A 65,871-nucleotide genomic window follows, 5' to 3' on the forward strand; every position below is an offset into this window, starting at 1 on the left:
TTGGATGGCATCACTGACTTTATGGACATGAGTTTAAGCAAGCTCCAGAAGCTGGTGATGGACAGGGAAGCCTGGCATGCTTCAGTCCATGGGGTCACAAAGAGTTGGGCATGACTGAGCAGCTGAACTGACTGAATTGAAGTTTGCTAATATTTTGTTGAGGATTTTTTTTATCGATGTTCATTCAAGAAGTTGACTTTTTTTGGTAGTTTTATTGTCTGGTTTTGGCATCAGGGTAATGAAGGCTTCATTGAATGAGTTTGATAATATTTTGTCACCTTCAATTTTATGGAAAATTTGAGAAGAATGGGACCTAACTATTCTTTAAATGTTTGGAGAATTACCCTGTGAAGCCATGGAGTCCTCTACATCAGGAATCAACAAAATATGGCCCATGAATCAGTCCATTCAGCCATTTACTTTGTAAATAAATTTTGTTGGAACATAAGAAAGCTTATTTATTTATGTATTATCCATAACATTTCATGAAACAATGGCAGAGTTCAGTAGTTGCAACAGAATGAATGGCCTACAAAGACACAAATATTTACTATTCTACCCTTTATTGAAGAAGTTTGTAATCCCCTCTTCTACATCATTAGTCATCATGGAAATGCAAGTTAATGCCACAGTGAGATCTCTATACACCCATTAATGGCAACCCACTCCAGTATTCTTGCCTAGGGAATCCCATGGACAGAGAAGCCTAGTAGGCTGCTGTCCATGGGGTTTCACAGAGTCGAACACAACTGAAGTGACTAGCATGCATGGCATTGGAGAAGGAAATGGCAGCCCACTCCAGTATTCTTGCCTGGAGAATCCCAGGGACAGGGGAGCCTGGTGGGCTGCCATCTATGGGGTCATACAGAGTTGGACATGACTGAAGCAACTTAGAAGCATCAGCAGCATACACCCATTATTTTGGCTAAAAATAAAAAGACAACTATATCAAGTATTGTTAATGATACAGAATAATTGTCAGATTTAGAATCTATTTAGAGACATATTCTCTTCAGTGTGCAGCAGTCTTTTTGATCTGATGTTGATCTTATGGGAGGAGAGACAGCCCCATGCAGTGACTCGGCTTGAGGGCCAGTTTCTGCTTTGAAGGGATCCCAGGACAGGTGAGGCCCTATCATGAGTATTTCAAGAGCCCTGCCTCCTCCTGGTGTGTCCAGCACCCAGACCAAGGCTTCCAGACCCTCATGAGACATACCTCCATATGGAACAGAGAAGGTTTCACAGGGGACCTCAACAAGGGCAGAGATTTACTATCTGAAGTAATCCTCGACACAAGAAAAAGACTTAGCCACATATTTCAGTGTTCTGATAGATGCTCTTATATATATATATATATATATATATATATATATATATATATATATATAAAATCAAAAATAGTTAAAGAAGAAATAGAAAAGCTAAATGCGTATATAATCATTAAAGTAATTTGACAATTAGAAATATAAATTTGTAGAGAATTCCTAATAGATGGGAAGTTCTGAACCTGCAAGCGTGCCCCACTATATAATTAAAAATCAAATGCATAGTAAGATGTATAGGAAACCATGTAACCAGAAAACATTAGAAATCAAGTTTATGTAGGGGACTTCTACAAATAAACAAGAAAAACATTAAAAATGAAAAGAGATAATAAAGATAATTTACATAAAGGCAATTTAAAGAAGAAATAGACATGTGAACATATAAAACATCAACTTCTGCAGTAATCAGAGGAAATTAAATTAAAGCAAATTAGTATCTCATTTCTGTCAGATAACCAGAAATGTGAAAATCTGATAGCATTAAGTTTTGACCCAAATACAGGGAGAAGACTATTAAATTTCTCCAGGTGGAGAAAAGCAACCACATAGAGAATATTTATTTAACAACTTCAGAGAAAAATTGCCTGAACTATTTAGTAAAGAAGAAAACATATATATTTAAAAGTCAAGCAATTCCAATTCCTGTTATCTACATTCAAGTAATTCCAACATTTGAACAAGGAGGCATTTATAAGGATAGTCACACCAACCCTGTAAGCAGAAGTATAACCATTCAAGTACAGAATGAATGAATAATGAATTACATATGAAGTCAAAATACATGAAGTATTACAAGCAAAGAAACAGTTCTCTGTATTATTTTCTTAGATAACTCTTACAAAAATAAAATGCTGAGTATAAGAAGCATCAGAATGATATATGCTGCATGATGCTACTTATGAGAAATTTCGGAATATAATCACAATATAATATATTGTTTTGTGATACATAGCTATAACAGTAAAATTGAAAAGACATACATGGAATCTTCCCAATAGTAGTTATTACTTTAAAAATAGGAATAGTACTAGGAGTTACTCTTTAGTTTTGTCTGTAACATTTGGAGAGCACTATTGAAAATATAGCAAAATTAAATATCTCTTTACCATCATTGCCAGGGGAAAATGTGTCTGCACATAATTTTGTGTACTGTTCCATGTAAGAATTATTTAGTATTTTTTTTTAAATTTCAAAACTGGATGGTAGCAAACACAACTTTTACTAGTCCAATTAATGCATAGAAGAAATAAGATAACTCCTGTTACCTATAACTTTGACAGATGTACTTTTTTTTTAAATTTAATTTAATTTTTAAACTTTACAATATTGTATTAGCTTCGTCAAACATCAAAATGAATCTGCCACAGGTACACCCATGCCCACCATCGTGAACCCCCCTCCCTCCCCCCTCCCCACAACCTCCCCCTGGGTCATCCCAGTGCACCAGCCCCAAGCATCCAGTATCGTGCATCAAACCTGGACTGGCGACTCGTTTCATACATGATAGTATACATGTTTCAATGCCGTTCTCCCAAATCTCCCCACTCTCTCCCTCTCCCGCAGAGTCCATAAGACTGATCTGTACATCAGTGTCTCTTTTGCTGTCTCATACACAGGGTTATTGTTACCATCTTTCTAAATTCCGTATATATGCGTTAGTATACTGTATTGGTGTTTTTCTTTCTGGCTTACTTCACTCTGTATAATAGGCTCCAGTTTCATCCACCTCATTAGAACTGATTCAAATGTATTCTTTTTAATGGCTGAGTAATACTCCATTGTGTATATGTACCACAGCTTTCTTATCCATTCATCTGCTGATGGGCATCTAGGTTGCTTCCATGTCCTGGCTATTATAAACAGTGCTGCGATGAATATTGGGGTACATGTGTCTCTTTCCCTTCTGGTTTCCTCAGTGTGTATGCCCAGCAGTGGGATTGCTGGATCATAAGGCAGTTCTCTTTCCAGTTTTTTAAGGAATCTCCACACTGTTCTCCATAGTGGCTGTACTAGTTTGCATTCCCACCAACAGTGTAAAGAGGGTTCCCTTTTCTCCACACCCTCTCCAGCATTTATTGCTTGTAGACTTTTGGATCGCAGCCATTCTGACTGGCGTGAAATGGTACCTCATAGTGGTTTTGATTTGCATTTCTCTGATAATGAGTCATGTTGAGCAACTTTCCATGTGTTTGTTAGCTATCTGTATGTCTTCTTTGGAGAAATGTCTATTTAGTTCTTTGGCCCATTTTTTTGCAGGATATAAAATCAACACACAGAAATACCTTGCATTCCTATACACTAATAATGAGAAAACAGAAAGAGAAATTAAGGAAACAATTCCATTCACCGTTGCAACGGAAAGAATAAACTACTTAGGAATATATCTACCTAAACAAACTAAAGACCTATATATAGAAAACTATAAAACACTGGTGAAAGAAATCAAAGAGGACACTAATAGATGGAGACATATACCATGTTCATGGATTGGAAGAATCAATATTGTGAAAATGAGTATACTACCCAAGCAATTTATAGATTCAATGCAATACCTATCAAGCTACCAACGGTATTCTTCACAGAGCTAGAACAAATAATTTCACAATTTGTATGGAAATACAAAAAACCTCGAATAGCCAAAGCTATCTTGAGAAAGAAGAATGGAACTGGAGGAATCAATCTACCTGACTTCAGGCTCTACTACAAAGCCACAGTCATCAAGACAGTATGGTACTGGCACAAGGACAGAAATATTGATCAATGGAACAAAATAGAAAGCCCAGAGATAAATCAATGCACATATGGACACCTTATCTTTGACAAAGGAGGTAAGAATATACAATGGATTAAAGACAATCTCTTTAACAAGTGGTGCTGGGAAAACTGGTCAACCACTTGTAAAAGAATGAAACTAGAACACTTTCTAACACCGTACACAAAAATTAACTCAAAATGGATTAAAGATCTAAATGTAAGACCAGAAACTATAAAACTCCTAGAGGAGAACATAGGCAAAACACTTTCCGACATACATCACAGCAGGATCCTCTATGACCCACCTCCCAGAATATTGGGAATAAAAGCAAAAATAAACAAATGGGACCTAATTAACCTTAAAAGCTTCTGCACAACAAAGGAAACTATTAGCAAGGTGAAAAGGCAGCCTTCAGAATGGGAGAAAATAATAGCAAATGAAGCAACTGACAAACAACTAATCTCAAAAATATACCAGCAACTCATACAGGTCAACTCCAGAAAAATAAATGATCCAATCAAAAAATGGGCCAAAGAACTAAATAGACATTTCTCCAAAGAAGACAGATGTACTTTTAATAGGCCATAAAATGCCAATAAAATGCCAGAGAAAAAACTTTTAACTTGTTTAAGCACTAGAAATTATTCATCCGAAAGTAAACAGCACAGAGACTTCCTACCACAGTTAAAATATACACATTTTGAGTACACAAAAAGAGAAAGTGAAAAGAAAATCAGATCATCTGGCTTAGCAGTGGGAGACATGCCCCCAAGATGTTAGTCTATGTTGTAACTAATACACAAATTCAACAAAGTTGCAGGATACAAAATTAATCTGCATTCCAATAATGAACTATCTGGAAGAGATATTAAGATAACAATTCTTTTTCCATCACATCAGAAAGAAAATACCTAAGAATAACTTTAAGCAAAGAAGTGTAGATTTGTATATTGAAATCTGTAAGACATTGATTATAGAAATTGAAGACAAAAATTAATGGGAAGATATTTTGTTCTTACAGACCAAAAAAATTCAACTGTTAAAATATCCATACTACCCAAAGCATCCTACAGATTCAATGAAACCTCTATCAAAATTCAATGACATTTTTCATGGAGATAGAATAAACAAACCCTAAGATTTGTATGAGAGACAATAGACTACCAATAGCCAAAGTGAACTAGAGAAAGATCAAAACTGAAGGCATCACATGACCTTATTTCAAACTACATTACAAAATTATAGTAATAAAAACAGTGTGTGTGTGTGGGGGGGAGGTTTGGCATTAAGCAAAGACACAGCAGCCTCTATGGCAAACAGTATGGAGGTTCCTCAAAAAATTAAAATTAGCTCTACTATGATATTCAGCATTTCCACCTCTGAGTATTCATCTGAAGAAAATGAAGTCACTATCTCAAAAAGATATCTGTACCCCTCGTTTATTGCAGTTCATCTACAACAGCTGAGACATGGAAACAACCCAAGTGTCCTTTGACAGATGAATGGATAAAGAAAACATGATAAAAAAATAAATTTTTTCATAGATTTACAACAACATGAATGAATCTTGAGGGCACAATACTAAGTGAAATAATCAGGCAGACCAAGTCAAATACTGTATGAAATCATTTGTATGTGGACTCTAAGACACAGGTGCATGAACACACACACACAGACATATAGACACACAGACACACACACACCCAGACCTCATAGATACAGAGAATAGATTGGGGGTGTAGGGTGTGGAATAGGTGACTATGTTCAAAAGACAGAAACATCTAGTTATAAGAGAAATAAGTCCTGAGGATGCAATATACAGCATGATGACTATAAAAAATTGTTTTAATGATGTCAGTGTGCAAACTCTCTTGACTCTCAAATATATTTTTTTAATTAAAAAAAAAACTGGCTGCTCTGGGTCTTTGCTGCTGCACACGGGCATTCTCTAGGTGCACTAAGCGGGGCTGCTCTTGGTTGCAGTGCACAGGCTTACTGTCCTGCCTTCTCTTGTTGTGAAGCACAGGCTCTAGGAGCACAGGCTTCAGTAGTTGCAGCATGCAGGCTCCAGGGCACGTGGGCTTCAGTAGTTGTGGCACACAGGCTCAGTAGTTGCGGCTCTTGGGCTCTAGAGCAAACCTCCATAGTTGTGATGCCCGGGCTCAGTGGCTCCAGGGCATGTGGAACCTTCCCAGACCAGGGATTGAACCTGTGTCCCCTGCATTGGCAGGTGAACTCCCATCCACTGTACCACCAGGGAAATCCTCTCGAAGTTTGTTTTGCTTTTTTTTTCTAGTACTTTGAACAGTTGAATAACAAGTTTGGAATAGGATGTATAACTACTGGACTGGAGTATCTTTCATTGGATTGAAATATGCAAAACTCAAAATAGGATGCAGTACCCAGATTGGAATGAAAGGTGAGCTTCAGAAGACAATCACCAGAGATGCAAGAGGAAGAACTAGGGAAGATCGGGAACCTCAGTAGTAATTCTGTGCCCTCATATGCTATGTGAGTTTGGGGATTCCTATGAAGGAACCACGGAGAATCCAAGGACAATCTATTATAACATAACTCAGTTAGGTCTTCCCTGGAGGCTCAGTGGTAAAGAATCTGCCTGCCAAATCAGGAGACGTTGGTTCAACCCCTGATACAGGAAGATCCCACATGTCATGGAGCAGCTGATCCTGTGCACCACAACTATTGAGTCTGTGCTCTAGAGCCTGTGCTCCACAGTAAGAGAAGCCACTGCAATGAGAAGTGCAATGACAGAGGAACCCCCTCTCTCTGCAGCTAGAGAACAGCCTGTGTAGCAATGAAGACCCAAAAACACTCTAAATTAATAAATAAATAAAATTATAAAAAGAATAAGTTATTCTTATTGGGGTTTCTTTATGAGGTGTTGAAACAAAAATAAAATGTTTGAAATTTGATTAATTTGATGTAAATGACTTCATTAGATGAAATTACATAATAAAATGAAATAGAATTTTCATTCCTTCAATGTCAAGAAAGGGAAATATTTTTATTTTAGAAAACATATATATTATTAATAGCTTTTAATATTTTTACTGATTAAGCAACATTTTAGGAGAAGTTTTGTCCTCATGACAACTATAATGAGAATTATAAGATTGTACTAAAGAGTATAACTGCATTCATGACAGCAACATGGTCAAATATTTGAATTTAGAAGACCGATTAGTTCTTGCTTCCTAAACCTTTAATAAGCTAATCACAGAGTTACATCACAAATGAATATGATTTTACAGCCATTACCATTTGGTATTCCAATACACATCTGGAGAGATTACAGAAGTCAGAAGCCTATTCTGTGTTCATTTGTCTGTGTGATATCTGCTATTCTGAAGTTATGTATGTGCTAAAGTTACCAGTTCATATGATTTGGTGGGTAAGTGGGAAGAAAAGGGAGTTCATGGTTTATTGTTGGTCTTTTCTAGGGAAAATAGGGAGCAGTTAGTATAATCCATCTTAGAATCAAAATCAGAAAGGCAAGAGAACAATCAGAACCTGAATGAATATTTGCAGTCCCAGAATGATTCATAATGAATTTGTTTCAGATAACATCCCAGATTTTAGAAGAGATTAATTTACTACTAAATTTGGAAGTTTTAATTAAAAATCTCTTTCAATTTCATCCTTCAATATTAAACTCTGGCTTGTCCTTTACCAGGTATTATCATTTATTAGTAAATCACATGGGAAGGCAGAACAATGTTTAGGACAGTCTGAATCTTCCAACCTGAGTGTCAGCACATTCAGACTTGATCCAGCCAGAAGCTATATTTTTTAGAGTCAGAGTCTATAATGCAGCTGAGGGAACATGCACCTTTATTGTCAGGAACTCAGAGCAAGGCCATATCAACAAAGGGGAAAAACCGCCTTCATGCTCTCCCTGCATTGTTGTGGGCATTTGTGGTGTCCTCTACTTAGTTACAAATAATTGGAAACCAGGACATCTGCTGCCTGCCAGCACCCAGAGGTGAAATGGAACAGAGGAGTAGATGTCTCAACTAAATATAAACTCTCTTCTCTGCATCACTCGTTAATGTGTTACTTCGACTTTAAAATCTAAGAACTGGCACTGTTTTAGATCTTTCTGCACTTTCTTTTCTACTTGTCTATTTGCCTTTGGTTCTTTTATATTAATTCATCTATTAAAACAATGAAATCAAATGGAAGATTGACAATGACATTCTACATGATCATGTACAGTATACAAAACTTCAGTCACCAAATAGTGTGGTGTCAACATTTACTAAGTGTTACAGATACCATATTTTGTAAGAGCGCACTGTAGCATTGTGGCACAGAAAAAGTCAGCATGCTTAGCTTGACTTTACAGAGAAAAATAAAGAACCACTAAGAAGAGAAACTGAACACTTTGGGGTAAAAAATATGACATGAGACAATTTAAGGACACCTGATCTAATAAATACAATTCTACTTGTAAAGGCAGCAGGATTGAATATACTGATGCTCTTCAAAGTCTACTAAGTAAAACTCAATGTCAGATTTCAAAGATTAATATTTCTTCCTGTTAAGCATTTCATAAAAAAAAAACCACATACAACTGAATAGATTCTGAAAGTCAGGAGTGATTTTTTATCATTTGATATTGAAGTCACTTTATTTATTGAAAAATATAAACAAAGACCTAGAACCAAGTGAGAAAACAAAAAGATACATTAATTATTTTGGAAAATACTGCCTTTTGTCAAAAAAGCTAAAGGGCTTCCCAGGTTGAGCTAGTGGTAAAGAACCCAGCTGGCAATTCAAGAGACATGAGACGCTGGTTCAATCCCTGGGTCAGGAAGATTCCCTGGAGGAGGGCATGGAAACCCACTCCAGTATTCTTGGCCCTTCCCAGGTGGCGCTAGTGTTAAAGAACCCATCTACCCTTGTGTTGGGAACCCACTCCAGTATTCTTGCCTGCAGAATCCGCAAGGACAGAGGAGCCTGGCAGGTTACAGTCCATGGGGTTGGAAAGAGTTGCACATGACTGAAGCAACAGCACAGCACACACATAAGAAAGCTAAAGATCTGTGAGTTTGTTTTAATGTGCTTACTTTTTAAGAGTCATTAAATTCTGGATAAAGAAATATAAGCATAGGCTAAATGAATGACCAGAATGAACAGTAAGTAGATTACAGGAAGGATTCATAGTGTATACTAATATGTTTTGAATGGGCTGGCAAAATTATTATCAGTGTATGTCAATTTATTTAGTCTTCTGTTTCTCTCAGCTCAAACCTTTAACATGTATGTGTGTTAGTCGCCCAGTCGTGTCCAACTCTTTGGGACCCCATAGACTGTAGTCACCAGATTCCTCTATCCTTGGAATTCTCCAAGCAAGAACACTGGAGTGGGTTGCCATTCCCTTCTCCAGGGGATCTTCTTAACTCAGGGATCAACCAGGGTCTCTTGAATTGCAGGTATATTCTTTACCATCTGAGCCATCAGGGAAGCCCTCACACACATAATACTAACTGCTTTCTCCATGATGCTTTCAGGATCTACCTAACATAATAATCATGGAAAGAAAAGTAGAAAATTAAACATCTGTGAGCCAAAAGTTTTTCCCATCTGTGAAAAAGACCATGTGATCTATGAACATGACAAACCCCACTTCCTGTTTGAAGGAGTCACACAGGAACAAGTACTATGTATATGTGCTTCCAGGCACACAGAGACACTGAACTCTCAGCTTGAGGCAGAACTGAGCACATTTGTGCAGGGGAATTCATGCCTCATGCTGCTCTCCAGGCTGCTCTGGGTGTTCCTGGCCGTCACCTTCTCTGGTAGGGATGCTTCCAAGCCTGGGTGTGAGAGCTCAGGGTGAAAGCCCTGCACACGGACACGTGGAGCTTCACAGGGACTTGGGCAGGAAAGGAGGACTGGGGAAAAAGAAGCATTTTATAATTTCAATTTGGTTTGTCTCTGGATCCTAAATTAATCTAAATCCCACACTATTCTATTTACTACTTCATCTCTGTTTTCTGTTTTTTTCCCTATAGGATCCAGTGTGGCCCAGCAAGTAACTCAAGTCCAGACAGCTGTATCCAGTCAAGTGGGGCAGATAGTCACCCTGAATTGTCGATATGAAGTAAGTTGGACCACGGAATACTACTACATTTTTTGGTATAAACAGCTTCCCAGGGGAGAGATGACTTTTCTTATTCATCAGTATTCAGAATACGGTAACGCAAGGAACGGCCGCTACTTGGTAAACTTCCGTAAAGAACATAAATACATCAGCCTCATCATTTCAGCCTTACAGCTCGAAGACTCTGCAGAGTACTTCTGTGCTCTCTGGGAGCTCACAGTGCTTGAAGTAATGGGAAAAGCTGAACAAAAACCCCAGAGCTTAATAAGAGAGAGCCCCACTGCTTCAGGACCTCAGTTGAAGTGCACACCTGCATATCCCGGAAGAGAGATGGTAGTCCTGTGGTTGCTTCATCTGTGGTCTGGATCAGAAGATTTAATTCTAAATAAAAGCTCCTTCTAGGCTGGTCACCAGGCTACAGCTGGAACCACGTGGGCCTGCCCCACAGGAACTGGAGCCTGAAGAAGACAGGGAATCACTGTGGTTTCTCCCTCCCTTTGGCCCCCCAGTTTCCCACCACTGCTTTGGGTCCCCCATTTGAGCAGGAGGCTGGTAGACACTGGAATTGGGAAAGTACATCTTATCTCCTGCAACTCCTTTCTGGTGGATCCACTTCACAGCTCTTCCCTCCCCTTTCACTAAGAGTTTCCTCTGATTGCCCAGGTTGATACAGGCTTTCAGTTCTTGCTAGTATCTTTGTTGTCCTTAACCCTGCCTGCAAATCTAGAAATATTCCCTTCATTAAACTTTGTAGTTAATTCTTCAAGTAAATCAAAGATCTTTCTATATTTGGAAGCAGGTGTCCACAGTAACTTTCTACTAATACATTCTTCTCTTGAACTTTCAACTTTAAATCAATCATACAGAACATGTGTAAACTTGTTTAAAGCTATAAACTTGCTCCATAATAATTTAAAGTGACTGCTTCACTAAAAGACACTCACATCACAAATCTGGGTATAGTTATCTGGAATCGTTATGAAAATCATTTCCTTAGTCCTTTCTTCTTAGACTTTGTGTCACTTAAGGTACATTCAGGGAAGCAGACCATCAGTGATGTCGAATAAGAGATTAGTTATATATAAAGATTAGAACTCAGACAGTTGCTAGAGTTGATGGAGTAGTCTATACAAGCAGAAAAGATATAAGAACTTTAATGTTCATTGCAGCACTAATTACAGTAGGTGGACATGGAAGCAACCTAAATGTCCAATGATGGAATAATAGATAAAAAAGATATGGCATATATATACAATTGAATATTATTCAGGCATGAGAAAGAACAAAACAGTGCCATTTGCAGTGGCATGGATGGACCCAAAGATTGCCATGCTGAGTGAAGTAAGTCAGACAGAGAAAGACAAGTGTCATTTGATATCTCTTTTATCAGATGGAATTTTAAAAAGTGGTATCTACAAATGAAGGTGTTTACAAAACTGAAATAGAGTCCAGGATGTAGAAAACTAATTATGGTTACCAAAAGGGGAAAGGGATATGAGGGATAAACCGGCAGACTGGGATTCACATATACACACTGCTATATATAAAATAGATAACTAATGAGAACCTTCTGTATAACACAGGAAACTCTACTCAATATTCTATAATGACCTATACAGGAGCACAATCTAAAAAAGAGTGGACATATACAGGAGCACAATCTAAAAAAGGGAGGCGGCCTGCGGGCATGACAGCTACCGTTCGCCGCTTGCTTCCTGTTATGCCAGCCCGGAGACATGCTTCCTGTTTAGCGACAAGTACAAATTCCGGACCTGGCGGCAGCTCTGGCTGTGGCTGGCGGAGGCCGAGCAGACACTGGGTTTGCCTATCACAGATGAACAAATCCAGGAGATGAAATCAAACCTGGACAACATTGACTTCAAGATGGCAGCTGAAGAGGAGAAGCAGTTACAACATGATGTGATGGCCCATGTGCACACGTTTGCCCACTGCTGCCCCAAAGCTGCCCACATTATCCATCTTGGCACCACCTCCTGCTATGTGGGAGACAATACGGACCTGATTATTCTCAGAAATGCATTTGACCTGCTATCGCCAAAGCTTGCCAGGGTGATCTCTCGGCTTGCTGACTTTGCCAAGGAACAAGCCTATCTCCCCACCTTAGGTTTCACACATTTCCAGCCTGCTCAGCTGACCACAGTTGGGAAACGCTGCTGTCTCTGGATTCAGGATCTATGCATGGATCTCCAGAACCTGAAGCGTGTCCGGGATGAGCTGCACTTCCGAGGCGTGAAGGGTACCACTGGCACCCAGGCCAGCTTCCTGCAGCTCTTCGAGGGAGATGACCAAAAGGTAGAACAGCTTGACAAGATGGTGACAGAAAAGGCAGGATTCAAAAGCTCTTTTCTATTTATTTCTAGGGCTTTTATCATCACAGGGCAGACCTATACACGAAAAGTAGATATTGAGGTGCTCTCTGTGCTGGCTAGCTTGGGGGCGTCGGTGCACAAGGTTTGTACCGACATACGACTCCTGGCAAACCTCAGGGAGATGGAGGAGCCCTTTGAAAAACAGCAGATCGGCTCAAGTGCAATGCCATACAAGCGGAACCCTATGCGCTCAGAGCGGTGCTGCAGCCTGGCCCGGCACCTGATGGCCCTTGTCATGGACCCCCTGCAGACGGCATCTGTGCAGTGGTTTGAACGCACACTCGATGACAGTGCCAACCAACGTATCTGTTTGGCGGAGGCGTTTCTCACTGCAAATACTGTACTGAATACGTTGCAGAACATTTCTGAAGGATTGGTGGTATACCCCAAAGTCATTGAGCTGCACATTCGGCAGGAGCTGCCTTTCATGGCCACAGAGAACATGGTCATGGCCATGGTGAAAGCCGGGGGTAACCGCCAGGATTGCCATGAGAAAATCAGAGTGCTCTCGCAGCAGGCAGCTGCCGTGGTCAAGCAGGAAGGGGGTGACAATGACCTCATCGAGCGCATCCAGGCTGACGCCTACTTCAGTCCAATCCACTCCCAGTTGGACCATTTGCTGGACCCTTCTTCTTTCACCGGCCGTGTATCTCAGCAGGTACAGAGATTCTTAGAAGAGGAGGTGTGTCCCCTGTTAAAACCATATGAAAGCGTGATGAAGGTGAAGGCAGAATTATGTCTGTAGAGTTGGAAGAGAATTAAACAAAAACCATTGTTGGCTCTGTTAACTTTTAAAAAAAATCAAATAATCAAAATAATAATCAAAAATAAATCAAAATAATAAATTATCAATAGATAATCAAAAAATAAATATCAAAACCCTATGAGATAGGTTTTATTGTTTCATTTTTTTTAATCTTTGGGAAATGAGCCATAATTTTCCTAACTGTGAAATGCTTCTCTACCTATATAAGTACACATATAACTGATTCACTTTGCTGTACAACAGAAACTAACATTGTAAAGCAACTATACTCCAATAAAAATTAATTTTAAAAATAGAGATAATAAATCTACTGGAAAAAATAAGAGTTTTCAGAACTTTCAAGAAACAGTGATACCTGACTTCTCATCCAGACCAATAGAAGTTACAAAGGAGAAGTATTTTAAAGTGTTTAAGAAAATAAACAAATAAAACTTTCAAGCTAGCTTCTTATGAAAATGAAGATATATATTAAAATGTCTGTGTTGAATATCAATGCTAAGAGGGTGGAAAGTCAATGTGCAGGCTTTTAAACTATATTTGCAATGCATATTTCTGGAAAAGGACTCAAATGAAAAAAATATATAAAGCACATACAAATTAATCAGTAAAGAAAACAGTCAGGAAGAATGGGACAATCTTGGAGATCCAATTCAGAAATTTGATATTCAATACCTAATAAATATACTAAAAAGAATATTATTATTCATCAGGCAAGTGAAAATAAAGCTTCCTCTGAGTGCTCCATCTGTGTCTTTTTAGCACCCTGAATGTACTAATGTAGCTAGGAGAATATGACCCAAGAGGACAGGGAAAAATAATGACTGTCTCAAAGAAAATAAGTGATTAAATACATTTCCTTTGGTTTCCCTCATCAAACCAATGTGGAGGGAAAAAAAAAAAAAAAAAGAATAACAAGTCACAGATTCTGGATATTGAAGAAAAGGCAGGTTTCACTAGAAAAAAAGAAAGATGGTATTTTTTGAGCTTATTCTATGTCAGGCACTGTGGTATGCATTTCAGACTAATCATCTAATTTAAATATCAAAACCCTATGAGATAGGTTTTATTGTTTCATTTTTTTTAATCTTTGGGAAATGAGCCATAACTTTCCTAACTGTGAAATGCTTCTCTACCTTTTATTATCAACCAGAGTGTAGCATTTTTAGGGGGCTCCTGAGGAGCAAGGTCTGGACTATGGAGAAGCACTTGGACTCAAAATAGGGTGGCTGGACATCTGAGTGATGGTGACATTACTGGTTTAAACTGAAACCAAAAGTGAGCTAGAATAGAAGATTCCAAACCTAGGCACAAAGTCCCAGGATGAGTGGATGAGGAAATCATCCACTAACCAGTTAACAGTGCTGAATGTTTTAGCAAGTTTTTTTATATAATAGAATGCTGGGAATATTGAAGGCTACGATGGGGTATTATACTTTAAACACTCCTGTGATGCTATCTTCCCAAATATCTACATGGTGTTATTTCTGAAGTTCCTTTACATCTTCACTCATCTTTACCTGGTGAATTCTTTATTTAAATCTTTCTATTTTCCTTCCTTGAGAATCAGACTCCGGCACACTGCATGTAGCAGGCATGAAAGCTGAAGCACTGCCACCTGGGGTCCTACTCAGAGGTTTTGTGATACTTACACTGGCTTCCTTGCTGCCCTCTGTGCTGAGTCTCTTCAGTTGTGTCCGACTACAACCCCATGGCCTGTAGCCCACCAGGCTCCTCTGTACGTGGGATTCTCCAGGCAAGAATACTAGAGTGGGGTTGCCATGCCCTCCTCCAGGGGACCTCCCCCACCCAGGGATCAAACCCACACCTCTTAGATCCCCTACACTGACACTCCTATACTCCTTTACCACTAGCACCACCTGGGAAGCACTAAATTGTGAGGAAGTCTAGTTAAGTTCAGGAAGCAACAGTTTAAACTGGACATGGAACAACAGACTGGTTCCAAATAGGAAAATGAGTACATCAAGGCTGTATATTGTCACCCTGCTTATTTAACTTATACGCAGAGTAAGTCATGAGAAAAGCTGGGCTGGAATAAGCACAAGCTGGAATCAAGATTGCCAGGAGAAACATCAATAACTTCGGATATGCAGATGACACCACCCTTATAGCAGAAAGTGAAGAGGAACTAAAGAGTCTCTTGATGAAAGTGAAAGGGGTGAGTGAAACAGTTGGCTTAAAGCTCAACATTCAGAAAACTAAGATCATGGCATCTGGTCCCATCACTTCATGGGAAATAGATGGGGAAACAGTGGAAACAGTGTCAGACTTTATTTTTTTGGGCTTCAAAATCACTGCAGATGGTGATTGCAGCCATGAAATTAAAAGAAGGTTATTCATTGGAAGGAAAGTTATGACCAACCTAGATAGCATATTCAAAAGCAGGGATATTATAACCTTGCCAACAAAGGTCCGTCTAGTCAAGGCTATGGTTTTTCCAGTGGTCATGTATGGATGTGAGAGTTGGACTGTGAAGAAAGCTGAGCACCAAAGAATTGATGCTTTTGAACTGTGGTGTTGGAGAAGACTCTTGAGAGTCCCTTGGACTGCAAGGAGATCCAACCAGTCCATTCTAAAGGAGATCAGTCCTGGGTGTTCATTGGAAGGACTGATGCTGAAGCCGAAACTCCAATACTTTGGCCACCTCATGTGATGAGTTGACTCACTGGAAAAGACCCTGATGCTGGGAGGGATTGGGGGCAGGAGGAGAAGGGGACGACACAGGATGAGATGGCTGGATGGCATTACCGACTTGATGGACATGAATTTGAGTAAACTCCAGGAGTTGGTGATGGACAGGGAGGCCTGGAATGCTGTGGTTCATGGGGACACAAAGAGTCGGACATGACAGAGACTGAAATGAATATTGATGTGTGTGTGTGTGTGTGTGTGTGTGTGTGTGTGTGTGTGAATCCCACAGACAAAGAAACCTGGTGGACTGTAGTCCACAGGGCTGCAAAGAGTTGGACACGACTGAGCATATATATAATAAATGTTTTATTTTTCACATAGTACAGTCATGTGCAGTTCTACAGGTCAGTAGATATTATTCTAACTTATTTAGTTCTTTTTCTTAATGATAATAACCTTTAGTGAAATATCTTAACACAAAAATAATGCGTTTCCATTACAGAAAATATGATCAGTCAGGTAAAGACATAAAAAAGAAATAAAATTAGGAGGGAGAACAAGATGGCAGAGGAGTAGGTGGACATGAGGTACTTCTCTCTCCATGGATAACATAAGGAATACACCTTCAGACACAGAAGTACATGCAGAACACCAACTGAGAGTGGACAGGAGTATCTGATCAGCAGAAAAGAGTACATAGACCCACACAAAACTCGGTAGGAGAAGAAACAAGGGGGGTTGGAAATAGGAGTGTTAGTAGGACTGGATCTGCTCTCAGCAGGTGGGGGAACTGAAGCAGGGGTCCAATCCCCACACTGGAGCAATTGTCTGAGTCAGAGAAGAAACATTTAAGGCTCAGAGTGAAACAGCTGATCTGTGGCAGCCTAAATGGAATGAAAATCAGAGGGTCCTTGCCACAGCCATACAGACCCCAGATGGCACAGTGGCTGGGAGCTGGAGTTTAGGGATTGTGGAGCAATCCCTGGGCAAGGGCTGCTGTTGACTGCACAGACAGATGGAGGGGACGTGAGGGAGGAGTTTGTGGTGTGCAATGCCTGTGCAGAAAAGCTGGGCAGCCATGGAAGCAAGGCGATCCTGCTGAGTCACGCGTAGGGGGTGGAGCCATCACTATAGCCTCTCTCTCCCTACACGCCAGCGTCGGCAACTGAACAATAGGGAGGCTGGCCCATCAAACACCTGAGCACTGAACTACGGAGTAGGACCCCACCCAGGGTGCCCCATTAAGTGCCTGATGCGCCCCTCTATAGAGTAGGACCCCAGCTGGTGGGGCTCCTCTATGTGCCTGATGCACCTGAGCAACAGAGAAGGACCCCAACCAAGGAAGCCCTCTAAGTGCCTGAAGGGGCAGAGCCTTGAAGAAAGACTGGTCAAAGAGGCCTTCTGATGTCCAGCTACAAGAGGCTCAAAAAGACTCTGATAGGGCGATAAGTCCTGGGGTGGAGGCAGTCCGTGTCCCTGCACATTTGGCGCTGCCAGGGTCCTCACAAGCCAGGCAGCTGTGCCACCTTCATGCTCAACTCTCACTGGGGCAGAGCTGCCACAGGCAAAAAAAGTCTTGCGCCTATGCACACAAGGTAGCTTCGGTAGTGTCCAACTCTTTGAGACCCTGTAGACTGGCCTACCTGGAGAAGGAAATGGCAACCCACTCCAGTATTCTTGCCTGGAGAATCCCAGGGACAGAGGAGCCTAGTGGGCTGCTGTCTATAGGGTCGCACAGAGTCGGACATGACTGAAGTGACTTAGCAGCAGCAGCAGACTGGCCTACCATGTTTCTCTGTCGGGGGTTTGGGGGGGTGGGGGTTCTCCAGGCAAGAATACTGAAGCGTATTGGCCCATTCTGGCTGCCATACCCTTCTAGAGCACTATATTTCCTGCTGCCCTAGCCGCCAACTCTCCTGAGTAACTGGTGCTGCCAGAACCCCTGCAACACAAGCAGCTGCACCACCTCCATATCTGGCCCTCACAGCGGCAAACCCAAGTCCTTCAGGGCAGCCTCAGGGGCAAACCCCAGTGGATGACCCACATGCAGAGGTGGAAACAAAACCACAATTGAAACCCAAGGGCAGTGTGACTAAGGAAGAAGATCCAAAAACCTTCCATCAGCTGTACAAGCTGCAAATTAAATCCACGCATGGACCATATGGGGTCGCTGTTGCAATGAGCTGATTCTAAAATGTGACCCTTTTATGTTACTTCTGTACAAGGTGTTCTAGCATATTTAACTCCCTCATAAATCCTTCTTTCTTCTCCACCTGGTACTGAAGGAAACTGGTTATTCCATACTTGTTATTTCATATATACTGTGTCAAAATGTTCTAGAAGTCATTGGCGCTCATTGATCCTTTCCATGGGAAAATGAAAAAGTTGCTTGCTTAGAATACTTTCAACAATTTTAGACCTGGAAGTGCTCCCCAAATATTTTCTACTGATTTTCCTTTCCCATGATATATGAGCAAAGAACTCAACATACCACTATTTTTTTCCACATTAATGTGAGTATCTAACGTGTTTGGATTATTGTAATTGGCTGATTCAACTAACATTAAGATATCTTTTGGATTTAGCTCTTTTTCAGAGTTAATTTTTTTTTTTACTGTTACTGTTTATATATATATATATATATATTTTATTTTTTTTTTTTTTTTTTTTTTTTTTTTTTTGCCTGTGGGATCTTAGTTCCCCACATACACCCTGCAATGGAAATTTGGAGACCTAACCACTGGACTGCCAGAGGATTCTCTACTGGGTATTTCTTGAAGGAAGAGTGAATGATCCATATATACATTAAAAATAGCCACATATACTATAATTCCTACACAAGTGCTTTCTACTGGTCACGGTTCTATAATGTGGTTTAGAAAAAAAGGAAAGGAATGGGAAGCAATTATAGTTTACTGCTGACTGTTTCGGAGAAGGCAATGGCACCCCACTCCAGTACTCTTGCCTAGAAAATCCCATGGGCGGAGGAGCCTGGTAGGCTGCAGTCCATGGGGTCGTGAAGAGTTGTACACGACTGAGCGACTTCACTTTCATTTTTCACTTTCATGCATTGGAGAAGGAAATGGCAACCCACTCCAGTGTTCTTTCCTGAAGAATCCCAGGGACTGGGGAGCCTGGTGGGCTGCTGTCATGAGGTTGCACAGAGTCAGACACGACTGAAGCGACTTAGCAGCAGCAGCAGCAGCTGACTGTTTACAACAGGCTGACTCTGAAGTAGGTGTTATTGTCTCAATTTTATAGACGAAGAAATTGAGGCTCCAAGGAGAGACTTGCCCTAGGTCACAAGGTGAAAGAGCTGGGATTTGGATTTAGGTCTGTCTTGACTCTGAATTTGTGCCTTTTCTTCTTCTCCTCCACTTCCTGTTTTGGTGACTGATTCTACATCAAATATCTTTTCCTAGCTGGTCAGTAGGGACTAGTGAGGGGTCCTCTTCTCCGTTTAATATCTGTTAAGTGAATTTGAGTAGCAGATGTAAGGTGTGGACTTAGTGTGATTACAAAAGGACACCAGGGTGTCAGGAGGTGAAAGGTCCAGTTCAGATGGCCTCATTTGCTCTTTTGTGGAATAAGATTAAGATTTCATCTTACATTGGAACCAATGGGATATTTCTGGGCATGAATGACCACCTCAGATGGATTATTCTCAGAGCTCCATGAATACGAGACTGACTACAGTGGATGAGCACCTTCTGGAACTGTGGAAAATCGATGAGGAATAAGGAGCCCAGTGGAGTCTATCCTTTGAAATATTTGTTTCATTCAGCCCAAATCTTTAGAGGGTTAGAACATAGCAAAGACCTAAAAGGAAATCCAGGCTGCTGTGCTGTTGTGTTAGAAGTCTTTACCACTCTTCTTCTTCCTGAGTGCTCAGTTGAACCTTGAGGGGAAGCCCATTCTGAGGAGCTGTTGCCCTACTATTGGCTTGCTTCTGGGGACAGCCCCGTGTGAGAGCTGCTAGTGTGGGCTCTGGAAGTTGCTGCTACGTCTCTTCCCTGGTTCATAGCCTGGTCCAGGCTCAGACTCAGCAACAGAACTTAGACACTGGGTCCTGGTTTACTCTAGAATATGAGGCAGATGACAAGAGTGACCATGCTCCTGACCTTGGGTGAGTTATTATGGCATTAAGAGAAACTGGGATCTGGGTCCAGACAAGGATCTACAACCCTGCCTGCTATCATTGCTCTTTATTCAAGATGCTGAGGGATGGCTTTGGGGTCCTATTTTTCTCCAGGCTGTTCCTTGGCATTTATGTCAGGAGTGAGAGAAATAAAGACATTTGGGGTTACTGAGCTCTCGTCTATCCATGGGAGTAAGAAATTAGACCTGCCACTTCTGTTCATGTGTTCCTGGGATTCTTCAGAATAAATATATATAAAACAATGTGTCCCAAAACATGAGTGAGAAGTAAATTGTCTGTTCATGTGTTCCTGGGAAATCCTCAGAATAATTATTTTAAAAAATGTGTCCCAAAACACAGGTGGGAAGTAAATTGTGTGTGTCTGTATATGGTGGGGGAAATAGGGGATTTACTTGCAAAAGAACCTGGAGGGTGCTGAGTTGGACCTTCAATTTGATTTCAAAATAGGAGCTAGTGTGTTTTTTACTTCCACAGGTACTTTGAGTCTTGCTAAGACCTCCCAGCCTATCTTCATTGACTCATACGAAAGACAAGAAGTGAACATATCCTGTAACCACACCACAATAGCTACAAGTGACAATATCTTCTGGTATCGACAGTTCCCCAACCAGGGACCACGATTTATCATTCAAGGATATAAGACAAACGTGGAAAATGAAGTGGCGTCTCTGTTAATTCCTCCTGACAGCAAGTTCAGCACCCTGAGCCTGCCCCGGGCTTCCCTGAGAGATGCCGCTGTGTACTACTGCATCGTGCAAGACGCACACTGCGACAGATGGGGCTGCACCTGTGCAGTATCCCCGTGTGGGGTGGGAGTCACAGCCCAGGGGATCCCCAAAGCAGTACCTTCTAAAGTGTTTATTTTACTGTATTATTTTCAGAAGGTATTAGCAAATCCATGTATTACTTTAATAAATGCTGGAGAGGGTGTGGAGAAAAGGGAACCCTCTTACACTGTTGGTGGGAATGCAAACTAGTACAGCCACTATGGAGAACAGTGTGGAGATTCCTTAAAAAACTGGAAATAGAACTGCCTTATGATCCAGCAATCCCACTGCTGGGCATACACACTGAGGAAACCAGAAGGGAAAGAGACACGTGTACCCCTATGTTCATCGCAGCACTGTTTATAATAGCCAGGACATGGAAGCAAACTAGATGTCCATCAGCAGATGAATGGATAAGAAAGCTATGGTACATATACACAATGGAGTACTACTCAGCCATTAAAAAGAATACATTTGCATCAGTTCTAATGGAGCCTATTATACAGAGTGAAGTAAGCCAGAAAGAAAAACACCAATACAGTATACTAATGCATATATATGGAATTTAGAAAGATGGTAACAATAACCCTGTGTATGAGACAGCAAAAGAGACACTGATGTATAGAACAGTCTTATGGACTCTGTGGGAGAGGGAGAGGGTGGGAAGATTTGAGAGAATGGCATTGAAACATGTAAAATATCATGTATGAAATGAGTTGCCAGTCCAGGTTCGATGCACGATACTGGATGCTTGGGGCTAGTGCACTGGGACGACCCAGAGGGATGGTATGGGGAGGGAGGAGGGAGGAGGGTTCAGGGTGGGGAACACATGTATACCTGTGGCGGATTCATTTTGATATTTGGCAAAACTAATACAATTATGTAAAGTTTAAAAATAAAATAAAATAAAAAAAATAAAAAAAAATAAATTGCACTTTAAGGAAAAAAAAAGTTAAAAAAATATTGGTCTTATTTATTTTTAAAATAGGTATTCCATTTCTATGGTCTAAAATTCAAAAAACACAAAAGGGTGTGCTGCCTTTGTCTCTGAGCTGCTCAATTATACAAAAGGAGACAATCTATGGTATGTATACTGTTGTCACTTAGCTCACTGATGCCCGTCAGTTCATGCACACGCATGCACACACACACTACATACCCTTACATGCACATTGCATGCAGTCAGTTTAGACAACAAGCTTCTCAGCTTTTGAAAAATTCAGTCTAAGTGTCAGGCAATTATTGTCACACAAATTTTGAGCATTTCTTTGGCATTCTAAGCCCCCACAAGATTCTTTCCAAGTCTGCTCTGTGTTTGGATCTTTTACTCTCTGTTACCCCTCTTTCTCTTTTTTTTTTTTGTCCCATTCCCTTGTTGTGGATGGCATGGCAAATAGAATGGGGATGATGGTGGGGGGAGCGGAAAAGTTTTTTGATTCTGATTGGTATCATAGACTATTTTTGCAATATATTAAGCAGAAACATAGGGATTTTGGGTCATTATCAGTTTTCAGAGGTGAGTCCTTTGGGGACCAAAGGGAGACAGGAATAATGGCAAAGTTCCTGGGAATCTTGCTACTGAGCCTGCAGCTTAGTCAGGATTGTGAGGATATTATTATTAGTGTTTCAGTGGAGAGTTGTCTCTGATTTTGGCAACAAGGAATGCAACAGTTGATGATATTTTCTACTGAGACCCACCCCATGGAATGGGTTTTAAGCCAACTTTTTCACTCTCCTCTTTCACTTTCATCAAGAGGCTCTTCAGTTCTTCTTCACTTTCTGACATAAGGGTGGTATCATCTGCATATCTGCGGGTATTGATATTTCTCCTGGCAAATTGATTCCAGCTTGTGCTTCATCCAGCCCAGCGTTTCTCATGATGTACTCTGCACATAAGTTTAATAAGCAGGATGACAATACACAGCCTTGACGTACTCCTTTCCCGATTTGGAACCAGTCAGTTATTCCATGTCCGGTTCTAACTGTTGCCTCCTGACCTGCATACAGATTTCTCAAGAGGCAGGTCAGGTGGTCTGGTATTCCCATCTCTTTAAGAATTTCCCACAGTTTGTTGTGATCTACAAGGTCAAATGCTTTAGCATAATCAATAAAGCAGAAGTAGATGTTTTTCTGGAATTCTCTTACTTTTTCTATACTCCAACGGGTATTTGCAACTTGATCTCTTGTTCCTCTGCCTTTTCTAAAACCAGCATGAACATCTGAAATTTCATGGTTCACATACTGTTGAAGCCTGGCTTGGAGAATTTTGAGCATTACTTTGCTAGCATGTGAGATGAGTGCAATTGTGTGGTAGTTTGAACATTCTTTGGCATTGCCCTTTGTTACTGGAATGAGAACTGACCTTTTCCAGTCCTGTAAGCACTGCTGAGTTTTCCAAATTTGCTGACATATTGAGTGCAGCACTTTCACAGCATCATCTTTCAGGATTTGAAATAGCTCAACTGGAATTTCATCACCTCCACTGGCTTTGTTCATAGTGATGTTTCCTAAGTCCCACTTGACTTCACATTCCAGGATGTCCGGCTCTAGGTGAGTTATCACATCATCGTTATTATCTTGGTCATGAAGATCTTTTTGGTACAGTTCTGTGTATTCTTGCCACCTCTTCTTAATATCTTCTGCTTCTGTTAGGTCCTTACCGTTTCTGTCCTTTATTGAGCCCATCTTTGCATGAAATGTTCCCTTGGTATCTCTAATTTTATTGACGTGATCTCCAGTCTTTCCCATTCTGTTGTTTTCCTCTATTACTTTGCATTGATTGCTGATGAAGGCTTTCTTATCTCTCCTTGCTATTCTTTGGAACTCTGCATTCAGATGCTTATATCTTTCCTTTTCTCCTTTGCTTTTCACTTCTCTTCTTTTCACAGCTATTTGTAAGGCCTCCTCAGACAGCCATTTTGCTTTTTTGCATTTCTTTTCCATGGGGATGGTCTTGATCCCTGTCTCCTGTAGAATGTCACGAACCTCTGTCCATAGTTCATCAGGCACTCTGTCTATCAGATCTAATCCCTGAATCTATTTCTAAGATCATGGAATCTGGTCCCATCACTTCATGGAAAATAGATGAGGAAACAGTGGAAACAATGACAGACTTTATTTTGGGGGGCTCCAAAATCACTGTGGATGGTGAGTGCAGCCATGAAATTAAAAGATGTTTGCTCCTTGGAAGAAAAGTTATGACCAACCTAGACAGCACGTTAAAAAGCAGAGACATTACTTTGCCAACAAAGGTCCATATAGTCAAAGCTATGGTTTTTCCAATAGTCATGTATGGATGTGAGAGTTGGACTATAAAGAAAGCTGAGTGCCGAAGAATTGATGCTTTTGAACTGTGGTGTTGGAGAAGACTCTTGAGAGTCCCTTGGACTGCAAGGAAGTCCAACCAGTCCATCCTAAAGGAGATCAGTCCTGGGTGTTCATTGGAAGGACTGATGCTAAAGCTGAAACTCCAATACCTCATGTGATGAGTTGACTCATTGGAAAAGACCCTGATTCGGGGAGGGATTGGGAGCAGGAAGAGAAGGGGACGACAGAGGATGAAATAGCTGGATGGCATCACTGACTCGATGGATGTGAGTTTGAGTGAACTCTGGGAGTTGGTGATGGACAGGGAGCCCTGGCGTTCTATGATTCATGGGGTCACAAAAGGAGTCATACACGACTGAGCGACTGAACTGAACTGAACTGATGGTAGGCATTGGTCTCGTGGTTAAAGATACCTTATTCTGCAATACAGACAAGTTTCCTGCACATATGGATTTTTTTATTCTACTATGGGGAGATAGGACAAGAAAACAAACTAATGACTTCAAAACTTAAGCAACATTAATAAAATAAAACAGCATAAAATTAAAAAGAATCACAGTGGTTATGTGCTCAGTTGCTCATTGTTCTACAAACTCCAACTGAGTCTTGAATTTCAAAAAAAAGGGGTTAAAAGCAGTGTTAAGATCTGGGGTAAGGAAGAGTTTTCAAATGCAGTAAGGGTCCTAAGGCAGGGGGAAATTTGATTTATTTGTGAAAGAAAGATGGCTGGGATATTATGATATATATTATGATATTCCCATAAAGTAGTGAAAAAAGAGAGGTGGGTAATAATGGCAAAGAGGTAATCAGGAGCTCAGTCTTATGTGGACTTATAACATTATGGTCAGATTTATATTTTATTCTACATGTAACAGGAAGCATTTGAAGGGTTTTGGGGTGATCTAATCTAATTTATAATTTTAGAGGGATCACGGTCTGTGCCCTGAGGAATAGCTCATTGAGGAAGTCTGGGACAACATTAGGCCTTAAAGACAATTAGGAAGACCTTGTAAGAGACTCAGTGAGACCTGACAGAGACCTGATGAAGGCCAAGTTCTGGGAGGGGTCCTGTAGAGTGGTCACTTTTTTTTTTATGTGAAAAATTTTAAAAGCAAGCTATTTTAACAGCAATTGGTTAAAACAATCTTTCCCCATGCTCACTGCTCCTGTATCACACTTCCCCTTGTTTCAGGTAGTATTGGAGTAGCTTCAGACATTTTTGGGAATCCAGTTATAGGGGTGAGATTGAGTTGAGGACACATTTAGTTTGCATCAAATGAGATATATTAATGTGATTCACAGTGACTTCTGTGTATAGGTAAGTTTTTGCTAGTCAATCCTACTGTAGGAATTGCATCCAGAAATATTCCTTCACACTACTATGTCCACTCACCCAGCATTAAGACATGAAACTTCAAAAAACTAGCTTGGGCATGTTCTATGGTCCTCAGTACTTCAGTATATAGTTAGAAGAGGAGAATCAAAGTTTAAGATATACAGATTGTGTCATATAATTTAGTAATTTGCCTATTCTAGGTCTCATGTAAATGGAATAAATCATATAGTATTTGTCCTTTTGTGCCTGGCTTATTTCACTTTAGCATAATGTCTTCCAGGTTCACCCATTTTGTAGCATGTGTCAAAATTTCATTCTTTTTAAAGGCAGAATAATATTCCATTGTAGATATGCAACATTTTTGTTTATCTATTTATCAGTTGAAATGTGATATTTTAAATCTGAGACTTGAAGGATAAGAAAGATTTGAGCAAAGCTGGCTAAATTAATGGAGGTGAACATCAGGAATATAAGAAAAGATAGAAGAAGTAGTCTGGGGCCACAGCATTCAAATATTTGTGAAGAGTATGGATTTTATTCAAACTATAAGGACAAAGCTGTTGGCTAAATGAAAACTCCACATGGATATGATATAATTTCTATTTTAATATTGTCATCCTTGCTGCAATGTAGTGAGCAAGGAGTGACTATTGTTTTGTGAATGCATTCAAGATGTATTTATCTCTTCCAACAGTTTTTTTTTTTTTAAACTGAGATATAATTGACATATAACATTGTGTAAGTTTAAAGTGTACAATGTTTTGATTTGACATATTTATATATTGCACTACAATTCAGTTCAGTTCAGTCACTCAGTCGTGTTTGACTCTTTGCAACCCCATGAACCACAGCATGCCAGGCCTCCCTGTCCATCACCAACTCTCGGAATCCACCCAAACCCATGTTTATTGTGTCGGTGATGCCATCCAACCATCTCATCCTCTGTAGTCCCGTTCTCCTCCTGCACTTAGTCTTTCCCAGCATCAGAGTCTTTTCAAATGAGTCAGCTCTTCACATCAGGTGGCCAAAATATTGGAGTTTCAGCTTCAACATCAGTCCTTCTAATGAACACCCAGGACTGATCTTCTTTAGGATGGACTGTTTGGATCTCCTTGCAGTCCAAGGGACTGTCAAGAGTCTTCTCCAACACCACAGTTCAAAAGCATCAATTCTTCGGCACTCAGCTTTCTTTATAGTCCAACTGTCACATCCATATATGACCACTGGAAAAACCATAGCCTTGACAAGACGGACCTTTGTTGACAAGGTAATGTCTGCTTTTTAATATGCTGTCTAGGTTGGCATTGGAGAAGGAAATGGCAACCCACTCCAGTGTTCTTGCCTGGAGAATCCCAGGGACAGGGGAGCCTGATGGGCTGCCGTCTACAGGGTCGCACAGAGTCGGACACGACTGAAGCGACTTAGCAGCAGCAGCAGCAGGTTGGTCATAACTTTCCTTCCAAGGAGTAAGCGTCTTTTAATTTCATGTCTGCAATCACCATCTGCAGTGATTTTGGAGCCCTAAAAAATAAAGCCAGCCACTGTTTCCCCATCTATTTGCCATGAAGTAATGGGACCGGATGCCATGATCTTAGTTTTCTGAACATTGAACTTTAAGCCAACTTTTTCACTCTCCTCTTTCACTTTCATCAAGGGGCTTCTGAGTTCCTCTTCACTTTCTGCCATAAGGGTGGTGTCATCTGCATATCTGAGTTTATTGATATTTCTCCCGGCAATCTTGATTCCAGCCTGTGCTTCCTCCAGCTCAGCGTTTCTCATGATGTACTCTGCATATAAGTTAAATAAGCAGGGTGACGATACATAGCTTTGACGTACTCCTTTTCCTCTTTGGAACCAGTCTGTTGTTCCATGTCCAGTTCTAACTGTTGCTTCCTGACCTGCATACAGGTTTCTCAAGAGACAGATCAGGTGGTCTGGTATTCCCATCTCTTTCAGAATTTTCCACAGTTTCTTGTGATCCACACAGTCAAAGGCTTTGGCATAGTCAGTAAAGCAAAAATAGATGTTTTTCTGGAATTCTCTTGCTTTTTCGGTGATCCAGCAAATGTAGGCAATTTGATCTCTGGTTTGTCTGCCTTTTCTAAATCCAACTTGAACATCTGGAAGTTCACAGTTCACATATTGCTGAAGTCTGGCTTGGAGAATTTTGATGATTAGCTAACACCTTTATCACGTCATAAAATTATCATTCCTTTTTTGTGGTAAGAACAATTAAAATATAGTTTCTCAGCAACATTGAAGTTTATAATACTGTATTGTTGGCTATAATTGCTATACTTTAGATCTGCAGGACTTACCTACTAGTTACAAGTTTGTATTCTTAAACAATATCTCTCCAGTTCCCTGACTCCCAATCCTTGGTAATCATCATTGTACTCTCTTTTTATGAGTTTGGCTTTTTTTAGATTCCACATATAAGTGCTATTATATAGTATTGGTCTTTCTGATAAGTCACTTAGCACAATGCATTCAAGGTCTATCCAGCTTATCACAAATGGCAGGATTTCCTTCCATATCCACAATCATGTTATATATATATATATATATATATATATATATATATATAATCACATCCTTTTTATCCATTCACTCATTGATGGACACTTACATTGTTTCCATATCTTGGCTATTGTGAGTAATGCTGCAGTAAACTCGGAAATGCAGATACCTCTATGATATCCTAGTTCTCATTTCCTTTGGATATATACCCAGAGGCGGAATTGCTGGGTAATATGGTAGTTTTATTTTCAATTTTTTTGTGGTGGCATGTAATGTCATGTCATCTGCAAAAAGTTTTAGCTCTTCCTGTCCAGTTTGAATGCCTTTAATTTCTTTTTTCTTACCTAATTGGCTCTTGCTAGGACTTTTAGTGCTGTATTGAATAATGGTGAAAGTGGACCTACTTGTCTTGTTTGTGATCTTAAGAAGAAAAACTTTCAGCTTTTCACTGTCAAGTATGACATTAGCTGTGGGGTAGTCACATATAGCTTTATTACGTTGAAGTACATTCCCTTTATATTCATTTTGTTTGGAGTGTTTTTAAAAATCATGAATTAAAATTGTATTTTATAAGATACTTCTTCTAAACCTATTGAGATGATCATCATGATTTTTATCCATCACTTAGTTAATATGCTTCCCTGGTGGCTCAGACGGTAGAGTGTCTGTCTATAGTGCGGAAGACCTGGGTTCGAGCCCTGGGTTGGGAAGATCCCCTGGAGAAGGAAATGGCAATCCACTCCAGTACTATTGCCTGGAAAATCCAATGGACAGAGGAGCCTGGTAGGCTACAGTCCATGGGGTTGTAAAGAGTCGGACACGACAGAGTGACTTCACTTTCACTTTCTTTGGTTAATATAATGTATTACACTGAATGAATTGTGCATATTGAAACATGTTTGCATCCAAGAGATGATTCCCACTTGATCTTGGTGCCTGATCTTTTTACTGTATTATTGAGTTCAGTTGCTAATATATTGTTGAGGAGTTTGCCTCTAGGTATATCAGGGATATTGGCCTGTAATTTTACTTTCTTATAGTGTCCTTGTTTGATTTAGGATCAGGATAATGCTGGCCTCATAAAATAAGCTTAAAAGTATTCCCTTTTCTTCGTCTTTTTAAATATTTGAGAAAGATTGGTATTAATTCCTATTCAAATGATTGATAGAATTCACCAGTGAAGCCACTTGGCCCTGGACTTTATTTTTGATTACTGCTTCAGTCTCTTTGTGTGAGTGTGCCTGATAAGCCGCTTCAGTCTTGTCCATCTCTTTGCAACCCTATGGACTGTAGCCCACCAGGTTTCTCTGTCCATGGGATTCTCCAGGCAAGAACATTGGAGTGGGTTGCCATGCCCTCCTCCAGGGAATCTTCCCCACTCAGGAATAAAACCCAGGTCTCCCGCATTGCAAGTGGATTCTTTACCAGCTGAGCTACCAGGGAAGCCCTTCAGTCTCCTTACTAGTAATTTATTTGTTCGTAAGTCTTTCTGATTCGGTCTTGGTTGATTGTTTTTAGAAATTTATCCATTTCTTTTAGGTTCTCCAAATTTTTAGCCATATACATAATAGTGTTGTGATCTTTTGTATGTCTGTGATATCAGTCATAATTTTACTCATTAATTTCTAATTTTATTTATTTGAGTTCTCTCTTTTTTTTTTTCTTAGTGAGTCTATCTAAAAGCTTGTGCATATTGTTTATCTTTTCAAAAATCAGCTCTGAGATTTGTTGATTTTTTTCTGTGTCACTTTAGCCTGTATTTTATTTATTTCTGCGTGATCTTTGTTACTTTCTTTTTCTATAACTTTGAGCTTAGTTTGTTCTGCTATTTTAGCTCATTGAGGACATCTTTTTCTGTTTCTCCATTTTCCTTGACTCTCTGTGTTGGTTTCTGTGCATTAGATCAAATAGCCACTTTTCTCGGTCTTGAAGGAGTGGTCTTCTATAGAAGATGAATCTTATCATTCAGCCTAGCCCTAGCTGTTTGTTGTCTCTTAAACTTGTGTGATTGTCCAAGTAGCCTTCTTTGTTCTTAGTAGCTCCCAGTAGTTGAAGGTGTGCCAAGACCTGTCAATGCCTGAAAGGGGGTGTCTCAGTCAGTACCTAGATGCGGATTGGTTGGAAGCCAGACCATCAGGGAATAGCTCTTAAACTATACAAATAAGCCTCGTTCAGGGAAAAGCTGGGAAATGGGTGTGTCCATTAGCTCCCTCTGAACTGAGCTCTGGGAGGGATGGCCACAGCGAGTCTTTGTGAACCCATTAGAAACTGTTTCTTTGTTTGGTATAGTCTTGTGGGTTTCATGGATGCAAGCCCCACTGGCTTTTAGAGGTGAGTGCTTTGGGGACCTGTCTCATATGCAAATCCTAAAAGTTAGGGTGCTGGGTGTTGGATCTAAGCCCTGCACACCGCAAGGATAAGGTGGGACTTGTGAGTCAAATCTCAGTTTTTCATTGCCATATTAGGGGTCTTATGGTGAGGCTGTGTCTCTGCCTCTCTTACATATGCATATGGCTGAGCTGAGTCTTCATTGCTGCCTGTAGTCTGTCTCTACTTTCTGTGAGTGAGGGCTACTCTCTGGTTGAGGTGCACAGGCTTTTCATTGTAGTGGCTTTTCTCTCTCTTTTTTTCAGGTGGCTTCTCTTGTTGCTGTGCACAGGCTCTATGCACATGGGTTTTAGTAGTTGTGGAGCATGGGCTCGGTAGTTGAGGCTCACCTGCTCTGGAGCATGGGCTCAGTGGTTGTGGTTCAGTGGCTTAGCTGCTCCAGGACATAAGGGATCATCCCAGATTAGGGATTGAACCCATGTATCCTGAATTGGCAGGTGAGTTCTCAACCCCTGGAGCTTCAAGGACCTCCTTTTCTTAACTATTTTGATATATATATTTTTTCTCGTTCACCTGATGTGTAGGAGTCATGTAACTAGTTTTTGGATTTCTTTGAGAAAAAACTGTATGTAGTTTGTAGATTTGATGTGTCTGTGGGAGAAAGTAATTTCTGTAGCCTCATATGTTGTCACATCGATCCAGAATCTCTTCCATATCAATTTCTTTTAAAGCAAGGCAAGATTTAATTTAAAAATTTATACAGCTGAGGATTTGTCCAGGGAATAGGTATACTAGGATTATTCATATTTCAGATGATCTGTTCTTCTGGAGGAAAAGATTTCAAAGTGAATGTCAGATTTCCTACCACAGTCCACAGCCAAACTCTTCCCTATGGTTGGACTAATGCTAACTTATGGAAGTCTCTCCTCCTCTTCTTATCCATTACTCTACAGTCTAGTAGTAACTTTTACTAAAGAAACATTCATGTTTTGCCACATGGCACTGTCCATTTCTGGGAATAAGGAGATCGCTGCAAGGCCAGGCTTAGCAGAGTCTGCAATAGCAAGCATCTGATATTTAATTTACATATTTATGTATTTATTTGTCTCTTTCTCCAGCCCTTGTGCTTAAATGTTGCTTTCAGAAAGAGTTTTCCTTTGTGAGAGCTGAACTAAAATGGGTGATTTGGCTGATGAACTCTCTGGCCAATTAAAAAGGCTAGAGAGGATAAGAAGGAAAAATTTTACTCCTCAGTTGCTTAGCAGAGTCAATCATGGCATTTTCTTCTTTCAAGGAGACTAAGCTTGTTTTTGAAAAAAAATGTTAGAAACATCTAACTTCTTCAAATTTATTCAAAATGACTCAATGTGTGCTGAGAAGATGAATGGAATTCTGAGCTCTACATTTTCACTGTGTCTGCTTTTTGCTAATCCACATAATTTTTGTTTGGAAACACCTTTGGGACTTTATTTATTTCACCTATTGCTGTTTGTGAGTCAGAGTCTCCCACAGATACAGGACAAAAGAGAATTTGACTAGTTGGTTTAGCAGTTGGGGATCTGACCACAAGATGGCAGAGCACTTTTGTCAAGGAAGACTATGTGAATGCTTCCTTTTGGTTGACTCTAACAGCAAAAGCAGATGCCTGTGTTGAAACGTTAAGAAACCATTGTGCTTTAGAGGAAAGGAAGAGATAACCTGGTAATAGAAGTAGCTCTCTTGGCTGGAGATCACAGGTCCCAATTTGGAGAACAATGAAGACACCTACGGGACCTTGGTTCCTCTTCTTGTGGCTGCAGCTGGACTGTGAGTGCAGAACTTTTGTAAACAGGGTGTTTTAGTAAATATTTATTAGAAGTCTGAGGAGAAGACTGGTCTTCTCTGGATTGCCTGAAATTACTGTAGGGGAAAAAATAAAACTCTGGAAAATGGTGATAACGATTTTGTCTGGCTTTCTTTTCTTTTTTTGTTACAGATAAGAGTAGAGGAGAAAAAGTGGAGCAGTATCCCTCCTTCCAGAGTGTCCAAGAGGGAGACTACTGTGTTATCAACTGCACTTATACAGACAGTGCCTCCACTTACTTTTTTTGGTACAAACAGGAACCTGGAAAAGGTCTGCAGTTGCTTATACATACTCTTTCAAATGTGGATAAGAAAGAAGGACAAGGACTCATTGTTTTATTGAATAAGAAGAACAAGCATCTCTCCCTGAACATCACAGCTACCAACCCTGGCGACTCACCCACCTACTTCTGTGCTACAAGAGCACAGTGGTCCCCAGGCACCTGCAGCCTGTACCCAAACCTGAGCTGAAGCCCCAATCTTTTTTTTCTTTGCCATAGAGATTGTCAGATATTTTGCTGTAGCACTGCATTTTAAATGTATAGACATTCTACACATCCCTCAAAGAAAGTGAGTTTCAAGATGGCCCAAAAAGTGTTAGAATATTTTGAATGATTGCTCAAGGGTAGTTAGTGGTTTCTTAGTTGGATATTTGGACTTTAGGATTGATTTTATGAGTACCACTCAGAGTTCTCCCCTTCCAAGGACATCTTGGTGTCAATGTCAAAGATCACTCTTCTTGATGGAAAGATACTTATCTTTTGAGTGTATCATTTATTAACTTTTCCTGATTTTAAAATATTAACTATGTGCTATAGAAAAAAAAAAAAAACAAAGTACAAAATAGAAAGTTAAAATGTGATCCTATCATTCAGATAATTCATGGCTAATGTTTAGTATACCTTCCTCATTAAAATCTTGTTAAAAATTAGGAGCATATAGACTGATATTTTCAATTATTTCCACTTAATATTATAATCCTAATCTAAACATTTCATATTTGTAAATCTTATAAAACCTAGTTTATTATGATTTCATGGGTAATTTTATGTCACCGTTTTATTTCTTCTTACATCATCCCCTTGCATTTGTGGTAAAAGGCAATATTTCTTCTGATGTTACCCTTTAAATAGTTTTAAAAATGAGGTAGTCATATTTATGGGCTTCCCAGGTGGTGCAGTGTAAAGAATATGCCTGCCAATGCAGGAGATGTAGGAGATGTGGGTTCGACCCTTGGGTTGGAAAGACTCCCTGGAGTAGGAATGGCAACCCACTCCATTTTTATTGACTGCAAAATTTCCAGGGACAGAGGAGCCTTGTGGGCTATAGTCCATGGGGTCACTAAGAGTTGGACTCAACAGCATCTGAGCACACACACGCAGCTATATTTATAGCAATGGCTACCAAAATAATTTATGCTAATAACTGGTATAAAGACAGTGAAAATTGAAGGAATGGACTAGGAAAAGAAGAATTTGAGTAAAACAGAAGATGAGTTCTAAATTAATGGGCAGAACAGGATTATTTCCCCAATTGTGTTGTATCAATTGTTTAGATCAGAGGTTCTCAGACTTTCTCCTGAAGCATCCCTACAAAGGAGGGAAAATAAACATGATCATTTCCTTCCTGGAATCTGGACAATGAGGGACAGTGGTTCAAAGTAGTCTGCTGTCTGTGCAAACAGTCTCATATTTACTTTAAAAAATTGGAGTGATCATTTTTATTTTACTATAGCTGAGCACTGAAGAATTGATGCTTTTGAACTGTGGTGTTGGGGAAGACTTGAGAGTCCCTTGGACTGCAAGGAGATCCAACCAGTCCATCTTAAAGGAAATTAGTCCTGAGTATTCATTGAAAAGACTGACGCTGAAGCTGAAACTCCAATAGTTTGGTCACCTGATGCGAAGCACTGACTCATTTGAAAAAACCCTGATGATGGGAAAGACTGAAGGCAGCAGAAGGGGACGACAGAGGATGAGATGGCTGGATGGCATCACTGACTCAATGGACGTGAGTTTGAGTGAATTCCGGGAGTTGGTGATGGACAGGGAGGCCTGGCATGCTGCAGTCCATGAGGCCGCAAAGAGTCGGACATGACTGAGAGGCTGAACTGAATTGAACTGATGTCCATATTAATTTTAAATGGTTTATCAATTTGCCTGTTCTTTCATTTTTCAGTGATAATAGTGCTCCCAGATGCTGCATTGTATGTATCTCAGGTTTTGTCTTGAAGAGAGCAATACTCTAATTTGAGAAGCACAAAGTTGAACATTTGGTGGAAAACAAGTGTTGCCAAATCACCAGGTAATCAATAAATATTGATTAACAAACAATGAAGTACCTTACATGAGGAATTAAGTTCCAGAGATATTACAGTATTTAAGTCACAAAGTTATTGGTTAAAAATGCATATTAATTGAGAAACTGAATAGGAAAGACTTTCTGAACTTAAAAATGATGGAAGAAATAAAGGGAAAAGTAGAAGATTTGATTACTTAAATATTAAAAGCTAATATATTCTATGAAAAAAATCAAAATTATTATGCCCCAATCACACCAGGACTTCCCTGGTGGCTCACCTGGTAAAGAATCCATCTGCAATGTGGAAGACCTGGGTTCGACCCCTAGGTTCAATCCCTGGGTTAGGAAGATCCCCTGGAGAAGGGAACAGCTACTCACTCTAATATTGTGGCCTGGAGCATTCCACGGACTGTATAGTCTATGGGGTCGCAAAGAGTCGGACATGACTGAACAACTTTCGCTTCACTTCACTTCAATCACAGTTAACTGTTAATTTGCTTTTGACAGCAGATCAGTAATTTTTATAAATAATTTTTAAATGCATTAAAAGAAAAATATTAATATCCAAGTAGGTAAATGTACAGAAGATATGATGAGGTAATTTACACAGAAAAAGCAACATGGTTCACAAATATGGAAAATGTTTAAACCTACTGGTATTTGTAATAACATAAATTATTGTTGTTCAGTGGCTAAGTCATGTCTGACTCTTTGTGACCCCATGGACTGCAGCATGCCAGACTCTCCGGTCTTTCACTATCTCCCTGAGTTTGCTCAAACTCATCCATTGAGTCGATGCCATCCAGCCATTTCATCCTCTGCTTCCCCCTTCTCCTCCTGCCCTTAATCTTTTCCAGAATCAGGGTCTTTTCTAATGAGTCGGTTCTTCGCCTCAGGTGGCCAAAGTACTGGTGCTTCAGCTTCAGCATCAGTCCTTTCAATGAATATTCAGGGTTGATTTCCTTTAGGATTGACTGGTTTAATCTACTTGCAATCCAAGGGACTCTCAAGAGTCTTCTCCAGCACCATAATTTGAAAGTATCAATTCTTTGGCACTCACCTGTATTTATGGTCCAACTCTCACATCCATACATGACTACTGGAAGACCATAGCTTTGATTATATGGATCTTTATTCACAAAGTGATGCTTCTGTTTTTTAATGCACTGTCTAATTTTGTCATAGCTTTACTGCCAAGGAGCAAGTGTCTTTTAATTTGATGGCTTCAATCACAGTCCACAGTGATTTTGGAGCCCAAGAAAATAAAATCTGTCAGTGTTTCTACTTTTCCCCCTTCTATTTGCCATTAAGTGATATAAATGTAAATGGATAACTTTAAAAGTCTATTAGGGAATTATAGGAATAATTTAATGGCAATTTAAAAAAAGAATTTGGACATGATGCAGTGATATTGACATGCTCTAGTGAGAGAATACATCTCCAAGCAATTTTGGAAACTCTTAAGAAGTATAATTTCTTTTTTACAATTTATTTTTACTTTCTTCTTATTATTCTTAAACATTTATTTTTAAACTTATTTTCTTTGTCATAATTTTCTATAGAGAATCTGTCTTCAGGAAAACTTCAGTTTATAAAAAAATAATTATTTACAAAGGTATTTATAAAGTTATTTTTACCATCCAAAAATTAAAAACCAAAATGTATAATCTTGAAAGGATTAATCAGACAAATGGAATATTATATAATAGCAAATAAATGGTATTTATAAAAAAATCTACAATGATTATTTAAAAGTGATAGTTGGGAGAATCAAAATACTAACTGTAGTGATTGCTACATAGTAAAAACATGAATAGTGTAGAGGCGGGAAAGTAATACACAAAAACACTGACAATACATATCTTTTCTTGATAGGATAAGTAATGATTCTTACTTTTTAATTCTATTTTCTGTATTTTCAAAATTTGAATCTTGTTTGATATAAAGTAGTTCTAATCCATCACTTTCTGTAAATTCTCTAAAATTCCTTCTAGCTCTGAAGTTTAGTGACCCTGGTTCAGTCACCTCTGCTTCACAGTGAGAAGGCAGAAATGGGCTCCTGACTGGTTATACAGTTTGCCTTGTATTCTTTTTCCTCTATCAATAGTTCTTACTGTGTATGATGAATGTACAAAGCAGTTCATGTACATTAGTCTATCCATTCCTCATAATAACATCCTGATAGTATCCATATTTTATAGGCAAGGAAAATGATACTTGAAGACATTAAGTAGCTTGCTGAAGCTCAGTCAGAGATTTAATGAAAGAACTGAGTTTCAAAGCCAGATTAGTTTGAGGCTGGAACATAGTCTCTTAAAGATTACTTCATAATGCCTACCACCTTCTTCTCCAAATTCCTCTTGTAGACAAGCAGCCAGATTAAATGTATGGAATTTTCACATTACTCACTTGCTCAAAAGCCTCAGTAGTTATTTACTAATAAATAACCTGCACAATGAATTTAGACATTCAAAATCTGCTTTCTAAGCCTGAACTCTCCTTCTAGGTTTATTTCTCATCATACTCTAGGTGATTCTCTTCCTTCTTCCATGCACTTGTCCATCTGTATGTCCATCTATCCATCCATCTAGGCACAAGTACGGCTTAAATGTATTTGAGGAAATAACTGTAATTCATCTTGAAAATAGCAAAGTGGAAAAGAAAGAAATACTGATATCTATAATCAGAGGACTGGTGTATTTTTAAGAATTTTATTTATTTATTTTTGGCTGTGCTGGGTCTTCATTGCTGCTTGGGCTTTTCTCTAGTTGCTGCCAGCAGGGACTGCTTTCTGGTTGCACTGTGCAAGCTTTTCATTGTGATGGCTTCTCTTGTTGCACAGCAAAGGCTCTAGGGTGCATGGGCTTAGTAGTTGCAGCTTGTGGGCTCTAAAGCACAGGCTCAGTAGTTGTGGTGCATGGGTTTAGTTGCTCTGTGGCATATTTGATCTTCTCAGATTAAGGATCGAACCTGTGTCTCCTACATTGGCAGGTGAACTCTTTACCACTGAGTCACCAGGAAAGGACTGTTGTATTTTTAACTAATTGTATGGAAATACAAAAAACCCTCCAATAGCCAAAGCAATCCTGAGAAAGGAGAATGGAACTGGAGGAATCAACCTGCCTGACTTCAGTCTCTCCTACAAAGCCACAGTCATCAAGACAGTATGGTACTGGCACAAAGACAGAAATATAGATCAATGCAACAAGATTGAAAGCCCAGAGATAAATCCACATACCTATGCACACCTTATTTTTTACAAAGGAAGCAAGAATATAAAATGGAGAAAAGACAGTCTCTTTAACAAGTGGTGCTGGGAAAACTGGTCAACCACTTGTAAAATAATGAAATTAGAACACTTTAACACCATACACAAAAATAAACTCAAAATGGATTAAAGATCTAAATGTAAGACCAGAAACTATTAAACTCCTAGAGGAAAACATAGACAAAACACTCTCCAACGTACACCACAGCAGGGTTCTCTATGACCCACCTCCCAGAATATTGGAAATAAAAGCAAAAATAAACAAACAGGACCTAATTAAAATTAAAAGTTTTTGCACCACAAAGGAAACTAAAAGCAAGGTGAAAAGACAGCCTTCAGAAAGGGAGAAAATAATAGCAAACGAAGCAATGGACAAATAATTAATCTCAAAAAAAAAAAAATCTCAAAAAAAAAGCAACTCCTGCAGCTCAATTGCAGAAAAATAAATGACTCAATCAAAAAGTAGGCCAAAGAACCAGACATTTCTCCAAAGAAGACATACAGATGGCTAACAAACACATGAAGAGATGCTCAACATCACTCATTATCAGAGGAATGTAAATCAAAACCAGAATGAGGTACCATTTCACACCAGTCAGAATGGCTGTGATCCAAAAGTCTACAAACAATAAATGCTGGAGAGGGTGTGGAGAAAAGGGAACCCTCTTACACTGTTGGTGGGAATGCAAACTAGTACAGCCACTTGGAGAACAGTGTGGGGATTCCTTAAAAACTGGAAATAGAACTGCCATATGACCCAGAAATTGCACTGCTGGGCATACACACTGAGGAAACCAGAATTGAAAGACAGGTGTACCCCAATGTTCATTGTAACACTGTTTATAATAGCCAGGACATGGAAGCAACCTAGATGTCTAGATGACACAGATGCATTGAACAGTCTTTTGGACTCTGGGGGAGGGCGAGGGCAGGATGATATGGGAGAATGGCATTGAAACATGTAAATTATCATATGTGAAATGAATCACCAGTCCAGGTTCGATGCATGATACAGGGTGCTCGGGGTGGTGCACTGGGATGACCCAGAGGGATGGTATGGGGAGGGAGGTGGGAGGAGGATTCAGAATGGGGAACACATGTACACCCATGGCAGATTCATGTCAATATATGGCAAAACCAATACAATAGTGTAAAGTAATTAGCCTCCAAAAAATAAAAAGAGTAAAATAATTAATTTAAAAAAATTATAGGACCTGTCAGAGAGCATTTTGTATTAACTGAGAAACAACACTGATTTGAATTATCATTGGAGGTTAACCAATACTTACGCTAGCAAGAAAATGCACTGGTCATAACAAACACCCTCTTCCAACAACACAAGAGAAAACTCTATACATGGACATCACCAAATGGTCAACACCGAAATCAGATTGATTATATTCTTTGCAGCCAAAGATGGAGAAGCTCTATACAATCAGCAAAAACAAGACCAGGAGCTGACTGTGGCTCAGACCATGAACTCCTTATTGCCAAATTCAGACTTAAATTGAAGAAAGTAGGGGAAACCACTAGACCATTTAGGTATTACCTAAATCAAATCCCTTATGATTTATACAGTGGAAGTGAGAAATAGATTTAAGGGCCTAGATCTGATAGATAGAGTGCCTGATGAACTATGGAATGAGGTTCGTGACATTGTACAGGAGACAGGGATCAAGACCATTCCCATAGAAAAGAGATGCAAAAAAGCAAAATGGCCTTCTGGTGAGGCCTTACAAATAGCTGTGAAAAGAAGAGAAGCGAAAAGTAAAGGAGAAAAGGAAAGATATAAACATCTAAATGCAGAGTTCCAAAGAATAGCAATAAGAGATAAGAAAGCCTTCTTCAATGCAAAGAAATAGAGGAAAACAACAGAATGGGAAAGACTAGGGATCTCTTCAAGAAAATCAGAGATACCAAAGGAACATTTCATGCAAAGATCAGCTCGATAAAGGACACAAATGGTATGGACCTAACAGAAGCAGAAGATATTAAGAAGAGGTGGCAAGAATACACAGAAGAACTGTACAAAAAAGATCTTCAAGACCCAGATAATCACGATGGTGTGATCACTGACCTAGAGCCAGACATCCTGGAATGTGAAGCCAAGTGGGCCTTAGAAAGCATCACTACGAACAAAGCTAGTGGAGGTGATGGAATTCCAGTTGAAATATTCCAAATCCTGAAAGATGATGCTGTGAAAGTGCTGCACTCAATATGCCAGCAAATTTGGAAAACTCAGCAGTGGCCACACGACTGGAAAAGGTCAGTTTTCATTCAAATCCCAAAGAAAGGCAATGCCAAAGAATGCTCAAACTACCGTACAATTGCACTCATCTCACATGCTAGTAAAGTAATGCTCAAAATTCTCCAAGCCAGGCTTCAGCAATATGTGAACCGTGAACTTCCTGATGTTCAAGCTGGTTTTAGAAAAGGCAGAGGAACCAGAGATCAAATTGCCAACATCTGCTGGATCATGGAAAAAGCAAGAGAGTTCCAGAAAAATATCTATTTCTGCTTTATTGACTATGCCAAAGCCTTTGACTGTGTGGATCACAAGAAACTGTGGAAAATTCTGAAAGAGATGGGAATACCAGACCACCTGATCTGCCTCTTGAGAAATCTGTATGCAGGTCAGGAAGCAACAGTTAGAACTGGACATGGAACAACAGACTGGTTCCAAAGAGGAAAAGGAGTTTGTCAAGGCTATATATTGTCACCCTGTTTATTTAACTTATATGTGAAGTACATCATGAGAAACACTGGACTGGAAGAAACACAAGCTGGAATCAAGATTGCTGGGAGAAATATCAATAACCTCAGATATGCAGATGATACCACCCTTATGGCAGAAAATGAAGAGGAACTCAAAAGCATCTTGATGAAAGTGAAAGTGGAGAGTGAAAAAGTTTTCTTAAAGCTCAACATTCAGAAAACGAAGATTATGGCATCTGGTCCCACCACTTCATTGGAAATAGATGGGGAAACAGTGGAAACAGTGTCAGACTTGATTTTTCTGGGCTCCAAAATCACTACAGATGGTGACTGCAGCCATGAAATTAAAAGACGCTTACTCCTTGGAAGGAAAGCTATGACCAACCTAGATAGCATATTCAAAAGCAGAGACATTACTTTGCCAACAAAGGTTCGTCTAGTCAAGGCTATGGTTTTTCCTGTGGTCATGTATGGATGTGAGAGTTGGACTGTGAAGAAGGCTGAGCACTGAAGAATTGATGCTTTTGAACTGTGGTGTTGGAGAAGACTCTTGAGAGTCCCTTGGACTGCAAGGAGACCCAAGCAGTCCATTCTGAAGGAGATCAGCCCTGGGATTTCTTTGGAAGGAATGATGTTATAGCTGAAACTCCAGTACTTTGGCCACCTCATGCGAAGAGTTGACTCATTGGAAAAGACTCTGGTGCTGGGAGAGATTGGGGGCAGGAGGAGAAGGGGACGACAGAGAATGAGATGGCTAGATGGCATCACTGACTCAATGGACATGAGTCTGAGTGAACTCTGGGAGTTGGTGATGGACAGGGAGGCCTGGCATGCTGCGATTCATGGGGTCGCAAAGAGTCAGACAGGACTGAGCTACTGATCTGATCTGATCTGAGCCTAGCCCAACAAGGTTAAGAAGAAAGAAATTTTGAAGTCAAAGCAATACTTTTCCTTCCTGTGGGGAGGCAAATACGGATAAAGAGAGGAGATTCAATCCTTGGATCTGAGGTTTCCTAGAATTCAGTCATGCATTCTTCTACATTTACTTTATCTGGAGCTCATGAAATCCTCTGATAACTCCGATAACTCTGATAATGAAAGTTATCATTGCCCAGAATAGTCTGGGCAATGGCATGGAGACCTTGGGAAGCCTTATCATTTGTCCTGTATCAAACTTGAAAGCGAAAAAAGTGAAAGTGAAAACCACTCAGTTGTGTCTGACTCTTTGTTACCCCATGCACTGTAGCCCACCAGGCTCCTCTGTCCATGGAGATTTTCCAAGCAAAAACAGTGGAGTGGGTTGCCATGTCCTCCTCCAGGGGATCTTCCCAACCCAGGGATCAAACGCAGATTTCTGGCACTGCAGGCATATTCTTTACTGTCTGAGCCACCAGGGAAGCCAAAGAATACTGGAGTGGGTAGCCTATCCCTTCTCCAGGGGATTCTCCTGACCCAGCAATCTAACCAGGGTCTCTTGCACTGCAGATAGATTCTTTACCAGCTGAGTTCTCAGGGAAGCCCAAACCTAATACTACAAATTCAGTTTGCATGTACTGAGGCTCAACAAACATTGTTCTAGACTTGCTATTTAAAGTGTGATCTGAGGACCAGCAGTACCAACATCACCAGTAAGTTTGCTAGGAACTTAGACTATCCAGTCCTATCCCAGTCCTAATGGAACAGAATTTGCATCTTGGCAAAATCTTTAGGTGCTTTGTATGCGTAGTAAATTTGAGAAGCACTGTTCTAGAACACATACTGGAGTGGCTGACCATTCCTTTCTCCAGGGGATCTTCCCGACCCAGGGACCGAACCTGGGTCTCCTTGCAGGCAGATTCTTTACTGTCTAAGCCACCAGGGAAGCCCTCTCTAGAGCACATTACATTTTGTAAAAACCTGCTGAACACAAGATGGCAGTGTTTCCTATTTTTTTCAGATTCTCAGATTTGAGAGAAAGTTCACTTTAGAATTGATTTAGGTCAATGTGTGTATGTAAAGGACTGAACAGGCTTGTCATGGATTAGTTGGGTAGGAGGTGAAGACTTCCTCCAATAGAAGAACCCCAGGAATACTTGCCAAACTAGAGAGAGTAGCTCTCTGACTGAGGAGGCTGAGTCCACCTTTCAAGCCACAGTTGGGGAGAAGAATGCTACAGTTCCTGGGAGTTGTTAGTGATTTTGTGGCTTCCAGTGGACCGTGAGTTGGAGGCTTCATGGTGATGAAGAGAAAAAGATCCACAGCCTACAGGATGGAGCGAGGAGGATCAGGATCCACTCTGCTTCATCTTTGGTTATACCTGGGGTTGTGGGAAGAAAATATGGCTCTTAAGAAAGCCTCCTGGGCTTTCAGGAGGGTGAAAAGGCCATTGTGACCTGTAACTGAACAAATTATTCTCCAGTATCCTGACAGTGCTACCGACAAGATTTGGGAAGAGGCTTGGTCGTCTTGATCCTAATACATGAAAGTGAGTGTGAGAAACAGAAGACTGAGGGCGACCTCTGACACCAGGCTCAGACAGAGCTTCTTTTATATCACAGCCCCCAAGCCTGCATCTCAGCCACCTACCTCTGTATTGTAGCATACGCTCAGCAGGGCCCTGCCATCTGCCACCTATACCCAAGCCCTGACAACTGCTCACAGCAAACAGAGCTGCTGCCTGCGTAACCCACAAAGACTTAGCAAACAAAATGAGAGTTACTTAAAGGGCCAAAGGGTGTGAGATAGAGCACTGGATTGGCACATATCGGGGGGGTCCATTTTATAGTCTTAGCATTGCTGATACTGACTGTGTGAGTTGGGGAAACAAGGAGGACTTTGGTCTCCAGGCCCTGCCAAGTTTTCTCCAGCACAGCTAGCCCACATTCTTTGTAGATGTCTCTGGTGATAGTGCTCTTTCTGGCCCTTCCAGGCCTTTTATCTCATAGGGGAACAATATTTGCCACCCGAAAATGTATCTTTGGCATGAGGATTAATTTAGGTTAGTTATTTTGAAAGCCCAAAAGACTCCTGAAGAATTTTTGATCTCTCCCTTAACTGCCTAAAATGTAATTAGAGGACCTGTTTCAGGAAGGAAGCCATCACCATACATAATTATAGTATGAAATAGTGTGTAGACAGGAACCAAGAAAAGTCTATTTGTTAAAGTTCCTCTCTGTGTCCCATTGTCTCTACATGGCCCAACAAACATTTGTTTATCAAAATTTGTTTTTCCATCTGCATGTGAACCGCCATCTGCCCTTTTGAAGTCCCAAATCACCACCCTCAACATCCTCTTCTGTCTTTAGTTGAAGACCATATCTAAGATGATAGTCTCTGCCATTTTACTCAGTTCTCCTAGGTCTATTCCTTTATTATTTAATTCTTTAAATTTCTTTATTATTTAAATAAAAATTCTTTAATATTTAAATAATTTAAATAAATTCCTTTATTTATTTAATTCTTTCTTTATTAAACTTCTGTTTGATTTTCTCCTGTTAATTTGCCTCATGTCAGTTTAATTCTTAGACCAGCCAGAAGAACCTAGGAGGATACAGCAAATTTTCTTTATTTCTGGCGATCTACATTCTTTGAGGCAGATAAGAGGGAGATTTAAAAGAAAGACTTACTGAGACTTCTGTTTCTTAAAAGCAATTAGTCCAAAGTAAATCTCAGGCCAATGAGATATACATACTTAGGGATGGCAAGCTTTGTTCCCCCATAGGCTTAAATACATGATTTCTCAAGCTTGTATTAGAGCTGAATTTCAAACAGTCTAATTTTTCAGAGTACAAAACAAACAAAATCTGCCTAAAAATACCTGAGAACTTGAAAAGTTTTTCATTTTGCTTATGTCAATTAAAAAAGGATGTACAACTTGAAAGTTGTGAGTTAAGTTTTATTTGGGGCAGAATGAGGACTGCAGCCCAGGAGGTAGCATCTCAGATAGCTCTGAGAGACCGCTCCAAAGTGGCAGTGGGGGGAAGTCAATATATAAGGTTTTGGTGATGGAGGAGTTCAATACCATGGAGCACACAATTTTCAAAAGGTGTTTTGTTAGTCACGAGGATCTGATGTCACCATGAAGGGATTTAGGGCTTCTCTAGATATGAAGAGATGCAAGGATTGAGATCATAAAATCTGTTCCTGAAAACATCCAACTATCTAAATACCTGTCCCACCAGAATCCCTGGAGCACAGACTGCCTCACTGCACCCTGAACTCCCTCAGGGATTGTTGAAAGACAACAGCTATATATAGCAGCATGGGGTTCAATCTCCGTAGAGGTAGATGGCAAATGCCTTTGTTGTTCAGTCATTGGCAATGCTCTTGGTAAGTGCCAGTTTGTAGTTGACATTTGTTTTTAAGCAAGAAATTGATTCTGCCCAGTTTTTTGTGACTAAGGCAGAACAGGATGAGAACTACGCAAGGTTAAATGAATTTCTCTCTCTTTTAAAATATTTCTCCTAAATATAAAATATATATTCCTTTAGATGAAAAAATAGTCCAAAAATTTGAGACTTCTAAACTGAACACAAAATAAAAGATGATGATGACAAAGAGATAACAATGATGATATTAACAAATTAAGCCATATTCTGTCATTACTCATTTTGTGAACAGACTAAAACCAAACAAGACCCTGTGAGGCTCCTGAGCACAAAAGACTTTCTGAATTCCCTTCCCTGAGTTCCAAAGGGCAGGTTCAGTTCAGTTCAGTCACTCAGTCATGTCTGACTCTTTGTGACACCATGAACAGCAGCACGCCAGGCCTCTGTGTCCATCACCAACTCCCGGAGTTCACCCAAACATATGTCCACTGAGTTTCTGATGCCATCCAACCATCTCATCGTCTGTCATCCCCTTATCCTCCCGCCTTCAATCTTTTCCAGCATCAGGGTCTTTTCAAATGAGTCAGCTTTTCACATCAGGTGGCCAACTACTGGACTTTCAGCTTCAACATCAGTCCTTCCAATGAACACCCAGGACTGATCTCCTTTAGGATGGACTGCTTGGATCTCCTTGCAGTCCAAGGGACTCGCAAGAGTCTTCTGCAACACCACAGTTCAAAAGCATCAATTCTTCAGTGCTCAGCTTTCTTCACAGTCCAACTCTCACATCCATACATGACCAATGGAAAAACCATAGCCTTGATTAGATAGACATTTGTTGGCAAAATAATGTCTCTGCTTTTCAATATGCTGTCTAGGATGGTCATAACTTTCCTTCCAAGGACTAAGTGTCTTTTAATTTCATGGCTGCAGTTACCATCTGCAGTGACTTTGGAGCCCAGAAAAACAAAGTCAGTCACTGTTTGCACTGTTTCCCCATCTATTTCCCATGAAGTGATGAGACCGGATGCCATGATCTTCGTTTTCTGAATGTTGAGCTTTAAGCCAAATTTTTCACTCTCCTCTTTCACCTTCATCAAGAGGCTCTTTAGTTCTTCACTTTCTGGCATAAAAGTGGTGTCATCTGCATATCTGAGGTTATTGATATTTCTCCCAGCAATCTTGATTCCAGCTCGTGCTTCCTTCAGCTCAGTGTTTCTCATGATGTACTCTGCATAGAAGTTAAATAAGCAGGGTGACAATATATAGCTTTGACGTACTACGTTTCCTATTTGGAACCAGTCTGTTTTTCCATGTGCCGTTCTAACTGTTGCTTCCTGACCTGCACACAGGTTTCTCAAGAGGCAGGTCAGGTGGTCTGGTATGCCCATCTCTTTCTGAATTTTCCACAGTTTATTGTGATCCACACAGTCAAAGGCTTTGGCATAGTCAATAAAGCAGAAATACATGTTTTTTCTAGAACTCTCTTGCTTTTTTGATGATCCAGCGGATGTTGACAGTTTGTTCTCTGGTTCCTCTGCCTTTTCTAAATCCAACTTGAACATCTGGAAGTTTACAGTTTATGTATTGCTGAAGCCTGGCTTGGAGAATTTTAAGTATCACTTTACTAGCGTGTGAGATGTGTGCAATTGTGCAGTAGTTTGAGCATTCTTTGGCATTGTCTTTCTTTGGGATTCAATGAAAACTGACCTTTTCCAGTCCTGTGGTCACTGCTGTGTTTACCAAATTTGCTGGCATACTGTGTGCAGCACTTTCACAGCATCATTTTCCAGGATTTGAAACAGCTCAACTGGAATTTCGTCACCTCCACCTCCTTTGTTCGTAGTGATGCTTTCTAAGGCCCACTTGACTTCACATTTCAAGATGTCTGGTTCTAGGTGAGTGATCACACCATCATGATTATCTGGGTCATGAAGACCTTTTTTGTACAGTTCTGTGTATTCTTGTCATCTTTTCTTAATATCTTCTGCTTCTGTTAGGTCACCCCCCATTTCTGTCTTTTATCGAGCCCATCTTTGCATGAAATGTTCCCTCTGTACCTCTAATTTTCTTGAATAGATCTATAGTCTTTCTCATTCTACTGTTTTCCTCTATTTCTTTGCATTGATCCCCGAGGAAGGCTTTCTTATCTCTCCTTGCTATTCTTTGGAATAGCATTCCAAATGCAAATTTGGAATTTGCATTCAGATGCTGATATCTTTCCTTTTCTCCTTTGCTTTTTGCTTCCCTTCTTTTCACAGCTATTTGTAAGGCCTCCTCAGGCAGCCATTTTGCTTTTTTGAATTTTTTTTCTTGAAAATGTTCTTGATTCCTGTCTCCTATACAATGTCATTAAACTCCATCCATAGTTCATCAGGCGGTCTGTCTATCAGATCTAGCACTTTAAATCTATTTCTCACTTCCACTGTATAGTCATAAGGAATTTGATTTAGGTCATACCTGAATGGTCTAGTGGTTTTCTCCACTTTCCTCAATTTCAGTCTGAATTTGGCAATAACGAGTTCATGATCTGAGCCACAGTCAGCTCCCAGTCTTGTTTTTGCTGACTCGATAGAGCTTCTCCATCTTTGGCTGCAAAGAATATAATCAATCTGATTTCAATGTTGACCATCTGGTGATGTCCATGTGTAGAGTCTTCTCTTGTGTTGTTGGAAGAGGGTGTTTGCTATGACCAGTGTGTTCTCTTGGCAGAACTCTATTAGCCTTTGCCCTGCTTCATTCTGTACTCCAAGGCCAAATTTGCCTGTTACTTCAGGTGTTTCTTGACTTCCTACTTTTGCATTCCAGTCCCCTATAATGAAAAGGACATCTTTTCTGGGTGTTAGTTCCAGAAGGTCTTGTAGGTCTTCATGGAAACTTTCAACTTCAGCTTCTTCAGCATTACTGGTTGGGGCATAGACTTGGATTACTGTGATATTAAATGGTTTGCCTTGGAAACGAACAGAGATCATTCTGTCGTTTTTGAGATTGCATCCAAGTACTGCATTTTGGACTCTTTTGTTGAGTATGATGGCTACTCCATTTCTCCTCGGGGATTCCGGTACACAGTAGTAGATATAATGGACATCTGAATTAAATTCACCCATTCCAGTCCATCTTCGTTTGCTGATTCCTAGAATGTCGATGTTCACTCTTGTCATCTCTCTTTGACCACTTCCAATTTGCCTTCATCCATGGACTTAACATTCCAGGTTCCTATACAATATTGCTCTTTACAGCATCGAACCTTGCTTCTGTCACCAGTCCCATCTACAACTGGGTGTTGTTTTTGCTTTGGCTCCATCCCTTCATTCTTTCTGGAGTTATTTCTCCACTGATCTCCAGTAGCATATTGGGCACCTCCTGACCTGGAGAGTTCATCTTTCAGTGTTCTCTCTTTTTGCCTTTTCATACTGTTCGTGGAGTTCTCAAAGCAAGAATACTGAAGTGGTTTGCATTCCCTTCTCCAGTGGACCACATTCTGTCAGACCTCTTCACCATGACCCGTCTATCTTTGATGGCCCCACGGGCATGGCTTAGTTTCATTGAGTTAGACAAGGCTGTGGTCCCTGTGCAGGATAGGTTCAAACAGTTGCTAATCTGGGAAGGGCGGGGATGCAGAGAAAAGGGAGGAGCCGCCAAGAAACAATAGGACAGCCTTGGGGGCAGGGTCCTGGTTTCCCCTCAAGGGATATACATAACATTGTCTTTGAGCTCTTCTGCAGAACTAAAACCCCCAGCAAATGGGAGACCTGTTGAATTCAGTTCAGTTGCTCAGTCGTGTCTGACTCTTTGCGACCCTATGAACCACAGCATGCCAGGTTTCCCTGTCCATCACCAACTCTCAGAATCCACCCAAACCCATGTCCCTCAAGTTGGTGATGCCATCTAGCCATCTCATCCTCTGTCGTCGCCTTCTCCTCCTGCCCTCAATCTTTCCCACCATCGGAGTGTTTTAAATGAGTCAGCTCTTCACATCAGGTGGCCAAAGTATTGGATTTTCAGCTTCAACATCAGTTCTTCCAATGAATATTCAGGACTGACCTCCTTTAGGATGGACTGGTTGGATCTCCCTGCAGTCCAAGGGACTCTCAAGAGTCTTCTCCAACACCACAGTTCAAAAGCATCAGTTCTTCGGCACTCAGCTTTCTTTATAGTCCAACTCTGATATCCATACATGACTGCTGGAAAAACCACAGCCTTGACTAGACGGACCTTTGTTGACAAGGTAATATCTCTTCTTTTTAATATGCTGTCTAGGTTGGGCATAACTTTCCTTCCAAGGAGTAAGCGTCTTTTAATTTCATGGCTGCAGTCACCATTTGCAGTTGCAAGGAGATCCAACCAGTCCATTATGAAGGAGATCAGCCCTGGGATTTCTTTGGAAGGAATGATGCTAAAGCTGAAACTCCAGTACTTTGGCCATCTCATGTGAAGAGTTGACTCATTGGAAGAGACTCTGATGCTGGGAGGGATTGGGGGCATGAGGAGAAGGGCACGACAGAGGATGAGATGGCTGGATGGCATCACTGACTCGATGGACGTGAATCTGAGTGAACTCCTGGAGTCGGTGATGGACAGGGAGGCCTGGCGTGCTGCGATTCATGGGGTCGCAAAGAGTCGGACACGATTGAGCAACTGAACTGAACTAAACTGAATTGAGTACATACTCATAACCCATGGAAATGTGAAATTGTTTAGATTTCTTTTGGAAATACCCAAATATTTCTTTGGTATAGTATTCTAGTTCATATTTGACTTTTATAAATTTTATGGGATTTATGGCTTCCAAGAAATGCATGAGCTGACCCCAGTATCTACCAATCTAGAAATGTTTTCCCACAATATTTTTTTTAAATATTGCAGCCAATATTTCCCTAGTGCCATATCTCAAGATTTAAGTAAGGGTTCAGTGGAGATCATCTTGCTTCACCAGACAGCTGTCTTGGCTTTGATATATTGTGTCCTCATGGATCAAACAAATCAATCATTCCTAGTCATTCCTTACAAAATCGGGGTCTGGCATTCTGAACCTAAGATGAAATTTTTGAGCCTTTACATTCTAGAAGATTTGCCTTTACATTCTAGAAGAAGTTCTTGCATAAGGACTTTACTCAGAAAGTAACGTTTAATGTGATGATCTGCTCGATCATTCCCCGCCCCCCCCATACTTTTCAGTCTTTCATGCTGAGAGACTTTGTCTTTATGACAAAATTTCTTTGAGTAGCATGATGACATCAAATAATTCATGTATTTTGTGTTCATTTTTTCTTCTTTTTTAAAACATACATTTATTTATTTTAATGGAGGCTAATTACTTTACAATCTTGTATTGGTTTTGCCATACATCAACATGCATCCACCACGGGTGTATACGTGTTCTGCATCCTGAACCCCTCTCCCAACTCCCTCCCCATCCCATCCCTCTGGATCATACCAGTGTACCAGCCCCAAGCATCCTGTATCATGCATTGAACCTGGACTGGCGATTCATTTCATATATGATAATTTACATGTTTCAATGCCATTCTCCCAAAACATCCCACCCTCGCCCTCTCCCAGAGTCCAAAAGATTGTTCTATACATCTGTGTCTCTTTTGCTGTCTTGCATACAGGGTTATTGTTACCATCTTTCTAAATTCCATATATATGTGTTAGTATTCTGTATTGGAGTTTTTCTTTTTGGCTTACTTCACTCTGTATAATAGGCTCCAGTTTCATCCACCTCATTAGAACTGATTCAAATGTATTCTTTTTAATGGCTGAGTAATACTCCATTGTGTATATGTGCCTCAGCTTTCTTATCCATTCGTGTGCTGATGGACACCTAGGTTGCTTCCATGTCCTGGCTATTATAAACAGTGTTGCGATGAACACTGGGTTACATGTGTCTCTTTCAGTTCTGGTTTCCTCAGAGTGTATGCCCAGCAGTGGGATTCTTGGGTCATATGGCAGTTCTATTTCCAGTTTTTTAGGGAATCTCTACACTGTTCTCCACAGTGACTGTACTAGTTTGCATTCCCACAAACAGTGTAAGAGGGTTCCCTTTTCTCTGCACCCTCTCTAGCATTTATTGCTTGGAGACTTTTGGATAGCAGCCATTCTGGTGTGAAATCATACCTCATTGTGGTTTTGATTTGCATTTCTCTGATAATGAGTGATATTGAGCATCTTTTCATGTGTTTGTTAGCCATCTGTATATCTTCTTTGGAGAACTGTCTGTTTAGTTCTTTGGCCCATTTTTTGATTGGGTCGTTTATTTTTCTGGAATTGAGCTGCAGGAGTTGCTTGTATATTTTTGAGATGAATTCTTTGTCAGTTGCTTCATTTGCTATTATTTTCTCCCATTCTGAAGACTGTCTTTTCACCTTGCTTATAGTTTCCTTTCTTGTGCAGAAGCTTTTAATTTTAATTAGGTCCCATTTGTTTATTTTTGCTTTTATTTCCAATATTCTGGGAGGTGAGTCATAGAGGATCCTGCTGTGATGTATGTTGGAGAGTGTTTTGCCTATGTTCTCCTCTAGGAGTTCTATAGTTTCTGGTCTTATGTCTAGATCTATAATCCATTTTGAATTTATTTTTGTGTATGGTGTTAGAAAGTGTTCTAGTTTCATTCTTTACAAGTGGCTGACCAGTTTTCCCAGTACCACTTGTTAAAGAGATTGTCTTTTCTCGATTGTATATTCTTTTTTTTTTTTTAATTTTATTTTATTTTTAAACTTTACATAACTGTATTAGTTTTGCCAAATATCAAAATGAATCCGCCACAGGTATACATGTGTTCCCCATCCTGAACCCTCCTCCCTCCTCCCTCCCCATTCCATCCCTCTGGGTCGTCCCAGTGCACCAGCCCCAAGCATCCAGTATCGTGCATCCAACCTGGACTGGCAACTCATTTCATACATGATATTTTACATGTTTCAATGCCATTCTCTCAAATCTTCCCACCCTCTCCCTCTCTCACAGAGTCCATAAGACTGTTCTATACATCAGTGTCTCTTTTGCTGTCTCGTACACAGGGTTATTGTTACCATCTTTCTAAATTCCATATATATGCGTTAGTATACTGTATTGGTGTTTTTCTTTCTGGCTTACTTCACTCTGTATAATAGGCTCCAGTTTCATCCACCTCATTAGAACTGATTCAAATGGATTCTTTTTAATGGCTGAATAATACTCCATTGTGTATATGTACCACAGCTTTCTTATCCATTCATCTGCTGATGGACATCTAGGTTGCTTCCATGTCCTGGCTATTATAAACAGTGCTGCGATGAACATTGGGGTACACGTGTCTCTTTCCCTTCTGGTTTCCTCAGTGTGTATGCCCAGCAGTGGGATTGCTGGATCATAAGATAGGTCTATTTCCAGTTTTTTAAGGAATCTCCACACTGTTCTCCATAGTGGCTGTACTAGTTTGCATTCCCACCAACAGTGGAAGAGGGTTCCCTTTTCTCCACACCCTCTCCAGCATTTATTACTTGTAGACTTTTGGATCGCAGCCATTCTGACTGGTGTGAAATGGTATCTCATAGTGGTTTTGATTTGCATTTCTCTGATAATGAGTGATGTTGAGCATCTTTTCATGTGTTTGTTAGCCATCTGTATGTCTTCTTTGGAGAAATGTCTATTTAGTTCTTTGGCCCATTTTTTGATTGTATATTTTTGCCTCCTTTGTCAAAGATAAGGTGTCCATAGGTGTGTGGATTTATCTCTGGGCTTTCTATTTTGTTCCATTGATCTATATTTCTGTCTTTGTACTAGTATCATACTCTCTTGATGACTGTGGCTTTGTAGTAGAGACTGAAATCAGGCAGGTTGATTCCTCCAGTTTCATTCTTCTCTCTCAAGATTGCTTTGGCTATTCGAGGTTTTTTGTATTTCCATACAAATAGTAGAATTATTCGTTCTAGCTCTGTGAAGAATACCGTTGGTAGCTTGATAGGGATTGCATTGAATCTATAGATTGCTTTGGGTAGTACACTCATTTTCATTATATTGGTTCTTCCATTCCATGAACATGGTATATTTCTCCATCTATTCATGTCCTCTTTGATTTCTTTCACTAGTGTTTTATAGTTTTCTATATATAGATCTCTAGTTTATTTAGGTAGATATATTCCTAAGTATTTTATTATTTTCGTTGCAATGGTGAATGGAATTGTTTCCTTAATTTCTCTTTCTGTTTTATCATTATTAGTGTATAGGAATGCAAGGGATTTCTGGGTGTTGATTTTATATCTTGCAACCTTACTATATTCATTGATTAGCTGTAGTAATTTTCTGGTGGAGTCTTTAGGGTTTTCTATGTAGAGGATCATGTCATCTGCAAACAGTGACAGTTTTACTTCTTTTCCAATCTGGATTCCTTTTATTTCTATTTCTGCTCTGATTGCTGTGGCCAAAACTTCCAAAACTATGTTGAATAGTAGCGGAGAAGTGGACACCCTTGTCTTGTTCTTGACTTTAGGGGAAATGCTTTCAATTTTTCACCAGTGAGGATAATGTTTGCTGTGGGTTTGTCATATATAGCTTTTATTATGTTGAGGTATGTTCCTTCTATTCCTGCTTTCTGGAGAGTTTTTATCATAAATGGATGTTGAATTTTGTCAAAGGCTTTCTCTGCATCTCTTGAGATAATCCTATGGATAATGATTGAGATAATCGTTTGTTAATGTGGTATATTACATTGATTGATTTGCGGATGTTGAAGAATCCTTGCATCCCTGGATAAAGCCCACTTGGTCACGATGTATGATCTTTTTAACATGTTGTTGGATTCTGATTGCTAGAATTTTGTTAAGGATTTTTGCATCTATGTTCATCAGTGATATTGGCCTGTAGTTTTCTTTTTTTGTGGGATCTTTGTCAGGTTTTGGTATTAGGGTTATGGTGGGCTTATAGAATGAGTTTGGAAGTTTACCTTCCTCTGCAATTTTCTGGAAGAGTTTGAGTAGGATAAGTGTCAGCTCTTCTCTAAATTTTTGGTAGAATTCAGCTGTGAAGCCATCTGGACCTGGGCTTTTGTTTGCTGAAAGAATTCTGATTACAGTTTCCATTTCCATGCTTGTGATGGGTCTGATAAGATTTTCTATTTCTTCCTGGTCCAGTTTTGGAAAGTTGTACTTTTCTAAGAATTTGTCCATTTCTTCCACGTTGTCCATTTTATTGGCATATAATTGCTGATAGTAGTCTCTTATGATCCTTTGTATTTCTGTGTTGTCTGTTGTGATCTCTCCATTTTCATTTCTAATTTTATTGATTTGATTTTTCTCCCTTTGTTTCTTGATGAGTCTGGCTAATGGTTTGTCAATTTTATTTATCCTCTCAAAGAACCAGCTTTTGGCTTTGTTGATTTTTGCTATGGTCTCTTTTGTTTCTTTTGCATTTATTTCTGCCCTAATTTTTAAGATTTCTTTCCTTCTACAAACCCTGGGGTTCTTCATTTCTTCCTTTTCTAGTTGCTTTAGGTGTAGAGTTAGGTTATTTATTTGACTTTTTTCTTGTTACTTGAAGTATGCCTGTATTGCTATGAACTTTCTCCTTAGCACTGCTTTTACAGTGTTCCACAGGTTTTGGGTTGTTGTGTTTTCATTCTCATTCGTTTCTATGTATAGTTTGATTTCTTTTTTGATTTCTTCTGTGATTTGTTGGTTATTCAGAAGCGTGTTGTTCAGCCTCCATATGTTGGAATTTTTAATAGTTTTTCTCCTGTAATTGAGATGTAATCTTACTGCATTGTGATCAGAAAAGATACTTGGAATTATTTCTTTTTTTTTTTTTTTGGAATTTTCCAAAGCTAGATTTATGGCCAAGGATGTGATCTGTCCTGGAGAAGGTTCCGTGTGCACTTGAGAAAAAGGTGAAATTCATTGTTTTGGGGTGAAATGTCCTATAGATATCAATTAGGTCTAACTGGTTTATTGTATCATTTAAAGTTTGTGTTTCCTTATTAATTTTCTGTTTAGTTGATCTACCCATAGTGTGAGTGAGGTATTAAAGTCTCCCACTATTATTGTGTTAATTTCCTCTTTCATACTTTTTACATTTGTCTTACATATTGTGGTGCTCCTATGTTGGGTGCGTATATATTTATAATTGTTATATCTCCTTCTTGGATTGATCCTTTGATCATTATGCAGTGACCTTCTTTGTCACTACATAATGATCCTTTGTTTTAAAGTCTATTTTACCTGATATGAGTATTGCTACTCCTGCTTTCTTTTGGTCTCTATTTGCGTGGAATAACTTTTTCCAGAACTTCACTTTCAGTCTGTGTTTGTCCCTTGTTTTGAGGTGGGTCTCTTGTAGACAACATATATAGGGGTCTTGTTTTTGTATCCATTCAGCCAGTCTTTGTCTTTTGGTCAGGGCATTCAACCCATTTACGTTTAAGGTAATTATTGATAAGTATGATCCTGTTGCCATTTACTTTATTGTTTTGGGTTTGAGTTTATACACCCTTTTTGTGTTTCCTCTCTAGATAAGATCCTTTTTCATTTGTTGGAGAGCTGGTTTGGTGGTGCTGAATTCTCTCAGCTTTTGCTTGTCTGTAAAGCGTTTGATTTCTCCTTCATATTGGAATGAGATCCTTGCTGGGTACAGTAATCTGGGCTGTAGGTTATTTTCTTTCATCACTTTAAGTATGTCCTGCCATTCCCTCCTGGCCTGAAGAGTTTCTATTGAAAAATCAGCTGTTATCCTTATGGGAATCCCCTTGTGTGTTATTTGTTGTTTTTCCCTTGCTGCTTTTAATATTTGTTTTTTTGTGTGTCTTTGATCATTGTTAAGTTGATTAATATGTGTCTTGGTGTGTTTCGCCTTGGGTTTATCCTCTTTGGGACTCTCTGGGTTTCTTGGACTTTGGTGATTATTTCCTTCCCCATTTTAGGGAAGTTTTCAACTATTATCTCCTCAAGTATTTTCTCATGGTCTTTCTTTTTGTCTTCTTCTTCTGGGATTCCTATGATTCGAATGCTAGGGTGTTTAACATTGTCCCAGAAGTCTCTGAGATTGTCCTCACTTCTTTTGATTCGTTTTGTTTCCCCCCTCTCTGATTCATTTATTTCTGCCATTCTATCTTCTACCTCACTAATCCTATCTTCTGCCTCAGTTATTCTACTATTTGTTGTCTCCAGAGTGTTTTTGATCTCATTTATTGCATTATTCATTATATATTGACTCTTTTTTTATTTCTTCTAGGTCCTTGTTAAACCTTTCTTGCATCTTCTCAATCCTTGTCTCCAGGCTATTTATCTGTGATTCCATTTTGTTTTCAAGATTTTGGATCATTTTCACTATCATTGTTTGGAATCTTTGTCAAGTAGATTCCCGATCTGTTCCTCTTTTGTTTGGTTTGGTGGGCATTTATCCTGTTCCTTTGCCTTCTGGGTGTTCCTCTATCTCTTCATCTTGTTTATATTGCTGTGTTTGGGGTGGCCTTTCTGTATTCTGGCAGCTTGTGGAATTATCTTTATTGTGGAATTTCCTCGCTGTGGGTTGGGTTGTACGGGTGGTGTGTCAAGGTTTCCTGGTTCGGGAAGCTTGTGTCAGTGTTCTGGTGGGTGGAGCTGGATTTCTTCTTTCAGGAGTGCAATGAAGTGTCCAATACTGAGTTATGAGATGTCAATGGGTTTAGAGTGACTTTGGGCAGCCTGTATATTGAAGCTCAGGGCTGTGTTCCTGTGTTTCTGGAGAATTTGTGTGGTATGTCTTGCTCTGGAACTTGTTGGCCCCCTTGGGTGGTGCTTGGTTTCAGTGTAGGTATGGAGGCATTTGATGAGCTCCTGTTGATTAATGTTCCCTGGAGTCAGGAGTTCTCTGGTGTTCTCAAGATTTGGACTTAAGCCTCCTGCTTTTGGTTTTCAGTCTTATTTTTACAGTAGCCTAAAGACTTCTCCATCTATACAGCACCATTGATAAAACATCTAGGTTAAAGATGAAAAGTTTCTCCACAGTGTAGGACACCCAGAGAGGTTCACAGAGTTACATGGAGAAAAGTAGAGGGAGGAGGGAGATAGAGGCGACCTGTCATGTGAGTGTATGTTCCTCAGTTCTTTGTCTCATCACAACAAAGATTTGGAGCGACAGACATTAAAGCCCTCAGCGTGTCACAGCTCTCGGGTCTTGGGCAAACCATGCTGCAGCTCTTAGGCAAATCAGTGTTACAGCTCTATTTTATTTAGAAGATAGCAGGAGAGTGAGAGAGAGAGAGAGAAAGAAAAGAGTGCATGCACGCGGGAGAGAGAGTCCGTGAGCAAGCGCCTTGGCTCCTCCTTTTATATGTTTTTTCTTCCACCTGGGCCTGCCCTATGAAAATTGGGCTTAGCCAGGAGTGCTGTTTGTTCTGCCTGAAGTCTTCACTCTGGTCCTCGGACCTTCCTTTGACCTTCCTTGTCTTTTAGCCACCGCCATTTTGGACTCCTTTTCCCTATTCTACCTACCTAACATTCCCCCTTCAAGAGATGGGAGGCCCAATTCTTTGGGAATAGGGCAGTCGAGGTCTTTCTGGCTACTTCCTGCTGAACTGGGGCAGCGAGGGGTATTGGGCCTCCCCCTCTTGCTAGTCTCAAGCCTCAGAGTCCTTATAGCGGTGTCCAAGAGTGTGTGATATTTTCCGTGGTCAGCTGTAGTTTTATATCTTTGTTGAACTGGCACTGCATGTTGTAGCTGGTTGACCTGGGCAGAGACAAAACAGGTTAGACAATTGACAGTACATGGAATAATCATAGGCATCATCAATATAGCATAACAAAGACTAGTAGGGACATTGATCAATTTTAAATTCACATGGCCAGGATGGCTCAAGTCCCTCCTTGTTCAGTGATCAGAAGATCTATCTCCTGTCTGTTTTGGAGTACAGTCTCTGTCAAGCTGTGTTGGCTTGGCTCTTTAGAGTTATCCTGAGAAATCTTATTCCCAGAAACCAGATTGTGGGGGTGTTCATTAGGATGGCACTCATTGGTAGTCCAGAATAGGTATCTGAGATCTCCCAGGGGCTCACAGGTGTACTGAGTGTGCTCTTCTGTTTTCTTCCACGGCTTGACTCGTGAGTAGTGAATCCAGGAGTCATGTTCTGGTACCTTGACTGCTGTGGGGGTAGAAAGTATTACAGGATAGGGGCCCTTCCATGTGGGCTGGAGTTGAGCATTTGGGGACCCATCTTTCCAGACTTTAATTAGGGCTTGAGTCCCTGGAGCATATAGTGGTGACGTCTTTAGAATCTTTTGGGTCCTGGTTCATACACCACAAGCGTATATCCTGTTGGAATTGCCCAATGGCTATGGTATAAGACTGGAGGGTCTGAACCTCTGGATCTAGAAGAGGTCATTGACATAAACAAAAGGTCTCCCATATAGCATCTCATAAGGACTAAGACCAACCCGCTACTTAGGGGCAATGCAGGTATGGAGGAGAGCTATTGGTAAAGCCTCCTTCCATCCCAGGGAGGTCTCCTGGGTTATCTTTTTTATCACTGATTTTAAGAATTGATTGGCTCTTTCTACTTTTCCTGAAGATTGAGGCCTCCAGGCACAATGGAGATTATAAGTATGCCCAATGCTTTCGAGACTCCTTGGGTGAACTTAGAAGTAAATGATGTCCCATTGTCACTTTGTAATGACCTGGGCAGACCAAATCTTGGAATGATTTCATGGAGCAGTTTTTTTTACCACCTCCTCAGCCTTCTCGGTCCGGGTGGGAAAGCCTTCAATCCATCCTGTGAATGTATCTATCATAACTAATAAGTATTTATACCCTTGAGAAACTGGCATCTGGGTGAAGTCCATCTGCCAGTCCTCTCCTGGGTAGGCCCCACGTCGTTGGATGCGCTGGGCCAGCTGGGGTCTTCGAGCTCCTTGGGGGTTGTTTAATTGGCAAGCAGGACAAGAGGAGACCACCTGTGTTATAGTTGTTTGGAGGCCTGTTCCTCTGAAGGACTTTTCTAGTAATCTTTGGAGGGCCTTTTCTCCTAAAAGAGTAGTGGCATGTAAGAAGTTAACCAGCTTCCATTGGAGATTTCCAGGCAGAAAAAGGAGTCCCTCCTTTTGGAATCACCCCATATGATCTTCTTGAAAGCCCTCGCTCTTAGCTTTAAGAATCTCACCTTCAGTATATGAAGGAGTTTCTGGCAAATTAGTCTGTGGAACTAAGGTGGCAATCCCTATTAGGTCATGGTTCTGTAATGCTGCTCTCTTAGCTGCCTGATCAGCTGCTTGGTTCTCTCATGCCACTTCTGTGTTCCCTTTTTGGTGTCCTTTACAGTGGGGGACTGAAACCTCAGTAGGCAGATGGACCGCCTGCAAGAGTCAAAGAATCTGATCACCATATTTGATTGGGGACCCTCAGGTGGTCAAGTGGCCCCTTTCTTTCCAAACAGCCACATGTGCATGTAGCACCAGAAAGGTATACTTGGAGTCAGTGTAAATGGCTATTCTTTTTCCTTTTCCCAGCTCTAAAGCTCGAGTCAGGGCTATGAGCTCAGCTAATTGGGCTGAAGTACCTGGTGGCAGAGGCTTAGCCTCTATGGTCTCAAAATTGGAGGCTACTGCATACCCAGCTCTTCTTTTTCCATCCTAGACAAAGCTGCTCCCATCAGTGTACCAGATTTCCTCAGGACTGGTCAGAGGATCTTCTGACAATCCCTCTCGGGGTTTTGTCCAGTGGTCCAAGGTTTCTAGACAAGAGTGAAAGGGGAGAGAGCCCTCGGGGGTAGGGAGGAGGGTGGCTGGGTTAAGAACCTCACAAGGGGATATAGTGGAGCCTGGATTTTCCATCAGCATTACTTGATATCTGAGGATTCTTTGATCAGACATCCATAAATGGCCTCTCCCATTTAGGAGTTGTTTTACTTGGTGGCTGGTAAAATAGTTAGTTTGCCCCCGAAGGAGAGTATTAAAGCATCTTCTATCATGATTGCAATAGCTACAAGATTTCGAAGGCAGGGGGGGCCAACCTTGGGTAGTTGGATCGAGCCTCTTGGATAAGTAAGCTACAGGCTGGGGCTCAGATCCCAACCTTTGAGTTAACACTCCCAAGGCTATTTCCTCTCTTTCATGGACATAAAGTTGGAATGCTTTTTCTGGGTCTGGCAACCTCAAGGCAGGTGCCTGAGTTAAGGCCTGTTTTAGTGTAGCCTCTGCCTCCTTTTGAGGAGTTCCCCACATCAGTGGGATTGAATCATCTCGTCCCTTTAAGCTTTCATATAAGGGCGGGGCTATTAGACCAAAGTTGGGTATCCAGATTCTACAATAACCAGTTAGCCCCAGGAAAGCTCGCAATTGTTTTCAAGTCGTGGGGGAGGGCAACTGGAGGATTCCTTGTACCCGATCAGAGGACAGCCTCCTGGACCCGTGTGTAATCTGAACTCCCAAGTAAGTGACCTTTGTCTCGACCATCTGTGCCTTAGCACGGGAGACTTTATATCCCCTTTCTGCCTAGTTTAGAACCTGAGTTGCATGTTGTTGGGCACTTTTCTCAGCTGGAGAGCAGATTAGTAGGTCATCTACATATTGTAATATTTTCCCATTAGGTCCCAGGTCCAGATCTAGGAGATCCCGGCTAAGGGCCTGTCCAGACAGGTGGGGGCTATCTCTGAACCCCTGAGGTAATACTGTCCAAGTCATCTGTTGGTGTTTTTCTCCTGGTGCCTCCCACTCAAAGGCAAAAAGGTATTGGGATTCTTTAGCCAGTGGTATGCAAAAAAATGCATCTTTGAGATCCAAGACTGTAAACCATTTGGCACTGGGTGGGATTTCTCCCAAGATTACATAGGGATTGGGTACTGTGGGATGGGGGTGGGGGGGGGACTACAGCTTCATTTATGATCCGGAGATCTTGAACCATTCACCAGGTTCCATCTTTTTTCTTTACTGAGAGGATTGGGATGTTACAAGGTGAACTGGTAGGGGCCAATAGCCCACAAGTAAGGAATTTATTTATTAAAGGCTGTAGTCTCTCCCGAGCCTCTCTTTTGAGAGGATATTGTTTCTGGTTAGGAAACCGAGTGGGATCTTGGAGGACAATGATGACTGGTTCAGCTTGGTGGGCTCGTCCAGGAATCCCCTAGTCCCACACCTGGGGGTTAATTTTGTCTTCCCATAGTTTTTTGTCCCTCTCTATTGAAGGTGTAATGGGTTCTTCAGTAGTAACCAGGAGCTGTAGAGCTCTAGGGGCTAAAAAACTTCCCATCACAAGGGTGGTGCCCAGTTTAGTGAGTGTATCTCTTCCCAATAAGGGAGTAGGACACTCAGGGACCACCAGAAACTGGTGGGAAAATATTTGCCCCTCCCAGCAACAAAGAAGTGCTCGGGTGAATCTTTTAGTAGTTGCTTTTCCTGTAGCACCCAAAATGGTACAGGTTTGGGAGGAGAAGGCTCCAGAGTAGGAGATCAAGACAGAGTAGGTAGCCCCTGTGTCAACCAAGAAATTCTCGGACCTACCTGCCACATCCAGTTGCACCCTTGGCTCCAGCCCCGTGATGGTTATCTATGATAGGTGGCTGGCTGGAGTGGGCTGCTTCAGTCCTCTTGAACCATCGTGAGGGTAGGCTTGGCACTTGACCTTGAGGCTCTTGGGTCCCGAGGGCAGAGTGCTGCCCAATGTCCCAGTTGATGGCATTTGTGGAAAGTCATTCTAGGAGACTTGTCAGGGTTTGGACACTCTTTGGCCCAATGCCCCGCCTGTCTACAGATCAGGCATCTGTCTCGTGCCTTGTCCCTCAAGGACTCGGGATTTGCCATAGGGCTTCTCTGGAGGGCAGCCAGCATCTGGGCATGCCTTGTCTCTTTCTTTCTCTCCTTCTCCTGGGCCTTGGCCTCCTTCTCCTGTTCTCTGTTATAAAAGGTATTGGTGGCAGTCTGGACCATCTCATCTAAAGAGGCAGCAGAGTCCTGCTGTTGTAGCTGCTGTAACTTAATTCTGATATCTGATGCACATCGGGACAGGAATTTGTCCTTTAAAATCACCCGTCCCGCATAAGAGTCTAAGTCCAGGTTGGTAAACTTTTGGAGTGCTTCTTTTAGCCTCTCCAGAAAGGCAATGGGGTTCTCATTGGGCTCCTGAGTTATTGCTGAGACTGGGCACAGTCCCACAAGTAATAGGCTTCTTTCTGTTTCCATAGGTAGACTTCCTTAGGGGTGAGTCTTTCTGAAGCTTAGCCTACCCAGAACTGTTGCAACCTGAGAGCCAGACGTCCCCGGGTCAAGGTGCAGATCCCTAGGCAGGCTGAGGCGTGACAGTCTCCTAGAGATCAAATCCCCCGGTAGGTCGAGGCATGACGGCCTCCCGAGGATTGGGTCCCTGGGCAGGTCGAGGCGTGACGACCTCCTGGGACCCCTGGGACTAGAGGATCCCTGAACAGGTTGAGGCATGACAACCTTTTGAAGACCGACCCCTAGGCAGGTCAAGGCGTGATGACCTCCTGGGACCCCATGGACTGGAGTTTGGGCGTCCCCAAGATCTCCAGTGTGACCAGTGCTGGGTAGAATTAAGAGATTTGTAACTCATTACTAGTTTGCCCACCGTGGACAGGAATAGATACGATATAAGTTCATCTTACCTAGAACTGTTGCAACCTGAGAGCCAGGCGTCCCCAGGTCAGGGTGTAGATCCCCAGGCAGACTGAGGCATGAAAGCCTCCTAGAGATCAAATCCCCGGGCAGGTTGAGGCGTGACGACCTCCTGGGACCCCTGGGACTAGAGGATCCCCAAACAGGTTGAGGCGTGACAACCTTTCGAAGATCGACCCCTAGGCAGGTCAAGGTGTGATGACCTCCTGGGACCCCCCGGACTGGAGTTTGGGCGTCCCCAAGATTTCCAGTGTGACCAGTATTGGGTAGGATTAGGGGTTGGATATTATAGAGTATTTCCCTCCCAAGGCCAGCTATTTTCTGGTTGTCTCTCCAAAAGATTGTAGAAACCTTGTGGGTCTGGATGGGGCTCAGGAAAAGAGCATGAAACAGGAGGGAAGGGGGCAGAGCACAACTTTTGAAAGAATTACATAGCACAAGGATATAATGTAAACCAATTAAAATCAATTGGGTCCAAGATGACAAGTCAAATTCAAGTAAACCTTAATCCCCAATCTATAAGCCAACAGACACACCCAGAGGTGGCAAGACAGCTCCAAGGCACAAGGTCAGAAGAGGGAGAAGTGGGTGGTTCCCCAGTGGTTGGGATGATCCTCTCACTCATTAGCATATGAATTCCATCCCCTCACAAAACCTAGCCAGGCCTAATTCCATGGCTGCAGCCCTTGCCCTCTGAAATGGTTCACACCCTGAAGGGCGGCTTCTCTCTGGATCCTAACAAATTTACCTCTTATCGCTTTGTCTCTCAATGAATTTTTGCAATGAGACATCAGAGCCTGAGTTTCATTAGTTTTGGCCGGGCTTGTGTCCCGGGAGAAAGCTGAAGGACAGGAGGAAAAAGCAGTGAGAAAAACATGCCAAGGAATCCCCTTCGTAGCCCGCCGGAAAATTTGCTAAATATCTGACCGGTGCTCAGTTTCATTGGTCTGATCTTTGGCACAGAGAAGAGAAAGGACAGAAGAACCCCCACTGACTTGGGTAACAGCTACTGGGGCTCAGCAGATAGTGCCTTTGGGACATGCTGAGGAGTAGCCTCTCCAGAGTCCCTCAGTTGTGCCCCTGCCGCCCACCTGTTCACGGGAGGTTCGAGGAAACAAGAAACGAGAGATTGTAAAGGTCCCTCCAGCCATAGGAGCGAGGACCTCTTACCTTAACTGGAGGTCTTCTGGAATCTGAGACTGGGCCACGTGAGCTTTCTGCTGAGTTCGTTTTTCGCTGTCCCGGTTTCTAGCACGATGGGCCTTCCCCTGCACTGGGTTTCTTCACCTTCCGCTTCTAGCACGGGAGTTCACTGAGTTGGGCTCCTGTTGTGCTTGGCCTCTTCCATGCAGAGGTTGTTTCAGCCAGGTTATATCCGAGTCACGGCACCATAGATGTCACGCAAGTGTATGTTCCTCAGTTCTTTGTCTCGTCACAACAAAGATTTGGAGCGACGGACATTAAAGCCCTCGGCGTGTCACAGCTCTCAGGTCTTAGACAAACCGTGCTACAGCTCTTAGGCAAATCAGTGTTACAGCTCTATTTTATTTAGAAGATAGCAGGAGAGTGAGAGAGAGAGAGAGAAAGAAAAGAGCGCACGCACGTGGGAGAGAGAGTCCGTGAGAAAGCGCTTTGGTTCCTCCTTTTATATGTTTTTTCCTCCACCTGGGCCTGCCCTATGTGAATTGGGCTTAGCCAGGAGTGCTGTTTGTTCTGCCTGAAGTCTTCACTCTGGTCCTCGGACCTTCCTTTGACCTTCCTTGTCTTTTAGCCCCCACCATTTTGGACTCCTTTTCCCTATTTTACCTACCTAACATGACCCGAATGAGATGAGGTGGAATCAAAAGAGAAGAGAGCAAGGTAGCTAGTAATCACTTCCTTATGTGTGCTCCACAGTCTGGACCACTCAGAGATGTTCACGGAATTATACAGAGAAGAGAAGAGGGAGGAAGGAGACAGAGGTGGCCAGGAGGATAAAGGGGAAATCAAAAGGAGAGAGACAGATCCATCCAGTGATCAGTTCCCTAAGTGTTCTCCACCGTCTCAAACACACAAAGAGATTCACAGAGTTGGGTAGAGAAGAGAAGGGGGAGGGAGGAGATAGAGGTGACCTGGTGGAGAAAAAGGAGAGTCCAAAGTGGGAGAGAGCAGTCAAGCCAGTTATCTTGCTCTGAAGTAAAAATGGGTACTGAAGATTGGGTTCTTAAAGGTACAGAATTTATAACAAATACCAAAAATCAAAGATTAAAAATCTAAAGTAGAGGTTGAATTCTCAAAAATACAATATTAAAGAAAAAAGAAAAATTATAATATATATATATGAAGTTTGCTTTAAAAAATAGGGTCTCTCTCTCTCTCTCTTTTTTTGTAAAGTAATAGTATGTTATAAAAATGAAAATTAAAGGAGTAATAGAGGACTTAAAATTTTTTTTTTAATTAAAAAAAAAGAATCATAGTAAAAATAGTAAAAATTATCTAGGACTTTCTCTGGTGTTGTTGTGGGTAGTGTGGGGTCAGTTCATTTTTGGATAGTTCCTTGATCCAGCTTATATTTCTCAAGATCTATAGGCCCCTCCCTATGTAGTCAGTACTAACTACAGGGTTTAAATCAATTGCACCTGTCACTTCCAAGGAGGTTCCTTCTGTTTTAGCTTCTTCTGTTCGCTGGTCTCTTCAGTGTCTAATTTCCGCCCTGACACAAGGGGGCGGTGGTGGACACTTTTTTAGGCTCACTTGTTCAGTCGTGCTGTGGGCAGGGAAGGACGCTGCCAACAAATAACACTGGCATGTGTTCACATTGTCTTGGCCACACTGGGTTTGCCCTAGCTCACAGAGTGTGTGCTTTCCCTGTCAACACTGCTTAGGCTCTAGGTTGCTCTGCCAGGAACAGTCTGCGGCAGGCCCTGGGTTGTATGCACTTCTCAGGTTTAAGCCGCTCAGGTTCAGGTACTCTGGTACTCCTCAGAGGTGCAGACTCATTTGGGCCTGCGTTTTGTGCCCTTCCCAGGTCCGAGCAGCTCAGGTGACCAGGTGTTTGGCAAGCGCGGTCGCTGTGACTTATCGCCTCCCCTGTCCCTGTAGCTCGGTTTTCTGGGTGTACAACTGGCGCACCTTCTCAGGCGGATGTTGACTGTCCAGAATCCCAAGAAGTCTTGGTTAGCAACGAAGTCTGCTTGCAGTTTGGTAGATGAAGCCTCTCTGGGGCCGCGACTGCCCCCTTCTGGCTCTGGCTGCCCTCGCCTGCCTGTCACCAGAGGGAGGGGAAGGGCCGGTCTGCAGCTGGCTAGCTCTGCTTTGTTGTGTGAGCAGGCCTGATGGGGGTCTTAGGTTAGGGATTTTTGTAGCTCTAGTCAGTCTTTTGTTCTGTGAGTGGGCCTGGCGGTGTCTTAGTGAAAGTGAAAGTGAAGTCGCTCAGTCGTGTC

General features: G+C 41.0%; 1 protein-coding gene and 3 gene segments (V, D, J or C); all 4 read left to right on the forward strand.

The window, feature by feature from the left end:
- The first annotated feature begins 9,623 nt into the window (after nt 1–9,623).
- Nucleotides 9,624–11,273, forward strand: LOC112577769. The segment is given in 2 exon segments: nt 9,624–9,902; nt 10,119–11,273. Coding segments are annotated over 2 exon segments (540 nt in total).
- Nucleotides 11,274–11,882: 609 nt separating this feature from the next.
- Nucleotides 11,883–13,385, forward strand: LOC102389658 (adenylosuccinate lyase-like). The gene has a single exon (XM_025296054.2). It carries the CDS (start codon nt 12,059–12,061, stop codon nt 13,340–13,342), a length of 1,284 nt encoding a protein of 427 aa, XP_025151839.2. The 5' UTR covers nt 11,883–12,058; the 3' UTR covers nt 13,343–13,385.
- Nucleotides 13,386–20,098: 6,713 nt separating this feature from the next.
- LOC112577800 lies at nt 20,099–25,472 on the forward strand. The segment is given in 3 exon segments: nt 20,099–20,138; nt 20,646–21,055; nt 25,458–25,472. Coding segments are annotated over 3 exon segments (465 nt in total).
- Nucleotides 25,473–32,016: 6,544 nt separating this feature from the next.
- On the forward strand, nt 32,017–32,762 carry LOC102407909. The segment is given in 2 exon segments: nt 32,017–32,255; nt 32,425–32,762. Coding segments are annotated over 2 exon segments (390 nt in total).
- Nucleotides 32,763–65,871: the final 33,109 nt, after the last annotated feature.

The sequence above is a fragment of the Bubalus bubalis genome, chromosome 11 (assembly GCF_019923935.1).
Source record: "Bubalus bubalis isolate 160015118507 breed Murrah chromosome 11, NDDB_SH_1, whole genome shotgun sequence".
Classification (NCBI taxonomy): Eukaryota; Metazoa; Chordata; class Mammalia; order Artiodactyla; family Bovidae; genus Bubalus; species Bubalus bubalis.

Bases quoted from the DNA above. Each gene is read 5' to 3' on its own strand.
- LOC102389658 (XM_025296054.2), top strand. From the start codon at position 12,059: ATGAAATCAAACCTGGACAACATTGACTTCAAGATGGCAGCTGAAGAG.